This window comes from Mobula hypostoma, chromosome 11, assembly GCF_963921235.1.
Source record: "Mobula hypostoma chromosome 11, sMobHyp1.1, whole genome shotgun sequence".
Classification (NCBI taxonomy): Eukaryota; Metazoa; Chordata; class Chondrichthyes; order Myliobatiformes; family Myliobatidae; genus Mobula; species Mobula hypostoma.
The window spans coordinates 68,016,393-68,085,354 of NC_086107.1; the positions used below are offsets into that span (position 1 = coordinate 68,016,393).

General features: G+C 43.4%; 1 protein-coding gene across 1 annotated transcript; it reads right to left on the bottom strand.

Moving 5' to 3' along the window:
- Nucleotides 1–14,197: 14,197 nt before the first annotated feature.
- znf408 (zinc finger protein 408) lies at nucleotides 14,198–45,721 on the bottom strand. The gene is made up of 7 exons (XM_063063240.1): nucleotides 45,649–45,721; nucleotides 45,076–45,171; nucleotides 40,577–40,851; nucleotides 27,000–27,064; nucleotides 22,758–22,954; nucleotides 18,692–19,633; nucleotides 14,198–16,249 (listed from the first exon to the last, which is right to left on the bottom strand). The coding sequence occupies exons 1-7, from the start codon at nucleotides 45,698–45,700 to the stop codon at nucleotides 14,985–14,987; spliced, it is 2,892 nt and encodes a 963-aa protein (XP_062919310.1). The 5' UTR covers nucleotides 45,701–45,721; the 3' UTR covers nucleotides 14,198–14,984.
- Between the last annotated feature and the right edge of the window lie 23,241 nt (nucleotides 45,722–68,962).

Genomic DNA, 68,962 nt, shown 5'->3' on the forward strand with positions numbered 1-68,962 from the left:
TTCAATTCTAGCTTCTCCTTCTCAAACTGCAGGGTGAATTTCTATCACATTTTGATCACTGTCCCCAAAGGGTTCCTTTACCTTAAGTTCCCTAATTAAATCTGAGTCATTACATAACACCCAATCCAAAATTGCTGTTCCCCCAGTGGGATTAACCACAAGCTGCTCTAAAAAGCCAACTTGTAGGCATTCTACAACTTCCTCTCTTGGGATCTAATGCCAACCTGATATTCCCAATCTAACTACATTTTGAAATCCAATGACTATCGCAACATTGCCCTATTTACTTGCCATTTCTATTTCCCATTGTACTTTGTAGCTCACATCCTGGCTGCTGTTTGGAGGCCTGTATATAACTCCTATTTTTACCCTTGTAGTTTCTTAACTCTACCCAAGTTCTACATATTCCAATCCTATTTCACCTGTTTCTAAGGATTTGATTTCATTTTTTACCAACAGAGCCATTCCACCCCCTCTGCGTACTTGCCTATCCTTTGGATACAATAAGCTCCCAACTATGATCTTCTTTCAGCCATGACTTAGTGATGCCCACAACATCATATCTGCCAATCTCTAACTGCTCTGCACGATCATCTAACTTATTCGGTTTACTGCGTGCAATCAAACATAACTCCTTCAGTCCTGTATTCATCACAGTTTTTGATTTTGGCCCTGTTACACTTTAACTCGTCCCACTCACTGCAATGTTGCTCTATCGTCTGCATGTCCTTCCTCACAGTCTCACTACACACTTCACCTACTTGTAAACCAACTGCGGCAACCTCAGTCCTATTGCTCCTGTTCCCATGCCCTTGCCAAATTAGTTTAAACTCTCCCCAACAGCTCTATAAAACATGCCTGCAGGGATCCTGGTCCCCCTTGGATTCAAGTGTAATCCATCCTTTTTGTACAGGTCACACCTTCCCCAGAAGAGATCCCAATGATCCAGAAATCTGATACCCTGCCCCTGTACCGGTTCTTGAACCACATATCCATCTGGAAAATCATCCTATTCTTACCCTCAATGACACATAGCAGAGTCAGCAATCCATAGATTGCTGGATTCTGGAGGTCCAGCTTTCTACCTAACTCACTAAATTCTCTCTTCGGGACCTCCTCTCTTTTCCTACCTATGTCATTGGTAGCAATATATACCATGATCTCTGACTGTTGACCCTCCCCCTTTAAAATGCCGTGGACTTGATCTGAAATGTCCCTGACGCTGGCACCTGGAAGGCAACATGCTATCTGGGTGTCTCTTTCACATCCACAGTAACTGCTGTATGCTCCTCTAATGATCAAATCCCCTATCGCTACTGCACTCCTCTTCTTCCCCCTTCCCTTCTGACCCAGAGAGAGAGACTCAATGCCAGAGATCAGTTTGTTGCATCATCCCTCTGGTAGGTTGTTTCCCCCATTGGTATCCAGAGTGGTATGCCTATTACTGAAGGGAAAGTCCAGAGGGGTACTGCCTAATCCCTTTCCTTTTCCCCCTGCTAAAAGACACCCAGGTACCTGCCTCCTACAACTTGGGGATGGCTGCTTCTTTGTAGTTCCTATCTATCACTCCTTATATATGCATGCACCCTGAACATTGGAATAAATGGGTCCATTTCAGACTGGAGGGATGTGAATGTTGGAGTACACTAGGGAATGGCTCTTGGCCCTCAATTGTTTACTATTTATATTAACGACCTGGGGGAGGGAATAAAAATGTAACTTTCCAAGTTTATCAATGTTGCAAAAATAGTTAGAAGGATATATTGCAATGAGGATATGGTAACTCTAATGCAGAATATAGAATAGATAGACTGAGTAAAAACTAGCAAAAGGCATTTATGTGTGGGGTCATTTACTTTGCCAAGAGAAATCAAAAGGCAGATTATTATCTATGTGAAGAGAGACTGAAAGTGAGTTAAATATAGAGGGATCAGGGAGTTCAAGTGCACAATCACAATGAGTGCGTGTGTTTGGATAAGATCACTGGGGCTGAAATATGCCTTTGAGCAACTTTTTTTTTGTCTTAATGGCGGGTAAATCAGACAGCTTTCATAATATCAGCACTGGTGTTGTCCATGTTACCCAGGAAAGACCTCTCATTTTAGGTTCAAGAGGATATTTAGCTCATTATGTATACATCAAGCAATTAAAATGGCTATTCAGACTACATGCTGCTTTATGTATCCATAGGTTACATTGAGGTGGCACGGTAGCATAGTGCTTAGCACAACACTTTACAATACAGGTGACCCGGGATCAATTCCTGCTGCTGTCTGTAAGGAGTTTGTATGGTCTCCCTGTGACTGCTTGGGTTTCCTCCGGGTGCTCCAGTTTCCACCCACAGTCCAAAGATGTACCAGTTAGCAGGTTCATTGGTCATTGTGTGGTAAACCATATATATATATATGTTGTAACTGGGTTACCTGTCTGGACATGTCCCTCTGCTGACTGCTCCTGTGGCTCCTCCCACAGACCCCTGAATAAAGGTAATTGTGCCACTGCTCCTCCCTCAGTCCAGGGCAGATACTCAGCATGGACGTTGGACCATTTACTGCTAATAAAAGCCTTTCAGTATTTACTCTACTCCCGGTCTTTTGGAGTAATTGATAGTGCATCACATTGTAAATTATCCCATGCATAGGCTAGGATTGAGTTGGAGGATTGCTGGGCAGTGCGGTTTAAAAAGCCAAAAGGGCCTATTCTGCGCTGTATCTCAATAAATAAATAAATCAATTGGTTGGTGGTCAGCAATACATTCACCACCACTATTTCTTTAAGTTGAAAATCTTTTCTTACCAGTTTTTCTTTGAAGTTACTTTAAATTAATGACCACAAATAACATTTGATAAAGGTCCTTTTTACTCAATATATTTTCTTAACCACATTGACCAGTCCTACTGCCTTTGGACATTTATTGCTTAAATAAATCTCCTTCTTCCTCAAACTGTTCAGTACTTTATTATTCATTGTTTGTCATATTGCCTTGTTTTCCTGTTCATTCTCTTAGGCATATCTGAATTGAGTTTGCCACTTTTACAAAGATGTCACTAGCATCTTCCAGAAACTACTTTCCTCAATTAATTGAATTGTCATTTAGGATATTATATGCAAATTTAAATCATGGGCCCCACACTTGTGTTCAAATTATTAATGTAAACTACTGAAACAAACCTAAGCCATGTGCAAATCCACTGGATACGAATTCCACTCACTTGAAGTTGTGTTAACATTTTCCCTTTACTCTCACCAATGAATCCAGTCTGAAGTAGGCACATTCCCATTTGCTCAAGTAGTTTCATTGCGGATTCTGCAAATTGAGGCATTTTGTTGTGAATCTCAGGCAAATCTATTTTCTTTCAAAGCACAATCACTTCACCATAATCCCAAAATCCAAATCATGAAAGCAATTTAAATGTGATGGTAGATCTGTTGATACAAATCCAGAAGAATGCAGAAAGGCTTCAGGGGATTTCAGACAAATTAAATGGATGGTCCAGGGCACTGGTGATGTTACATAACTTGAGGATATTAGATAATGCAGAAATGTGGCGTGTTTTTAAACTGATAAACACAAGAGATTCTGCAGATGTTGGGAATCCAGAATATCACACACAAAATGCTGGCGGTCAGGCAGTAGCTAGGGAATGGAATAAAGAGTTGACATTTTGGGCTGAAACTTGATGAAGGATCTCAGCCCAACATCAACTCTTTATTTCCTGATTCAACATCTTTTAAAGTATTAATGGAAGCAGGAGCTATGGGGTTAATGCAGGAAAATGGCACCAGTGTAAAAGATCAGCTAGGATCTTAATTGAATGGAAAAGCAGGCATAAAGGACTGAACAGCTTCCTCCCACTCCTATCACATGCAATTAGAGTGTGCACTCTTATTACAGTACTCGTAAACTTTTTTTTGTCTTATTTGTAGACAATTAAACACACTAGCTGTGTTGATTTTTAATTTGGCAGTTCAATTCAAATCCAGATTCTGGCACTTAGCAGTTTTAAAACTAAAGTAAATTCTACTCATTTAAAGGCACTCACTTTACAGGCAGACTGTGTACTGAACAAAATGATGCTTTTGATGAAGATATAATTCTGACCTACACAGCACTGTGTTTAAATGAGTGGTCTTGAAAGGATTCAAAATGAAAAAAAAAACAAAGAATTCAATCACTAACAAGAGACAATCTGCAGATGCTGGAAGTTCAAGCAACAGGCACAAAATGCTGGCGGATTTCCGCAGACCAGGCGGCATCTATGGAAAAGAGTATAATCGACGTTTCAAGCCGAGACCTCTCATCAGGACTGGAGAAAAAAAGATGAGAAGTCAGAGTAAGAAGTTGGAGGAGGGGAGGAAGAAATAAAAGGCAATAGGTGAAACTGGGAAGGGGGAGGGGTGAAGTGAAGATTTGGGTAGTTGAATGGTGAAAGAGATACAGGACTGGAGAAGGAGGAATCCGATAGGAGACGACATAAGGCCGTGGAAGAAAGAAAAGGGGAGGAGCACCAGAAAGGGGTGATGGGCAGGTTGAGGAGATGAGCTGAGAGAGGGAAATAGGAATGAGGTATGGTGAAGGAGAGGGAGGGGGCTGTTACCAGAACTTCATGAAGTCAATGTTCATGTCATCAGGTTGGAGGCTACCCATATGGAATACAAGATGTTGCTCCTACAACCTGAGTGACCTCATGGCAACAATAGAGGAGGCCACGAACTGACATGTCAGAATGGGAATGGGAATGGGAAGTGGAATTAAAATGGGTGGCCACTGAGAGATCCCATCACCTCCTGCTGGTGTTCCTCACCCTTTTCTTTCTTCCATGGCCTTCTGTCCTCTCCTATCAGATTCCCCCTTCTCTAACCCTGCATCTCTCTTTCACCAATCAACTTTCCAATTCTTTACTCCCCCCCTCCCAGTTTCATCACCTTATGTTTCTTCCTCTCCTCCCCCCACCTTCTCACTCTGACTCCTCATCTTTTTTCCTCCAGTCCTGCCAAAGGGTCTGGGCATGACATGTCGACTGTACTCTTCTCCACAGATGCTGCCTGGTCTGCTGGGTCTCTCCAGCAGTATGCGGGTGTTGCCTAAATAATTCAAGCTGGAAAATTTACTGAACAAAGCAACTGTTCCAGTATGTAAATGCAGGCGATTGAAAGGGAAGGAATTTAACAGAGACTTCACACAATATTTAGTTCTAACAAAGTCTAGTTGTTTGCAAGACTGAGGTGGCAACTATTTATTTTAAAGAGATTGCCCTCCTATTTAAGCACAGACTTGCTTTTGTTTTCAGGATTTGCTTTGGGAGATAAGGCAACAGTTTATACAAGCTATAGTTGACTATAATTCAGTTTTAATAGACGTTGTGCTTTTGCAACCTGTTTGGGTAATGAGTTTCAGGCCCTTGCTACTTTTCAGATGAAAAGCCTTTTCTGTCTGATCCTTATCACATTAATTCTAATTCCTAACAATTTTCCATGAATTCCTAATACTTAAAAAAATGCAATTTCATGCCAGTCAGAGTTCAGATATTCTAGGCTACCCATCTGACCCTGTATGATGGGTGCAACATTAACAGTAGTCCCTTAAATTCACACCTGTCCCACTGTCAATTTACCTGCACCAAACCTCAGCTTCTTTGCTAGTTTCCACATATCCCTTAATTCCCCGATCTTTCAAATATTTACCTCCAGTGACTTTCAGAAATTTACCATTTAACTTCAGCAACGCTCCAGGGTAGAGAGTACCAGAGGAATGTTTCCCTCTGTGAGAAGGAATTCTAATGCATTCCACTTCTAAATGACCAGCCCCTTATCTTGTTTCCACTAGTGGGAGAGACTTTGATCTTTAACATCTACTCTGTCAGGCTCCCTTTCGATCTTATGTTTCAATAACATCACTCTTTTTTATTTGAAAGGTCCCATGAAAACCTAGCCAATCTTTTTATCTGTTCATGATAAGATAAACCTCTCATCCCTGGGAATAGCTGAATAAATTTCTTCTTGACTATCTCCAATGTGAGTATATCCTTTCTTTGAGAGGCTAAAACTTCCCACAGTTCTCTGTATGCAGCCTAACCAACATCCTGTACAATTACAATACTCATCTACATTCTAAGCTCCAGATCCCTAGTGATAAAAGCCAATGTGCCATTTGCCTTCCTAATTACTTGTATCTACATTCTAACCTTGAGTTTTGTGCACAAGCACACCTACAACCCCTTGTCTTCCAATCATTTGCAGTCTTGTTCCATTTAGATACTTACCTTTTGATTCCTGCTACCAAAGAACTACACCTCACACTTTCTTACAGCTAATTCCTCCTCATTATTCCCTTATTAATCTGACCCCATTATGCCGGATCAAATCTAAAATGGCCTGTCTCTCAATAGGATCTGCAACATATTACTCTATGAAACTCGATCCACTTTCAGTGGGTAAACAGTTAGGGAGCAGTGACCACAACTCCTTAACTTTCAGGATAGCTATAGATAAGAAGAGGTATGATTTTTGTGGGAGAGTTTTAAATTGGAGTAGGGCAAATTGCAGGGGCATTAGGCAGGAACAACAAGAATTGATTGAAAACACCTTTTTTCTGGCAGATCCACATTAGACATCTGGTGGTTGTTTAAAGATCAATTTCACAGAGTACAGGAAAGGTGTGTTCAGGTTAGAAGGAAGGACAGGGATGGAAAGGTAAGAGAATTTTGGATATCCAGAGGGGTGATGAATTTAGTCAAGAAGAAAAGGAAAAGTATGTAAAGTTTCAGTAGTTAGGATCAAAAGAAGCACATGAGGAGTATAAAGAAGCTAGAAAAGAACTAAAGAAGGGAATTAGGAAAGCCAGGAGGGGCCATGAAATGTCCTTGGCAAGTAGGATTAAGGTGAATCCCAAAGCATTCTATAGATATATCAACAGCAAGAAGATAAAGAGAGGGTGGGACCACTTAGGGTTTAAGGGGGGAACATTTGCTTGGATGCAGAGAACATGAGTGAGGTGCTTAATGTGTATTTTGCTTCAGTATTTACCTAGGAAAAGGATATGGCGGACTAGGAGATCAGTGCTAAGTGTATAGCGTTACACGTTTGGGCATTTAGAGGTCAAGGAGGAGGAAGTGTTGGGCCTCCGAATGAGTATTAAGGTGGGTAAGTCCCCAGGGCCTGATGGTGTTTACCCCAGGTTATTGAAGGAGGCAGGAGATGAGATTGCTGGGTCCATGACCGGTATGTTCGTGTCCCCTCCAGGCACAGGCAAGGTGCCAGAGGTCTAGCAAGTGGCTAATGTTGTATCTTCATTCAAGAAGAGATCGAGAGAAAATCCTGGGAACTATAGACCGGTGGGTTTCATGTCAGATGTAGGGAAATTGTTGGAGAAACTTTTAGGGTCACACCTGGCTACCAGGTGCGCGTGAGCGTGCCCAAGGGTCACCAGTTGCAAAAGAAAACAGATAGTAAACCACAACAGCACATTAATGTAAGGGGTTTTGTTTAGTGCCAGATGGAAAAAGTGCAAAAGCTGCCCAAAAGTTGTGAAGAAAAATATGTACAAGTAGACAAATTTAAAAACATGCATATACAAAAAATCACAAATATGCAGAGGCTTTCTCCATGACACACTTGTCTTTAACTTTTCAACTAAATCAACCACTATTCAGCAACCTTCAACTCCAACCTCCACACCTCCCCAGCAAAGCTAGACTGAGGGTTGAACGCTGCATCTATCTGGCCTAGAATGACCAGGAAATTCTTCTGTTGGTCCAGGGTGAGGGTGAGGGTGAGGGTGAGGGTGGGGGGGGTCACATGACCAAACCATAATAATTATTTCAGGTGCAGAATTGGAACATTTTAAATAGGGGTTCTAACATCCTACAGTTTTATTCCACAATAAATGCCTAGTTCAACACAGAGATCAGTGTCCACATGCTCAGATGAATATAAAGGAATAATCCTTCCCCCCACCCCACCAGTGGTGGTGTCTATATAGGGTGTAGTGTGCCTGCTCCCATTAACCCTGGCATTATTTTAGGATGCCCCAAACTGTCCCCCGAGTCTTTTTGGTCCGTCTGCTGTCTATAATCCGATGTAACAGTGTGAGTGAAAATAAATGAAATTGTTTGGAATGCCTGTGTCTAGAACCATTATTTTTGAGTTATAAACCAGTAGAGCACGTCACTGAAGGGATTGTTTTGATTAGGCAAGCTAGCAATTGTTTTTCTGTTGGGGTATGTAAATGGTGAACTCCCAAGAACTGCAGAACATAGAAAACCTACAGCACAATACAGGCCCTTCAGCCCACAAAGCTGTGCTGAACATGTCCCTACCTTAGAACTACCTAGGTTTTACCCATAGTCCTCTATTTTCCTAAGCTCCATGTAGCCATCCAGGAGTCTCTTAAAAGACCCTATCATTTCCCTCTCCACCACTGCTGCCGGCAGCCCATTCCAAACACTCACCACTCTCTGCGTAAAAAAACTTACCCCTGACATCTCCTCTGTACCTACTTCCAAGCACCTTAAAACTATGCCCTCTCATGCTAGCCAATTCAGCCCTGGGGAAAAGGCTCTGACTATCCACACGATCAATGTCTCTCATTATCTTGTACACCTCTATCAAGTCACCTCTCGTCCTCCATCGCTCCAGGGAGAAAAGGCCGAGTTCACTCAACCTATTCTCATAAGGCATGCTCCCCAATCCAGGCAACATCCTTATAAATCTCCTCTGCACCCTTTCTATGGTTTCCACATCTTTCCTATAGTAAGGTGACCAGAATTGAGCACCATGCTACAAGTGGGGTCTGACCAGGGTCCTATATAGCTGTAACATTACCTCTCAGCTCTTAAACTCAATCCCACAATTGATGAAGGCCAATGCACCATATGCCTTCTTAACCACAGAGTCAACCTGTGTAGCAGCTTTGAGTGTCCTATGGACTTGGACCCCAAGATCCCTCTGATCCTCCACACTGCCAAGAGTCTTACCATTAATACTATACTCTGCCATCATATTTGACCTACCAAAATGAACCACTTCACGCTTATCTGGGTTGAACTCCATCTGCCACTTCTCAGCCCAGTTTTGCATCCTATCAATGCCCCGTTGTAACCTCTGACAGCCCTCCACACTATCCACAACACACCCCACCTTTGTGTCATCAGCAAATTTACTAACCCAACCCTCCATTTCCTCATCCAGGTCATTTATAAAAGTCACAAAGAGTAGGGGTCCCAGAACAGATCCCTGAGGCACACCACTGGTCAACGGCCTCCATGCAGAATTTGACCCGTCTACAATCATTCTTTGCCTTCTGTGGGCAAGCCAGTTCTGGATCCACAAAGCAATGTCCCCTTGGATCCCATGCCTCCTTACTTTTTCAATAAGCCTTGCATGGGGTACCTTATCAAATGCTTTGCTAAAATCCATATACACTACATCTACGGCTCTACCTTCATCAATGTGCTTAGTCGCATTCTCAAAAAATTCAATCAGGCTCGTAAGGCACGACCTGACTTTGACAAAGCCATGCTGACTATTCCTAATCATATTTTGCCTCTCTAAATGTTCATAATTCCTACCTCTTGGGATCTTCTCCATAAACTTACCAAACACTGAAGTAAGACTCACTGGCCTATAATTTCCTGGGATATCGCTACTCCCTTTCTTGAATAAGGGAACAACATTTGCAACCCTCCAGTCCTCTGGAACCTCTCCCATCCTCATTGATGATGCAAAGATCATCGCCAGAGGCTCAGCAATCTCCTCCCTCACTTCCCAGAGTAGCCTGGGGTACATCCTGTCCAGTCCCGGTGACTTATCCAACTTGATGCTTTCCAAAAGTTCCAGCACATCCTCTTTCCTAATATCTACATTCTCAAGCTCTTCAGTCCACTGCAAGTCATCCCTATAATCACCAAGATCCTTTTCCCTAATGAATACTGAAGCAAAGTATTCATTAAGTACCTCCAGTTCCACACACACACTTTTTCATTGTCACACTTGATTGGTCCTATTCTGTCATGTCTTATCCTCTTTCTCTTCACATACTTGTAGAATGCCTTGGGGCTTTCCTTAATCCTGTCTGCCAAGGCCTTCTCATGGTCCCTTCTGGCTCTCCTAATTTCATTCTTAAACTCCTTCCTGCAAGCCTTATAATCTTCTAGATTCATATCATTATCTAGTTTTTTTTTAACCTTTCGTAAGCTCCTTTTTTCTTCTTGACTAGATTCACAACAGCCTTTGTGCACCATGGATCTTGTACCGTACCATCCTTTCCATATCTCATTGAAACGTACCTACTCAGAACCCCACGCAAATATCCCCTCATATGAACGAGAGGGCAAAATATCAAACATTGGGGAAACTGGACCAGGGACAGAACAAGGAATGTTATTTAAATGGTAAAAGATTGCAGCATGCTACTGTGCAGAGGGACTTGGGAGTTCTTATGCATGAGTCACAAAAGGTTGATTTGCAGTTGCAACAGGCGATCAAGGCAGCAAATGGAATGTTGGCATTCATTGCTAGAGGGATTGAATTTAAGACCAGGGTGGTTATGCTGCGACTGTACGGGGTACTGGTGAGGCTGCACCTGGAGTACTGCGTGCAGTTCTGATCTCCTTACTTAAGGAAGGATATACTAGCTTTGGAGGTGGTGTAGAGGAGGTTCACCAGGTTAATTTCAGAGATGAGGGGATTTGACTATGAGGAGAGTTTGAGTTACTTGGGACTGTACTCTTTGGAATTCAGAAGAATGAGAGATCTTATAGAAACATACAAAATCATGAAAGGGATCGATAAGATAAGGGCAGGGAAGTTGTTTCCACTGGTAGGTGAGACTAGAACTAGGGGACACAGCCTCACGATTTGGATGGAGATGAGGAGGAACTACAGAGTGGTGTATCTGTGGAATTCTCTGCCCAGTGAAGCAGTGAAGACTACCTCAGTAGATATACTTAAGATAAGGTTGGATAGATTTTTTTGCATAGTAGGGGAATTGAGGGTTATGGGGAAAAGGCAGGGAGGTGGAGATGAGTCCATGGCCAGATCAGCGATGATCTTAGTGAATGGCAGAGCAGGCTCGACAGGCCAGATGGCCAACTCCTACTCCTATTTCTTAAGTTCTTACGCGTGACTAACCGGGCAAAGGGGCAATGTTAACCGGAGAATTAGCATTGCCAACCTGTTCTGACACATCACCCCCCCCCCCCACCTCTTCTGGATTGCACAAGTTGGACACTCGGGAAAGATAGTCTGCCATGACGTTGTGCCAGGTACCATATCATGATGCATGCATGTTGGTCTTACATAGAGTGGATCCAGGTGAGTGCTTTGTGGTCAGTCTCCAGAAAAATTTCCTGCCTAGCAGGTAATACTGGAGGCTCTCCAAGGCCCATTTTATGGCAAGACCTTCCTTCTCTACAGCGGAATATTTTTATCTCCCATGATAGCAACTTCCAACTAAGACACATTACTGGCTGTTCTTCCTCTTTCCCCTGGGCCAGAACTACTCCAATCAGCACTGCTGAGGCATCGATTTGGATGGTGAATGGTTTGGTGAAGTCTGGGCTTTTGAGGACTGGCTGGAACAAAGCCTCAATCACATTCTTTGGTCCAGCAGACTGGATTCTTTGCAGACTTCAGCATCAGTTGTTAGAGGGACTGCCGATGTGGCAAACTGAGGGATAAAATGGTGATACCACCCAATTAACCCCTGGAAGGACTAGACCTGTTTCTTTGTACAGGGGCAGGGACCATTTCTGATGGCCTTGACCTTGTCGACCAATATCTGAACTAGTCCTCACCCTAGCCAGTAGCCCAGGTACTGTGCCTCAGTGTAGGCCCACTCACACTTCTGGATGTTCAGTGTCAAGCCAGCGGCTGCAATCTTCTTCAGGACATCCTCAAGATGCTCCAGGTGGTCCTCCCAGCTGGTGCTGAAGGTGACCACATCATCCAGGTAGGCCACACAATGCTTTTCACATCCTCTCGGCACATGGTCAATCAGCCGTTGGAAGATCACTGGGGCTCCATGCAGCCCGAACAGCAGGCCAAGGGAGTGCTGAATGTGGTGTATTCACAAGAGTCCTTTGCTAGCAGGATCTTGCAAAGGTCAAGAATGGTTATAAATGTGGCATGGCCCAACCTTTCCAGCAGCACACCAATCCAGAGCACGGGGTAGGCATCAAACTTGGAGGCGGTGTTGTTTTTCCAGAAGTCAATGCAAGCCCTCAGGGACTCCCAAGACTGCAGGTCTTCAGTCATCTCTCCCCCCGCTTCCTCCACCTTTGGGCCCTCTGTTTCCTTCCAGTCTCTCTGCAGGTTGACATATGTCTGAGAAGCCTTTCCTTTCCCCAGATGGAGCACTTCATAGGTGACTGGACCTTGCTTTCTCAGGACTTCAAAAGGCCCCTACCACTTGGCCAAGAGTTTGTTGGTGGAGGTGGAAAGTAGTTGAAGAACCTTCTGACCAAGGGTGAACTCACGATGCAATGCCTAACGGTCATATCGACTCTTCTGGTTCTACTGGACCCTCTCCAGACTGCAGAGCCTCCTCTCTGTAAGCCTCCAAGCCATTCCTCATTTGTAAGACAGTGCCTCATCTGCGCTGCCTTGGGGCTTGTCCTCCCATTGGTGGTGGATCAAATTGAGGGTCCCTGGACATCTCACCTATACAGGAGCTCAAATAGGGTGAAGTCAGTCGATGCCTGGGGAACCTTCTGATAATGCAAACAGGAGGAAAGGCAGCCAACTTATCCCAGTCTCTTCCTGGGTCAGACACAAACTTCCTCAGTGTGTTCTTGAGGCTTTGATTAAACTTTTCGTCAAGGCTGTGGTGCAAATACCAGAAATACCCCAGCTGATGATGTAATTGAGACATGCATGAGGTGAAATTGGTGCCCTGGTCGGTTAAAATTTCTTCAGGGAAACCCACACGGAAGAAGAGTTGTACTAGGGCAGCAAGGATTTGAGAGATGGTAATGGAACACACCTCAGGGAACCAGGCAACATAGTCACAAATGACCAAAATATAACAGAAATCAGAGTTGCTTTTCTCTAGAGAGCCGACAGTGTCCATAGCATTATGTTTAACTGGGGTGGTTATGATGGGCAAAAGCTGTAGCAGGGCTCTGTCAGTGTGTTGGATGTGTGGTGGGTCTTTTGGCACTCAGGGCAGGAAGAACAATAATGCTGGATGCTAACATACACAGCTAGCCAATAGAATCTGAGGCTTACTCTCAGTAGGTTTTCTGCTGATCCAAATGGCCAGCCCAGGGTATGGTTTGAGCAAGATGTAAAGTGAGGGGCCTGCCAATCAGTTGACAGGGTAACTGCCACATACATGATGATTTCTTTACAGCTAAAGGACCCCTCGTCATCCTCCCCCTTCACCCAAGACGGATCTGCTTGCTGTAGGGTAGTTATGTTTGTGGAGACCTGCCATTGATCTGTGGTGAGGTTTATGGTGTTAGATGGGTGGCCAGGTGTACCTAATGCTTTCTCCAGGCAGTGTTTCTGACATGATTTACCTGGCCTTTTCTTACCCCCTCAAATAGTCCATTAGCCGCTGTTGGTGGAGGCTTTGGTTTGGGACCCTGTCAACGCAGGGCAAGACAAGACTACAGTGGAGTCAACATTACCCAACAAATCTAGGCCAGCCCTATGAATCTCTACCAATTACCACATCTTTTAGCAAATCATCAACCACACCCACCGGCAGTAGGATACATTGTCCACCATCCCAAGAGTAACATCAGCAGTAGGATACCTTTTAATGTCCCCGTGTACACATTGATGGTGGTCTAGTGGTAAGGATTCGGTGCTTTCACTGTTGCAGCACGGGTTCAGTTCCCGGTCAGGGAACCATCTGTCATACTTGGCTATCAGGTGCGGGTTTTACTGCAACAAATTGATGCATCGCTAAGTAATGAGAAGCTCAGAATGTGATTCCAAGCCAGCTTTAAAGATAATCCTCAGGATGTGCAGCTGCCAAAAACTCTCCATTCTCGTTCCCTGACGTAATGTTGACTGGTTTGCTTGGGCTGCTGGATGTGGTCTCGTCCAACTGGTCTTGCATGTTCAGCCACTTCATATGGTACTTACACATTAACCAAATGAATGCAAACCTACAGCCACATATAGACTAAGCATTTGTGAGCCAGTTAAATTTTTACAAGAATTCAATTGAATTGTGATCATTTTTATTGATAGCAGTGTTTTCTTTTACTTCCAGGTTTGAAATGAATTCAGATTCTTAACCTGGCATCTGAACCCATGTTCTCCATGCTGTTAATCAAAACCTCTGGATTACCAACCCAGTGTCGGGAACTCATTAGCATTAATCTCCGGTTATCACTCAAACCCTAAGACATGTTTTGACATTATTTCAGCTGTTACTTTCAACAAATCTACATTATGGTTTTTTTTTTTGAGGATTGCATGAAATCAATATATTCCTTTCCATACCCCACCCCCCCAAGCAGAATGCCTTTTTGGTAATTGATTATCATTGATATTTTTAATTATTATTTTTAATAATTTTAATTTATCTTGCATGTTTAGACAGAGACACTACATGTCATAACCAGGAAATGTTAGCTTAGTGCATATTGCAACATTAACAAAAGTGACCAGAGGCAAGTGGTTCAACTGCTTTTTGTCCTTCAGCTGCAAAATTAATTAGTTTTGTATTGAAATCTTCGCGGCATTTGAGTTAGTCTGACAGCCATTGCTCACGCACTTCATCATCAAATAATTCTGGCACAGGATTATAAATAAATCCACTATAAAAACCTATAATGATTTACATAATGCACTTACAAAGAAACGTGTGGAGTTTGAGTGCAAGGATGCTGCCATAAGTCTTTTCAATCAACGGCAGTCAAATCACTTGTACTATAGAGCTTCATTTGTGTCAGGCACGATCTAAAATGTAACTGCTTCAGTTTCATGTACAAAGTTGAACATGTTAATAAAGACATTGTTAATGGAACTCAACTTCCAGTTGATATTTCTACTATCTCAGCTACAATATTAAACCCATTGTCCTCTTCAATAACAACAGCATTGTTGGCCAATTTCTCTTGCTCTATTGCAGCACAATTTCTGGAAGTGACTTCATCAGTGTAATCTTCTGAGTCTGCTATAATTATTTCTATGATATCTCCATTCGCACGTTGTTGACTTCCCGCCTGAGTGAATGCATCTTGCAAATTGTCTTTGACCACTTCTCCTGACTCCGGAGTTAAATTGTGCTCCACCTGCTGGAATGTAATACTCTGTTCACTTGCACTCTGGCCTTCAGTACCTGCCTTTACACTCTCCTCCTGTTCCTCATTTGGGATTTCTACCATTTCAATGGTGTGCACGTAAAGGTTGAAAACAACACTTTCATTTCTGAGAGGGCTGTTGCTCTCTTGACCAGCCGCCTTTAAACCCACTTTTCTAATTTGTTTTGATGTTTCTGCAGGAGGTTTACTTTCAGAACTTTCTTTCTCCAAAGAGGCGATGGCTTCAGCGACCTCCCCTACACTTCGTGCTTCACTTTTCTTGTGAGACAGCCTGTGCCTCTTTAAGCTCTGAGTCATTGTGTACCCTTTGCCACAGATGTCACATTTAAACGGCTTTTCAGTCAAGTGGATTCTCTGATGTCTCCGGAGCTTGGTTGCAAGGGTGTAAGCCTTACCACACTGATCGCATTTAAAGGGTCGTTCACCCGTATGCAGGCGCTCATGAGCCCTGAAGGTATGCGGGTCCCTCAACGTTTTGCCACATATCGTACAGAGGTAGACCTGCCCTGTGTGTGAAATGCGGTGCCTGCGTAGTTCAGGCAGCTGTGAGAAAAACTCACCACAGTCGTCACACTTGTATGGTTTCTCCCCAGTGTGGATGCGCTGATGTCCACGGAGGTTGCCAATCTGCCTGAAGGCTTTGCCGCAGTACGTGCAAGTAAATGGCTTTTCGCCCGTGTGCAGCCTCATGTGGTTCTTCAGTGAGCCGGGATTGGCCAGCTCTTTGTCGCACACACTACAGCGACATGCCCGTGGGTTGCCAATGTTCATGGCCTTCAGGCGATGCAGCTTCTTGTGAATCCGGAGTGATGGTGGCCTGGCGAATGCCTTTCCACACTCATTGCATACAAATGGACGTTCGCCTGAGTGAACCCGCTCATGCTCTCGAAGATCTCGTTTCAATGCATAGGCCTTATCGCATTGCTGACATTTGAATGGACGCTCTCCTCTATGCAGCATCTGATGGGCTATAGAAAATATATGGTTAGGAGACTATTTAAAACAATAACCAGTCTGCAAGTGAAAGATAGTAAATCTCTTAATTGAGAAAACAAATTGTTTCCTGCCCTTAATTTCCTACAAATTACTCGCTGCACTCCTATGGGACAACATCACATTGCTGCATGTGGTAAAATTGGTTTCCTGTATAGTTGCTGGCAGTTTAACTAAATCTGTCCATGCTTTCTCTGTTTGTCAGAACTGGCCAATTCTGCTACGTAGGTTATTCATCAGTGATGTTAACACAGTTTTTCCTCTTTCCACAACCATAGCCTGACTGCTTAGCATTTCCTAATGTCTTCATCCTGTATCTTTTACACTCCTCCTCATCCTTTCTGTAACATTACTTTCTCTTCCCAGACTCTTAAAAAAAATTACCTACAACTTGAATTGTTAACTCTGTTTCCCCTCTTACAGATGATGTATGATTGATCTCCTGTGTGGTTCCATCCTCTTATTTACTCAATGGCAACCTTACCCCGCCAAATTAGGGAGAAGTGCAGAACTCCAATAACAGAAGCAATAATTCCACAACTCAACAAGGCACTGATAGAAGGTTAAACAATATGGGAGTTAGATGTCAATCCACAGGGCTCCAATATTACCTTCTTTAGTGGTGGTTGATTCCAGAGTACACAGCAATGCTCTACCCACATCTGCATGTCCTGAAGCTCAGGACTGCCAACCAGTACCCATGTCAACTGGGCAAGTATTTTCATTACATATCAAGCAAATAGAAACACTTGTAAGTGTAGATACCCAAGATGTCTTTGAACTCTCATATGACCATTTTTCTGCAGAATCTGGTATTGTGTGGATTAAAGCAAGATTAGTAACTCTCTGATGCCTATGAGACAAAGTCTGAAGATGGCTGCTATACTCAAACTATAATGGACAACTTGGATATTAAATTCAGAGAAACTAATCAAAACTGTGCATGTCAATGTACTTGACATTAATCCATTGCCCAGATCTTAACTTACAATTTCACCTGATAGTGTCTTTGATATTTTTCAAATTCTATACAAAAACCAAAAGTAAGATCAATAGAAATCAGAGATGGAGCCTTTTTAAGAAGGGCAGCTAGTAACAGGGGATGGACCTCCCAAAATAGGAAAATTTTCGAGGATCAACCTCAGCCAGAGAAATTTGTGGAGAGTTGTGCTGATCTAACAAAGAGAGTACAAATTGGGAAGAGTTGATCATTCATCACAACAATAAACAAATCACTCAGCTAGGACATTTAGTTAAAAATAGTTTTAAATCACCACGTGAGGGATTAAAAAATCATTGACATTTTGAACTTAAAAAAAAATTCTGTATTATGGCTAACTCAGAAAGACATGGTTTGGGAAAGATATTCCCTATTGTTTGGGCGGGGGAGAAGAGAATGCCTCGTATTAATCTTTCCCACAAATAAAATACTTTGATTCCAAGGTGAAAGAAACATATTGTAAACTTCACTTCAACAATTTTTCTGACACATGGACTTCCTTGTGGTACCCGAGTTCTGAGCAATGGGCTCACACTAGTTAGTCCAACACCACTACCTTTCTGAATTTTTAAGGAAGTTGAAAGCACTATTCAATTAAAGATTTTGTTACACCTTTTGGGCAAGAAATATATAAATTATACAGATTATCTTTTGAACACTGGGTACTGTCAAACAGCTTTGATTACAAGTAAAAATGTAACTTGCTTCCTCCAAACTGCCATTGAGAGACAGGGATTGTATACGTTATATGAAAAAACAAACAACATGGTGACTATGAACTCGGGTCCAGCAGTGGCTATGGAACTGAATAAACAGTTGATGTTTTGGGCTGACTCTTGGAATTCTCAATAATCCTTTACTTCACTGACGTCATTAAGATATGTCATGAAATATCAACTCATTACTTGGTCTGGGATCTCACTGAATGCAAGTGGTCTGCTGCATTTCCATCTCACCATACTATCTACACTTTCACAGTTATGAATGGCTGCACGAAGCCCTGAAGTTGTGAAAGGGTACATGTAAATGCAGCATTGTATTTGCTGACACTCCATTACATACCTTCATTAGAAAGCCATTTCCAGATTTAAAGTGCCGATAAATAAGTATAACCGCTTTGTCCTCTTCCAGCAAATCCATCAAGATGCCAATGAAACATCGGTTAATTAGATAGGTCTATAAGCCATTCTATCAGTTGGCACAGGAAGCAATGGAAGCAAGGGAAAGGGGAACATTTTAAAAATAACTTTAGTCAGGATAATGATCTTTTAGAGAAATTTAGAAACGTCCTCGTTTTTCCTCCTCACACTGCTTTTAGTGTAAATAACAAAATAATTAAACACACAATATATGGACACATTCTCCAAACTCTAACTCTCTACTGATATGAAAGAGGCTAATTGTTTTTTCCATTTACCTTTAAAACTCTCCTCAGAGCTATAGCGCTTCCCACATTCATTGCACATGTACGGTTTGTACCCTGTGTGTGTGAAACGATGTTTCTTCAGGTGACATAACTGAATGAAACCTTTCCCACAGTCATCACACTGGTACCTCCTTTCACTGGGGTCAATCTGGGAACTGTTGCGCCGACAAAACTTCTTACTTCCCCCCGATTTGTTCGTAGGTGTGAGATTATCCTTTGCATGAACATGATCTCCATTTTCTACTGGAGGTTTTTGCCCATCCCCCTTCATATTACACAAGGGCAAATCTCCACCTGATTTTGCTTCCCCACAATTGTCAGTTGACTTGGTCTCTGTATTTTGTTCACAGCATTCATCTAGGCTGTCAATATTCCTCTTCTGATTGTGTCTCAACTTTGTTTTCCTCTTTTTCAGTATGTCCTCTTGTGTTACCTGCACTTTCAGTCTGTCTGAATCGAGTCCAGTGTGTATCATTCGAGCTCTTCGAACTGGAGGACTTCGAAGAGTCTTCTTGCATATTAATGATCGCAAAGTCCTCTCACCAAGTCCAAACTGATAATTTTTCTTCAGCCTTTTAGCCTTAATGTTACTGGCATCTTGTGCCTTTTTGTCAATCCCAGGATCAATCTGCTTCTTGTCATCCTGTTTGGAGGAACTAACTGGGAGCACTACCTCCTCAGTTAATCTTGATTTGAGCTTCTTCAAGGCAAACCGATTCACTTTCTTCTTTGACAGTTTGTTCTGAATTTCATGTTTGATTTGAAGCCGCTGCGACCTTTTAACAGGCTGATCTACTTTCACCACATCCTTACGCTCCATGTCCTTTACTGCTACAGTTAGCTTGGTGCACAGTTGCACAGACGGAGGTACCTCAGCTGACTTTTCAGCACCATCTGTCGATATTCTGTCCTCAAGCTCTTTATCCAATACATCTGTTAACGAGAGATCAGAGCTTTTGATATTAAAAACTTCATCAACTCTATACAATTATGGTGTTCACATAGATCATTTAAAATTTTGTGGTACAAAACAATCTATACAGCAACTAAGATAATACTCCAAGCTTAAAGGAGAACTAAAGAAATGTACCTTAGTAGAATTTAACTTATAGAGCAGGGATACACGATATAAAAGTGAGGAAAGAATGACACACACATCAGCTGCTTACTTTTAGCAACTGGGAATGTAGTGAGCGGCACAACAGCCCAGCTAATGGAGCAGCTGTCTCAGAGCTTAAGCTTGCATCATTCCACCCTGCAGTAGTGTCTGTGTGGAATTTGCATGTTTTCCCTTGTTGTTCAAAGTTTCCTCCAGATGCGGGATTCAATATTATTAGTGACCACTATAAATTTCCCCTAGTGTGTAGGTGAGTGGTAGAATCTGAGGGAAACTGATGGGGAATGGGGAGAATAAGATTTGTAAATGGGTTCTTGATGGCCAGACACATGCAGTTGAAGTTTCAGGCCAAGACCCTTCATCAGGTTGACTGTTTATCCCTCTCCAAAGATGCTGACTGACCTGGTGAGTTCCTCTGGCATTTTGTGTGTTGCTCTGCATTTCCAGCATTTGTGGCTGAAAGGCCTGTTTCTGCGCTCTCTCATTAACAAAAAACAACAAACCAGTTCACCTGTGATTATTTGAAATGGTGGTCTAAAAAGAGTATCAATATCCATAAACATAAACATCTGGTTCACCAGATTGATTCCTGGGATGGCAGGACTTTCATATGATGAAAGACTGGATGAACTGGGCTTGTACTCGTTGGAATTTAGAAGATTGAGGGGGGATCTGATTGAAACGTATAAAATCCTAAAGGGATTGGACAGGCTAGATGCAGGAAGATAGATCCCGATGTTGGGGAAGTCCAGAACGAGGGGTCACAGTTTGAGGATAAAGGGGAAGCCTTTTAGGACCGAGATTAAGAAAAACTTCTTCACACAGAGAGGGTGAATCTGTGGAATTCTCTGCCACAGGAAACAGTTGAGGCCAGTTCATTGGCTATATTTAAGAGGGAGTTAGATATGGCCCTTGTGGCTAAAGGGATCGGGGGTATGGAGGGAAGGCTGGTACAGGGTTCTGAGTGGATGATCAGCCATGATCATACTGAATGGCGGTGCAGGCTCGAAGGGCCAAATGGCCTACTCCTGCACCTATTTTCTATGTTTCTATGCAATCACTAGACAACCAGGTGAGCTGTTGGGGCACCTTTTGAGAGAAAGGTAGCGCAGTGTGAAGTGATGTGCTTTGGAAATTAAAGAACTCAGTGTATTAAAGAAGAAAGATGCATAGCAAGACAAATATTGCTCCTCCTCGTTTAACGAAGGACACTTTTTATGACCACATCTCTCGCAATAATTACTCTGTGCCGCATATTCTCAAGTTGATCTTTCCTTTTCTCCTCTGTCTCTTCCTCTCTCCCCTCCTTCTCTGCCTGTTTTTGTCATTCTGGAGACACGCAGACCTTTCATCTTTTGTCTCTTCATCTCTTCTACCAGTTGTTTTTTCCCCTCTGATCCTGGAGTCCTGCGGCCCTGGCCTGATCGGATTCTTGTTCTCTCCTCCGTCTGTGCCTATTGTTGTCATTTTGGAGACGTGCATGCCTGTCCTCCCCTGTCTCGTCTTCTCTCATCTTTTTGTCCTGACTCTTTCATCCTGGAGTCATGCGGCCCTGGCCTCATCTGATTGTTGTTCTCTCCCTCTCCTTGCCGCTTTCCAACGACGTTTGGCGTCATCTCTTGACCATAATGTCCCCCTTCTCTTTCCACGCGACATAATTAGGCTATCCATATATTTTTACCCTAATGCTTTATAGAAGATAGGAAGCAGTAACACCAAAGCCTCCAAGATGCTTTTGTTTCTTGATGATGTGGTTGGTGCTCTCCTAAATGGACGTGATAGCCCTGCCCCTTTGCTGTGGTTGGTGTGACTGCTGTGAGCATCTTGAGGGCTGCTGAGGCTGCCGTGCGCATGCGTTGGGCTGTGGCGTCGTGGTCTCCATGATGGCCAATCAGGTCTCGAGTGAAAAGCAGCCTGTTGATTTTTGGCAAATGAGCAATTTTATATGAATATATAACCCTGAACTTTGCCTGCATTCTGTAAGCTAGCGCATTTTAATTCGATTTAGGCAAAAAAAGTGCTGATGTAATGCACGGTTTGTGCTAACTGAAGGTCACAAACAGACAGTCAGAGAATGAGTGTTTTAGTAGTATAATAGATTGTAAAAATCACATATAGTTCACCAATGTCCCTCAGGGAAAGATATTGCTGTTCATATTCAGTCTGGCCTTGACGCAACACCAGATCCACTGGCATCATTTACTCTTAACAGCATCCTCAGTTCTGGAGAACTTGGGGATACACTTTAAATGCTGATGATGCCAGTGATGTCTGTATCCTGTGTAACACGCTGTAAGGTTTCAATGCTAATGTAATGGCCTCGCTGTAATGTTTTGCTGCTAATGTAATGGTTTCTCTGTAGCAGCAATGTTTGGGTTATGACTAGAGATAACGGGGCTTTGGAATGTGAGGGTTATCCAATGAGAGAAATGTTCTTTCTTGTGAGTCTGGAAGAGAGATTTTCGCGGTCTTTTGTCGGGAGAGAGGAAGAAGGAAGACGTGCATGGACAGAGCTGGTAGACTACCAGACAGAATGGACCGGAAGCGAGGGTCCGAGACACTCGGAGGAGGTCGCTGGTTGATGAATGGCCATATTTGAGAGCTCCAACGTGCACTTCTGACTTTTTCCCCTTAAAATGAGCCCTCCTTCTTTTTATTTTCTTTACTAACCCTATATTCAGATTAAGATTTATAAAGTTCCGTTATATAATTGCATATGGTGTACTGCCTGATATTTTGCGGTGCAGGTTTGTAACCGGGCAACACATCATGCAGCGTCCACACAAACGAGATTTCTCATTTTGGCGGGGGGCTAGAAGTTGTTTTTCCATAGATGAACACATGCTGGCCAAGCCTGAGGTTTACACCTACAAACAGATAAATAAAACAAATATCATGCTTTCTACATGAGGGTATGGAATATCCTAAAAGCACATTTACCTGTGCAAGTATTGACAACATCATTGTCCTTCTGTGTGTTACTTAGCCCCTGTGCTGATTGAACAAGATTCTCCTCAGGCCACAAGAGAAGCTCCTGGCCCAATTCAATATTTTTACAAACCCGGTAGTAAATCTTCCCATAAAACTGGAAAATGACTGCATTGCTCTCTTCTTTTGTTCTTGCCTTGTTTGCATATCTGTAAAAACAGCGGATTTTATTATCCATCTGTAATTGTGGCTGGACCTTTGCAACCATCATTTGTAACAACTTTCAATTTTGCAAATTCTAATCTTGTTTTATTTAACTGCTATGGTATTACATTGACTTAAAATTACTAGACTGCTCTCATCCACCTCCATTACAGTGCTACTGGAGCAGGCATTGAAGCATTTTCTCAGTTTTCTGATACTGTGGAGCAGTTGTGATTTGTGGGAGGAATAAAACGGGGAATTCTATGCCAAAATACCATAAACAAAATATATTTTTCTCAGAAACGTATTATGCATTTGTGTGAGATTCACTGATTGCAACAAATTTCAGTTGTCCAGTTTTTTGATTCCACCAATTAGATTATAGTCTATGATGATTCCCCAGTATCCTCCAAAACAGTTTATTCATTTTGATATTATTGTGAGATGACCCAAAAATAATCTTTAAAATAGACAATACGATGAAAGATTTGTATACAATGGATTTCGGTTAATCAGGACAGCCACTTATTTGGGACAATTCTTAAACAACAACAACAAAAAATATATCGAGAAAATAGCCAGGATTCCCTTACATTTATTTGGGATGCTACGCCACTTAATTGGGACAGGAGGCTATTGCTGTAGTTTCTAACTAGGGTTAGTCGGGTGCATGAGTGGCCGTTAGACGTAACACTGTGTGTAAAGCAAAGTTTTTTTAATAGCATCAATTGTGTCTGCTAGTGTTCAAAAAAGCAATGATTTTTGTCACTGATAGTTGGTGAGAAATAAGATGACAGACAATTCAGAATTGTTTTGCTCACTAGTTTCAAGCATTCAGGTTTGGAGATGCCAGAAACAGCTGGGAGTGAAAATGAAATGATTTCATACTTTGACAAGTTAGGAACTACGAAGGATTTGAAGGTAATGACAATTATCTTGAATGTTACATTAAAAATGAAGATTTGGAGGATGCATCATTGAAAGCATTGTATGAAGGCAGTCCATTAACTGCACTAGGTGTCAGCGCTGATTTTGTTCATTTACAGTCAATCGGAAGAAAAAGGCAGCATAAACTGGAAGAATTTCTCCATTGATAACTATTAGGAACTAATACAGTTTTATAGTACTATAGTGGTATAGGTGGTGTTCTAATTTGTTCTGTCATTTAATTTGCATATAATTTGTTACTCAGTTTGTCTTTTTAATACCTTTTTAACGATTTCCATGAAACTTTGGCTAATTGGGGCAGCCGCTTAATTGGGCCAAAATACTCCGGTCCTGATGTGTCCCAATTAAGACCACAAGATTTAGGAGCTGAATTACACCATATGGCCCATTTTGTCTGCTCCACCATTTCATCATGGCTGATCCAATTTTCCTCTCAGCTCCAATCTACTACTTTCTCCCATATCCCTTCATGCTCTGACCAATCAAGAGTTTATCAACCTCTGCCTTAAATATACATAAAGACTTGGCCTCCACAGCTTCTGTGGCAAAGAATTCTACAGATTCACCACCTCTGGCTGAAGAAATTCCTCATCTCCGTTCTAAAAGGACACCTCTCTATTCTGAGGCTGTGTCCTCTGGTCTTAGACTCTCCCACTATAAGAAACATCCTCTCCACATCCACTCTATCAGGCCCTTCACAATTTGATAGGTTTAAATGAGGTCACCCCTCATTCTTCTGAATTCTAGTGAATACAGGCCCAGAGCCATCAGACACTCTTCATATGACAAGCCTTTCAATCCTGGGATCATTTTCATGAACCTCCTTTGAACCCTCTTCGTTTCAGCACAGTCTTTTTAAGATAAGGGGCCCGAACCTGCTCACAATACTCCAAGTGCTTCATAAAGTTTCAACAATACATCCTTGCTTTTATATTCTAGTCCTCTTGAAATGAATGCTAACATTCCATTTGCCTTCCTCACCACAGACTTAACCTGCAACTTAACCCTTACAGAATCCTGCACAAGGACTCCCAAGTCCCTTTGACTCTGTTTTTTTGTATTTTCTCTCCATTTGTCTACCAAAGTGTAAGACCATACACTTCCTAACACTGTATTTCATTTCCCATTTCTTTGCCCATTCTCCTAATCTGTCAAATTCCTTCTTAGCCTCTCTACTTCCTCAAAACTACCTGCCCCTCCACCTATCTTCATATTGTTTACAAACTTTGCAACAAAGCCATCAATTCCATCATCAAAATCATTGACATACGACATATAAAAAAAAATGGTCCCAACAGAGACCCCTGTGGAACACCACTGGTCACTGGTTGCCAGCCAGGAAAGGCTCCCTTAATTCCCACTCTCTGCCTCCTGCCAGTCGGCCACTGCTTTATCCATATGAGAATCTTTCCTGTAATACCATAGGTTTGTAGCTTGTTAAGCAACCTCATGTGTGGCACTTATCAAAGGCCTTCGGAAAATCAAAGTACACAGCATCAACTGATTCTTCTTTGTCAATCTTGCTTGTTATTTCTTCAAGATTTTCCCTTGAGAAAGCCATGCTGACTACAGCCTATTTTATCACGTGCCTCCAAGTACCCTGAGACCTCATTCTTAATAATTGACTTCAACATCTTCCCATCCACAGAGGTCAGACTAACTGGCCTATAGTTTCCTTTCTTCTGCCTCTCTCCCTTCTTGAAGAGTGGAGTGACATTTGCAATTTTCTTGTCTTCTGGAACCATTCCAGAATCTACTGATTCTTGAAAGATCATTACTAATGTCTCCATGATCCATTTAGCCACCTCTTTCAGAACTCTGGGGTGTAGTTCATCTGGTCAAGGTGACTTAACTACCTTCAGATCTTATAGTTTCCCCAAGAAGCCTCTCTCTAGTTATGGTAACTTCACACACTTCATGCCCCTGACACCTGGAACTTCCACCATACTGCTAGTGTTTTCCACAGTGAAGACTGATGCAAAATACTTATTCAGTTCGTCTGCTATTTCCTTGTCCATTACTACCTCTCCAGCATAGTTTTCCAGCAGTCCGAAATCCACTCTCGTCTCAACAGGAATCTACTGTATTTACATTTTTGAGATCAAATCAGTACAGAATTCTGTATTTTAACATGTGGCAACGCCAAAGGCAAGGTGGAGACAGTTTGTTAAAAGACTGATCTAAAAGACTCATTTACATGCAATCTGCTGTGGCAATAATAAGCACAGATGCAGCAGGAATGAAAAGCCAATATGATCATTCCACGCATTCCCCCGAGCACTTTCATGATTTCCATTGCATGGATCTTTACCAAAATCAAGAATACTTGCATTGTTGATTTTGGTAAAGATCCATGCAATTGAGATCATAAAAGTGAAGAGAGAATACTTGCATTGTTACACGAATCAGCCCTTTCTAAGGTGTTGTGTGAAGGCAGTGAAACTATTTCAAGATAATAAGCAAACAGTCTTTGGTCACTGGAGCCAAACGTTGATAGAGAATTAATTACCAGTTGTAATGATTTCACACATTCAATTTCATTGCCATTAATAGACCCAAGTGAACAACTGGAAGGCAATGGCAGCTGAGACAAAATGAGATGCACTTCTGTAAGTGATTTGTCACTTTCAGCTTGATGAAGCAGTGTCAACTTGTTTCTGTGTTAACAAAAAGGAGCCAACTTAGAAACGAAAAATAGCTGAATAGATCCAATATGCAGCCCAAATAAATATAACCTGGCTTGGTATTATTTAATAATGACTTGTAGGCTATACAGTAACCAATGACTGATGTAATCATAGTGGCATGATCTCTTGGGATCGATAGATTTATTGATCCGCAGCCAGTGACTCCTGGCAGATAACTAGGTAGCGACTTGCTATGCTAGTATAAGTTTAGGTGGCAGGATAGAGGCTTTATTGAAAAATTCATGTATTGACTCTTATTGGAAAATTACATCATCTCTGTATTCCAGTCTTCCCAAAAACTAAAGGGAGTTGTGTGAGAACAAATTAGAATTTACAATAAATCAAAAGTGTAACAAACTCATGCTCTGGAAATGCTTGCTGATTGTTAACTACTTGTACATGAAAAGGACATTACCTCATCCAATTTGAGAGTGACTGGTTGACCTCAGTTTCTCCTGCTTTTTCACCACTGTCTCCAAGCTGTATTATCAAAGACAATAACAATAAGTCACAAGGGCCCAGAATAAAGATAGAAAAACAGCCAAATTCATAGAGCTGATTGTGTCAGTATTAGTCCATTGTCAGCAATTACCACCCACACTGTGGACCCTCATCACTAGTCAGGGACAGCCAACCAGAAGAGTCCCCGTTTATTCCCACTCTGTCTCCTGCTGGTCAGCCAATCTTCTATCCATGCTAGTATCTTTCTGGTAATACCCTGTGCTCTTGTACTGTTAAGCAGCCTCACGTGCAGCACCTTGCCAAAGACCTGCTAAAAAGCAATATCCACTGAATCTCCTTCATCTATCCTGCCTGTTATTTCCTCAAAGAATTCCAACAGATTTGTCAGGCAAGATTTCCACTTACGAAAACTTAGGCCTATTTTGCCATGTTGCTCCAAGTACCACAAAACGTCACCCTTAATAACAGACTCCAACTCCTCTCTATCTACTGAAGTCAGGGTAACGGTCTCATTTCTTTCTTCTGCCTTCCTCCCTTCTTAGAGTGGAGTGACATTTGCAATTCTACACACCTCCTGAACCATTCCAGAATCTAATGATTCTTGAAATATCATTACTCTTACCTCCACAAACACTTCAGCTACCTCTTACAGAACTCTGGGGTATAGTCCATCTGACCTAGGTGACTTATGTACCTTCAGACTTGTCAGCTTCCCAAGAAACTCATCATCATCATCATCATCATCAGGTGCCATGCCCAGTTTGAGCTTTGACTGCCATGGCCCACACACTCCTGTTTCGGGTCAAGTGGATCAATTCATTGGTATTCATTTCCAGTTCTCTGGCTGCTGTCTCCATCATCATTTGTCTTTGTCTTCCTCTTGCTTTCTTCTCTTCAATCTTTCCCATAATTACAGTGAATTCTAACTCCTCTTTCCTAATCACATGTCCAATGAAGTTACCTTTTCATGATCTCATACATGATTTCTCTTTTTGTGTTTGCTCTGTTCATGACATCCTCATTAGGTATTCGTTTTGGCCATGATATTCTTTGCATCCTCCTCAAAAATGTCCCAGCATTCTGAGTCATATAACATAACTGGATAAACTTAACATTTCAGTACTCTGAGGCAGGTTGTCATGCCTAGTTTAGTATTGGTCAGTATACTCTTCATTCTCGTAAAGGTGTTCTCACAGAGTTTGTTAAGTGTGTCCAGGACGGATTCCTGTCATAGTATTGTGACAGGCCGACTAGGGGGAATGCCATACTAGATCTAGTATTAGGTGACAAACCGGGTCAGTTCACAGATCTCTCAGTAGATGAGCATCTGGGGGACAGTGACCACCGCTCTCTGGCCTTTAGCATTATCATGGAAAAGGATAAAATCAGAGAGGACAGGAAAATTTTTAATTGGGGAAGGGCAAATTATGAGGCTACAAGGCTAGAACTTGCGGGTGTGAATTGGGATGATGTTTTTGCAGGGAAATGTACTATGGACATGTGGTCGATGTTTAGGGACCTCTTGCAAGATGTTAGGGATAAATTTGTCCCGGTGAGGAAGATAAAGAATGGTAGGGTGAAGGAACCCTGGGTGACAAGTGAGGTGGAAAATCTAGTCAGGTGGAAGAAAGCATCATACATGAGGATTAGGAAGCAAGGATCAGATGGGTCTATTGAGGAACATCGGGTAGCAAGAAAGGAGCTTAAGAAGGGGCTGAGGAGAGCAAGAAGGGGGCATGAGAAGGCCTTGGTGAGCAGGGTAAAGGAAAACCCCAAGGCATTCTTCAATTATGTGAAGAACAAAAGGATGACAGGAGTGAAGGTAGGATCCATTAGAGATAAAGGTGGGAAGATGTGGCTGGAGGCTGTGGAAGTGAGCGAGGTCCTCAATGAATACTTCTCTTCAGTATTCACTAATGAGAGGGAACTTGATGACGGTGAGGACAATATGAGTGAGGTTGATGTTCTGGAGAATGTTGATATTAAGGGAGAGGAGGTGTTGGAGTTGTTAAAATACATTAGGATGGATAAGTCCACGGGGCCTGATGGAATATTCCCCAAGTTGCTCCACGAGGCGAGGGAAGAGATTGCTGAGCCTCTGGCTAGGATCTTTATGTCCTCGCTGTCCATGGGAATAGTACCAGAAGATTGGAGGGAGGCGAATGTTGTTGCCTTGTTCAAAAAAGGTAGCAGGGATACTCCAGGTAATTATAGACCAGTTGAGCCTTACGTCTGTGGTGGATAAGCTGTTGGAAGAGATTCTTAGAGATAGGATCTATGGGCATTTAGAGAATCATGGTCTGATCAGGGACAGTCAGCATGGCTTTGTGAAGGGCAGATCGTATCTAACAAGCCTGATAAGAGTTCTTTGAGGAGGTGACCAGGCAATTAGATGAGGGTAGTGCAGTGGATGTAATCTACATGGACTTTAGTAAAGCATTTGACAAGGTTCCACACGGTAGGCTTATTCAGAAAGTCAGAAGGCATGGGATCCAGGGAAGTTTGGCCGGGTGGATTCAGAATTGACTTGCCTGCAGAAAGCAGAGGGTTGTGGTAGAGGGGGTACATTCGGATTGGAGGGTTGTGACTAGTGGTGTCCCACAAGGATCGGTTCTGGGACCTCTACTTTTCGTGATTTTTATCAACAACCTGGATGTAGGGGTAGAAGGGTGGGTTGGCAAGTTTGCAGACGACACAAAGGTTAGTGGTGTTGTGGATAGTGCAGAGGATTGTCAAAGATTGCAGAGAGACATTGATGGGATGCAGAAGTGGGTTGAGAAGTGGCAGATGGAGTTCAACCCGGAGAAGTATGAGGTGGTACACTTTGGAAGGACAAATTCCAAGGCAGAGTACAAATTAAATGGCAGGATACCTGGTAGTGTGGAGGAGCAGAGGGATCTGGGGGTACATGTCCACAGATCCCTGAAAGTTGCCTCACAGGTAGATAGGGTAGTTAAGAAAGCTTATGGGGTGTTAGCTTTCATAAGTCGAGGGATAGAGTTTAAGAGTCGCGAGGTAATGATGCAGCTCTATAAAACTCTGGTTAGGCCACACTTGGAGTACTGCGTCCAGTTCTGGTCACCTCACTATAGGAAGGATGTGGAAGCATTGGAAAGGGTACTGAGGAGATTTACCAGGAAGCTGCCTGGTTTGGAGAGTATGCATTATGATCAGAGATTAATGGAGCTAGGATTTTACTCTTTGGAGAGGAGGATGAGAGGAGACATGATAGAGGTATACAAGATATTAAGAGGAATAGATAGAGTGGACAGCCAGCGCCTCTTCCCCAGGGCACCACTGCTCAATACAAGAGGACATGGCTTTAAGGTAAGGGGCGGGAATTTCAGGGGGATATTAGAGGAAGGTTTTTACTCAGAGTCGTTAGTGCATGGAATGAACTGCTTGAGTCAGATACACTAGTGAAATTTAAGAGATTACGAGACAGGTATATGGAGGAATTTAAGGTGGGGGGGTATATGGGAGGTAGGGTTTAAGGGTCGGCACAACATTGTGGGCCAAAGGGCCTGTACTGTGCTGTACTATTCTATGTTCTCATATGTCTTTTGCCATCCCTATTCTTCTTTTGATGTCCATGTCACACCTGCCATCTGATGTCACCCAGCTTCCTAAGTAGCAAACGTTCTGTACTTGTTTTATGTCTTCCCCGTTTACTCTCAGCCTGCAGATAGGAGTCTCCTTCTTTTTGGATATCACCATACATTCTGTCTTTTTGCAGTTGATAGTGCAAAAATAGGTCTATCTTTCTTCAACAACTATATCAATTAAGTTTTGTAATTCTTCCTCCGTACTTGCAATTAACAGTGTCATCTGCATATCTGAAATTACTGATGTTTTCACCGCCAACTTTGATTCCCAAGATGTCCATTTCTTGTAATATTGTTTCACTGTACACTTTAAATAAATCAGGGGAGAAAACACACCCTTGTCTAACGCCTCTCTTGATTTTCGTAAACTGACTCACTTTTCCATCTATTCTTAAAGTGGCAGTTTGTTCCCAGCACAGATTTCTGATTAGGTGGAGGTCTTTCGAATCTAGATCCCAAGAAACTACTCCTTAGTAATAGCAAGGACACTCACTTTTGCCTCTTAACACTCTTACATTTCTGGTAATCTGCTAGTGTCTTCCAGTGAACACTGACACAAAATACTTATTAAGTTCATCTGCTATTTCTGTCTCCCATTACTACTTCTCCAGCATCACTTTCAAGCAGTTCGATATCCACTCACATCTCTCTTTGTATATCTGTAAAACCTTCTTGTATCCTCTTTTATATTATCTAGCTTTCCTTCATATTTTATCTTTTCTCTCTTTATAGCTTTTTTGTTGTCTTCTAGTTTTTAAAAGCTTTCCAAATCCTCTAATTGCCCACTAATTTTTGCTAAATGATATGCCTTATCTTTCGCTTTAATGCTGTCTTTGACTTCCCTTGCCAGCCATGGTTGGGTCATCCCTTTTAAAAAAAAAATAATCATCTTTAGGACCCATTTTTTCTGCACTTCCTGAATTGCTCCCAGAAGCTCCAGCCATTGCTGTTCTGCTGTCATCCCTGCTAATGTCCCCTTCCAATCAACTTTGGCCGGCCCCTCTTGCATGCCTCTGTAGTTCCCTTTACTCCACCATAATACTGACATATCTGATTTTAGCTTCTTCTCAAACTGCATGGTGAATTCTATATTATGATCACTGCCTCCTAAGGGTTGCTTTAGCTTAAGCTCACTAATCAAACTAAGTAACATCCAATTCAGAATTGCCATTCCCTTTGTAGGTTCACCCATAAGCTGCTCTAAAAACCTATTTTGTAGGCATTCTACAAATTCTCTCTTGGGATTCAGCACCAACCTTATTTTTCCAATCTACCTGCATATGAAATTCTCATGGCTGTCGCAACATTGCCCTTTTTGACATGCATTTTTTTAAATCTCTTGTTGTAATTCGCAGCACACATCCTGGCTACCGTTCAGAAGCCTGCACGTAACTCCCATCAGGGAGTTTTTACCCTTGCAATTTCTTAACTCTGCCCAAATTCTACATCTTCTGATCTTGTGTTACCTCTTTCTAAGGATCTGATTGATTGATTAAATAAATAAATAAATAAAGAAAGAAAGAAAGAACCAACAGAGTCACCTCACCCCCTCTGCCTACCTGCCTGTCTTTTCCATACAACATGTGTCTTTGGATGCACTTTCAATCATACCAACACGATTGTTTTCTTTGACCATTGTCCATTATCTGACAGATTACAGCTCGTACTACACCTGACGTTTGAAGCATCACAGAGAAACTTCAACAGTCTAAATGATAATGAACAAATAAATAAAGGCTCAGTTTGACTCTTCTTGTGCAATTCATATGTCATTTGTCACTTTTACCTAACTCCATGTTTCAACTTTCTTCAGTAACTGAATGATAGTAATGTTGTAAGGCATTACCACTTTCCACCTTTTCTACGGTGAAAATGGGGAGGGAATGAAACCTATAAACATTACAGCACTTGGTGTAATCCATTTGCCATGACTTTGAGGCCCAGATAAATTACTACTTTATGTACAAATGCATATTCATTCTTGTGAGCTTTGTATTTAAAGGCTTTCATTTTTTTTACTATCCAAAGATCATTTTGATTGCATAGACAATGACCTAAGATATGACTGTAATATCATTTCAATTATACTGAAAAGATAAAATATTAGCTTTATTGGTCACATGTATGATCTGGCACAATATTTTTTAAATACCTTCTGTACCTAATAAAGTAGCCACTGAGTGTATGCTCGTGGTCTTCTGCTGCTGTAGCCCATCCACTTAAAAGTTAGACGTTTTGGGTGTTCAGGGATTCTCTTCTGCACACCATTGTTAGAATGAGTGGTTATTTGTGTTACTGTCAGCTTGAACCATTCTGGCCATCCCCCTCTGACCTCTTTCATTAACAGGGTGCTTTCGCTCACAATTGCCACTCACCAGATCTTTTTTGTTTTTCACACCATTTTCTGTAAACTCTAGACTGTTTTGTGTGAAAATGCCAGGACATCAGCTGTTTCTGAGATATTCAACAGGTACATTTAATGTCAGAGAAATGTATACAATAAATATCCTGAAATTCTTTCTCTTCAAACATCCACGAAAACAGAGGAGTGCCCCAAACCACCCTATCTGGCATGAACCATCATTCCATGGACAAAGTCACTTGCATCACATTGCTTCCCCATTCTGATGATTGGTCTTGTGACAAAAGAACCAGTTATCGGAAGATTGATGCTGATAAGAGGACAATGGGGGAACATTCAAAATGCCAATAAGAGAGAGACGAGAGAGATTACCGAAAGGAGACACAGTTCCGAGTATTGTCAGAGACCGGTGGCTTTGAACCCTGAACTGTTTGACGTTTAATGGACAGGTGATACCCCAGCAGGGGGATAAAAAGGGACAGGTTTGCTAAGGCAAGAGACACACGACTCCACGAGGTAACGAGACCCTGGAAGCGTTGTGCCCCCACAAGTTGGTGGGAGTTCTGGAGGTCTGGTCGCGGGATCAGACATAGACGCACAGGGTAGAAAGGTACGAGTCGGCGGGAACCTGGTGTGTGTGTGTCCGCCCTTGCCTGGGTGCCGTGTTCACCGCAGAAGAAAGATCGTATCTGGAACGGAGGGGTCACAGTTGGTGACCTCAGAAGACATTACAAAGGGCTCGCCCGAAAGCTAACTGCGAGGAATATCGAAGATCTGTTTTGGAATCCGATTTGCATATTCATTTGTTCTCTCTCTCTCTCCCCAACAGCAGGACGGCGATTACTGCGAACTGAACTAAACTGAACTCTGTCACTTGTGACTGATCATTTTACCCCTAGACTGCGATAGAGCTTGATTGATCCTATTATCCTAGTTCTGTGTACATGTGTGTTTATTCATTGCTAACCTGTTGCATTTATATCCTTACTATTAGAGTACTGTGTTACTTATTTCTTTAATAAAACTTTCTTAGTTCCAGTAATCCAGACTCCAACTAAGTGGTCTATTTCTGCTGGTTTGGCAACCCAGTTACGGGGTACGTAACACAAGTGGGGTTCTCGTCCGCGATTTTGAATGCTAAATTTGGGACGGGGTAAAATTGATTGGGTTAAAATTCCCGAAAGAAAGAAAAGGCAAACAGCAGAAATGGAGATTGAGGGATTTCTAAAGGCGTCAACCTTGGAGGCATTAGAGGATGCCAGGAAAACAGAATTGGCAGCTGTGGCCAAACGGTTGAATCTTGTTAAGGGGAAGTCGGCAATGAGCAGAGAGGAGATACACAGAGCTATCGTAGAGCACTATGTATCTAAAGGTGTGTTTCCCCAAGGGGAGCTGGAGGTGATAGCTATTGGAAAACCTGGTGGAGACGCAGTACAGGTGCAGCTTGAAAAATTGAGACTCGAGCACAAGTTCCGGGTACGGCAGCTAGAACACAAAGAGAAACAGTTAGAACGACAACGAGAAGAGAGGCAGTTGGAGCGAGAAGAGAAACAGAGGGAAAAGGAACTCGAGCTGGAGAGGTTAAAGATAAGGGCAGAGCAGGGGCCCATGCCAAACCAAGGTGGAGGGTTCAGGGCGACCCAGGAGGTTAGGCTGGTTCCATTTGACGATACCGATGTGGATCGGTACTTTCTCCATTTCGAAAAAGTTGCTGCAAGTCAGGACAGGCCGAGGGATAAGTGGGCTGTTTTGCTTCAGAGTGTACTTAAAGGAAAAGCCCAACAAGCTTACTCGGCTTTGTCCGCAGAAGATGCCCAGAGGTATGAGGTGGTGAAAGAGGCCATCCTCAGGATTTACGTGTTGGACCCGGAGGCATACCAGCAGAGGTTCCGGAATGCGAGGAAGCAATGGGACCGCACGTATTTAGAGTTTGCCCGTGAGATGCAGACATATTGTGAGCGTTGGTGCACCTCGAAGGGGGTAAATGGGGATTATGACAGACTGCTACAGCTGATCCTGATTGAGCAGTTTAAAGGTTGTGTCCCTGATGGTATGAGACCCTACCTAGATGAGAAAGAGGCAGACACTTTAGCCGCAACTGCTAAGTTAGTGGATGAGTACGCGTTGACACATAAAACGAAGTTTGCCCCAAGTAAAGGCTACCAGAAGGGTAGTCGGGACGGCGGGGAGAGTCCGCCAGAAAAGTCAGGAAGTAAGCCGGGGACTAGTGAGAAGGATAAGGTAGACTGGGAGCAGTTTGGTAGGAAGTCTCCTGGGGTCGTCTGTTATAATTGTGGGAAAGTTGGACACTTTGCGTCCAGGTGCTTTGCCCCAAAGAGGGAGACGGGAAAAGGAAAGGCGGTGGTTCCGGCTGGCTGTATTGAGCTGGTAAGCAAACCGCTAGGAGAGGAGAGGGCTAACAAAGTTCAGGAAGGGCGCGAGAGGTTTATCTCGACCGGATTGGTGTCAGTGAAGGAGGGGTTAAACCCAGTTCCAGCACGGATCTGGAGAGACACGGGAACATGTCAGTTATTGATATTAAAGAGTGTGTTAGACTTTAGTTCAGAGACCGAGACTGGGAAAGTCGGGGTCATAAAAGGCATTGGGAAAGGGACTGAGGCAGTACCTTTGCTCCAGATACACCTAAAAAGCGACTTGGTCTCTGGACCGGTCACGATCGGGGTAAGGCCCGAACTACCGATGAAAGGCGTGGAAGTCTTACTCGGTAATGACCTCGCCGGCAGAAATGTGTTCTCAGCAGTAAAACTGACAGGCCAGCCTGCCAGCATTGAGGCCCCGCCCATGGACTCACAGGTTTATCTCGTTTACGCAGTGACTCGGCGAATGTCCAGGAAGGCTGCCGAAGTAAATTTAGCTGAGACATTTCTACCAGCCTTGTACCAGGGGGAGGTAGAAAGTGAAAAGAAGGAGCGTAGTGAAACAGGAGAAAGTGAAGGAGTTGAGGCTGATTTAGCATTAGCAAGGAGGGACTCTGTACAGACACAGGAGCGAGACGAGGAGCTGATGGTTTCGGCGGGGACAGCTCTTTCTGAAGCAGAATTAAAAAGGGAGCCAGTAGGCTATTGTGTGGAGGAGGGAGTGCTGAGGAAGAAAGGGAGACCAAGTACCGTGCCCGCAGATGAGGAATGGGGGATGGTGCCAAAAATTTATGGGGATGAGATTCTTAACCTGGCCCACAAGATACCCCTCGGTGGACATCTTGGGGGGAGGAAAACAGTCGGCGGAATCATGAAAGAGTTTTACTGGCTGCACAGGAGGAAGGATGTTATTGACGTGAGTTAACACAGTTAGAGGCTATTAACATGTTAAAAGCTCACCACAATCAGAAAACAGATCTAGCTGATGATATCATGAAAAGTAATGGGGCTAGGGTGCCACCTGATAAGGGGAAAATCCATTTTGAAAAGATAAGTGTGGTGCTGACCAGATGGGAGAACTCTATTGTGTTGACCGACTTTGCTGATGAGTTCTCTCCCTTAATCCCCGAACAAAGCAAACCGCTAAGAGAGCTAAATAAACGGCACGCCCACATAGGTCCAGAAGTCCCGAGGCGATGCAAAGAGCGGGGACATAGAGCTGTTGCCGCATCAAGTCAGCCTAGTGAGCAACACCCCTATAGAATGATTAATTCGGTGACAAATGGGCTAAAGAACACAGAAGTGTATATTGGCGATGTAGTGGTCTGGAATAACACGTGGGAAGAGCACATTACGGCGGTAGAGGAGCTGTTTAAATGCCTGTCTGAAGCCAGCCTGACAGTGAACCTCGCAAAAAGTGAATTCAGCTGCGCGAAGGTCACTTATATGGGATTTGTGGTAGGACAGGGGCAGCTGGCTCCGATGCAAGCTAAGGTACGGGCTATCTCTGAAGTCCCCACCCCAACAGACAAGAGAGCCCGGAGAAGGTTCTTGGAGATGGTGGGGTACTATTGGAAGTTTTGCAGAAAAAAAAAACAACTTTGCGGATAGTACCCACCCTCTTACTAAGCCCTTGCCAAAGAATGCTAAATTGGTATGGGACGACCCTTGTTATCTGTCCTGGGGCGAAAACCACTGAGAAGTTACACTGATCACAATTCATTAGTGTTTTCGGCCACTATGAAGTTTGCTAAATTGGAGCCTGGTTTTAGAGGATTATTAAAAATAACACATATAAAAGGAACAGAAAATGTGATTGCTGACTGTCTGTCAGGTGTTGACAACTTAAAAGTCTCTGTATTAGCCAAATAGCTGATAAACATGTGTATTTGTGTGTATCCGATAGTGTATTCATACCCCGGTAAAAATCCTTTGAAGGATAGGGGTGTGACAAAAGAACCAGTTATCAGAAGATTGATGCCGATAAGAGGACAATGGGGGAACATTCAAAATGCTAATAAGAGAGAGACAAGAGAGATTACCGAAAGGAGACACAGTTCCGAGTATTGTCAGAGATCGGTGGCTTTGAACCCTGAACTGTTTGAAGTTTGATGGACAGGCGATACCCCAGCAGGGGGATAAAAAGGGACAGGTTCGCTAAGGCAAGAGACACACGACTCCACGAGGTAACGAGACCCTGGAAGCGGTGTGCCCCCACAAGTTGGTGGGAGTTTTGGAGGTCTGGTCGCGGGACCAGACATAGACGCACAGGGTAGAAAGGTACGGGTCGGCGGGAACCTGGTGTTTGTGTCCACCTTTGCCTGGGTGCCGGGTTCACCGCAGAAGAACGATCTTATCTGGAACGGAGGGGTCACAGTCAGTGACCTCAGAAGACATTACAAAGGGCTCGCCCGAAAGCTAACTGCGAGGAATATTGAAGGTCTGTTTTGGAATCCGATTTGCATATTCATTCGTTCTCTCTCTCTCTCTCCCCAATGGCACGATGCGATTACTGCGAACTGAACTAAACTGAACTCTGTCACTTGTGACTGATCATTTTACCCCTAGACTGCGATAGAGCTTGATTGATCCTATTATCCTAGTTCCGTGTACATGTGTGTTTATTCATTGCTAACCTGTTGCATTTATATCCTTACTATTAGAGTACTGTGTTACTTATTTCTTTAATAAAACTTTCTTAGTTCCAGTAATCCAGACTCCAACTAAGTGGTCCATTTCTGCTGGTTTGGCAACCCAGTTACGGGGTACGTAACAGTCTGAACAAGTGAACCTCTTGACCATGTCTGCATGCTTTTCTGCAATAAGTTGCTGTCATATAATAAGCTGATTAGATATTTGCATTATTGAGTATGTGTACAACTATACATAACAAACTGTCATTTGAGGCTCCCATCAAGACAGACCAAAGAGGTGCAGGGGCAGCTCACGAGTGTCTCCATGCTTCTGGCACTAACATAGCATGCTCACAACTAACTAACCTAATCTGTAAGTCTTTGGAATTTGGGAGGAAACAAAAGCGCCTGGAAGAAATCCACATGGTCAAGGGGAGAACGTACAAATTGCTTACAGACAGCAGCAGGAATTGACCCCCATTTGCTAGCTAATAAGGCACACATAATTGTGGGCTTCATTAATAGAGACAGTCTATCAAAACAGGAAAACGCTGCCCATCTTTTATAAAGCACAGGTCTAGCCACAAATGGAGTATTATATTCAATTCTGGTCACTCACTATAGAAAGAATGTAGAGGCACTGAAGAGGGTCCAGGCAAGATTTACCAAAATAGTTCTGGGATGAAAGGCTACAGTGGGAAGTATGGAAGAGATTTCTTAGAATAGGGAAAGCTCGACGAGATCTGAAGGAAATACAAAAGGTCTGTGTAGCAGGTGGTGGAATGTTGGTACGCATCACGGATACAAGATAAAAGGAGATGAAAACTAAAAGTGTCGTAAATTTTTAAAAAAATTATGTGGTGTATGGTTGGACCATGAATTGCACTGCCTGGGCATAATATAGAGGCAAGTCCCAAAAAGGAATAGGTTAAGTTAACAGCAAAGGGAAATTTCTCAGGCTATGAAGAAAGGGTATAGAATTAGCGTGTTACTCTGGCAGACATGGATCAAATGCATGCCTCTGTGCTGGAATCAATGATTCAATTAGCAAAATAATGTACAGCTTCATTTTGTGCTGTTTATTTCCCACCATATTTGAGAATTTCTTGTTACATTATTTGGTCTAAAAACATTTCCAAGCATTCCCATAAAAACTGAAAGGCTTATGATCATAAATCCCAAAACTTCAACCCTTCCTCAGATGTTGCTACCACTAAAAATGTCACAATAAACACACAAAAGTTTCCCAGTTTAATGTCCGTTTAGTTTCCATTTCATTCAGCCAACTTCAATTACTTTTCTAGAATGACTCACGAGCTGCTCAAGCCACAGGGAGTTTTCTTACCCTGGTGCATTTACACCAGAAATGTCTCTGATGGCCGAACTGTGCTTGCCTGGCTCTTCACTGCAGAAGTTGTGCTAGACCCTGTCCAAAGTACTCATCCAGGAACCTCCCAGGCTGCAAAGGTTGACAGGCACTCACTCAAGTTTGGCTGTCAAAATGCTCACTAAGATCACCTGTGCCTAAAACTGTTCTTGTGATCCCCAGTGCCATTTCACAAGGGGTCTTGTGGGAGGCGTAGCTCATCTGGTTGCTTAAAGTCACTTTGTGATTGGTTAGTTTAGACACTGCAGCTACTTTTTCCATTAGTTAGCTGCCTGGAGTCCAGTTTCAAATATCCTGAGTCTATAGACAGCATGTGTGGGAGGTTCTTTTCCCTCTTCCTTTGTTTAAGCAGGTGGTGCATATAACCATTGGGAAGGTATGCTCCACACACGCTTTTAGCTAAGTATTCTTGTTGAATGCACCTCTGTTGAGTATTCAGCTTTGTAGTGTCTGTAACTTGGAGAATATGAACACTTGGTTGATTTTTTACTGTTTGTAAATAAATGATTAATATACCTAAGCACAGCCAATGTTTTCTGCCTCACTCGTCAGACCCGCGACCCTGATTCAACAAGGTCGGTCCATTCTTGACATTGTTATTGTCAATAGGTTAAGTAGGCACACTATTTCAAATTGAATGTAATATAAATAATATTGCAAATTATGTAGAACTGCAAGAATACATTCATCTTGTTTATCAGTTTCCTAACTGAACTAAATATCAGGCATAAAGGCCATGCATTAAAAGAACATATATTTGTTATACATGCCATGAGAATATCAAACTTGAGTCTGACAAAACAGAGAATTAGTTTTTTCCCCCAATTTGGATCAACTGTTTGTAAACTATAGAAAGCAATGAAATTTAACAAATTAAAGCTTACATATCAGATCACTTAATTACCAATACACATGGATAATATTGTCACCTATTTTCCACCAATAACTTGCACTCAACAGACATTAAAAATCACACACAAAATGCTGGAGACCCTTGGGTCTCGGTCCGAAACATCAGCTGTATTCTTTTCCATAAACGCTGCTCGGCCAGCTGAGTTCCTCCAGCATTTTGTGTGCGTTGCTTGAATTTCCAGCATCTGCAGATTTTCTCTTGTTAGGCATTAAACATCATCTATTATAAGAAATGTACTAATATACGCTGTACCTCCTTTGAAATTAAAGATGTTCTTCCAACCACATCGTAACATTCCAGTTTTCCTTCTAGAGGTCCAAAGAATATTCCTCTGGGAAGTGCCTTGGAAACACACCAAATGCCCAGCTGATTTTCCTGAGTCTGGGAAGGTCCTGCTGCCAAGCCAGCAGGAAGTGTGTAGAAGGCCCGGCAGGGTAATCCAAGCTCGACTGGCGTATCTCTTATAAAAGACGGTAAACCATGCACTGGGCAGCTGTTCTCAAAGAACTCTTGACAGTCCTCACAGACTGCAGGAAAAAAAAAACAATGAAGAGAGATTTGGCATTAGGCTTAAAACAATTAAAAAAACATATTAGAGTATAACTATTCCATCCAGGCAATACAAAATATAGCCGGATTTTGAGGAAATCCACACAATTATTTTCAATTGTGAAGGCAGTGCTTAAACCTGTCCACATACTCTTTCACTTGTACCATAACTGTTTTGGTTTTGTTTTGTGTTTTCACGTTGGTTACACTCTCCATTTCTATCAGCTTTATACTGACATCGACACCAACTGTTTCGCTGCTCCACATACAGATAATCATCCAAACAATTTAAAACATGTTTAAAATACAGGTGTTCCCCTGCTTTTCAAATGTTCGCTTTACGAAACCTCACTGTTAAGAAAGACCTACATTAGTACCCTGTTTTCGCTTTCAGAAGGTGTTTTCTCTGTTATGAAGAAAGGCAGCGCGCGATAAAAAATCAGCGCGCACCCCGAGCAGCCACTCTCCCCTGGATTCGGAACTGCATTCTTGCCGGCATTGTTTTAACACGTGCCTGTGAGCAGCCATTAGCAAGATGAGTTCTAAGGTGACGGAAAAGCCTGAAAGAGCTCGTAAGGGTGTTACACTTAGCGTAAAACTAGACATAATTAAGCCTTTCGATTGTGGTGAACGAAGGAAGGACAAAGTGAGTTTGGCTTGTGGAAGTTGACGAAGATGATGTTGAACAGATTTTGGCATCCCATGACCAAGATCTGATGGATAAAGAGCTGATGCAATTGGAAGAAAAAAGGATAACAATCGAAACCGAACGCAGTGGCGAAAGTGAAGCAACTGCCCGAGATTTTCGCTGCAATGATAAAGTACGACTTTAATTTTGAAAGGGTACATAGGTTTAGGGGATATTTACAGGGTGGTTTGAGTGTTTACAAAGAACTGTGTGATAGAAAAATGCGCGAGGCTCAGCAGTCAAGCAAGCCTTCCACATCAGCCACAGCAGACGACGAACCTCGACCTTCGACATCGAGGCGGGCAGTCATAGGAGAAGATGACCTGCCTGCCCTGATCGACAATGAGATGACACCCCCGTGTCCCACCACCCCAACTCCGGGCCCCAAACAGATACTGTACCGATTCACGGAGAATGCAGCAGTAGCCGGGAGGCACACAGCACATCTTTAAGAAAAAAGCCGAAATAAACATGCTAATTAATTAGGTGCTGCCCGGCACATAAATGTCGGCCCAGATCAATGCCGTCTGCGTCGCCTCTGATCTGCGCCGACATTTACCTGTCGGGCGGCACCTAATTAATTAGCACGTTTATTTCAGTTTTTTTCTTAAAGATGTGCTGTGTGCCTCCCGGCTACCGCTGCCTTCTTCGTGGCAATGTATCACTTGGCAGCCTGGAGGATGGGGCCACTGCACCACCCCAACCTGCGATGACTCAGTCTAACACATCATCAGTGTGCTCGGCCCTGTTTTCCCAATTCCGGTAAGTGATACTACACTGTACATACATTATTTCTACTTTATATAGGCTGTGTATTTTTACGTGTTATTTGGTAGATTTGGCAGCTTCATAGTCCAAAGGTTACTGGACAGTGCGTTTATGCAAACAGCGCTTGCGTGAGATTTTCGCTACCGAGATCCGTGCAGGCAATCGTTGTAGAGAAGTATTTCTACTTTATATAGGCTGTGTATTTATCATATCATTCCTGCTTTTACTATATGTTACTGTCATTTTAGGTTTTATGTGTTATTTGGCAGGTTATTTTTGGGTCTGCGAATGCTCACAAAATTTTCCCATATAAATAAATGGTAATTGCTTCTTTGCTTCATGACCTTCCGGCTTACGAACCGTTTCATAGGAATGCTCTACCTTTGGATGGCGGGGGAAACCTGTAATAAAACAAAGCTCTTTGCGAGAGTATTAGGAAATATTCATGTATTTTGAATGCTTTTTTCTACTGTATAATGAAGAAATGGTTTTTAAATTATTTCAAAATGTTAAAAGATACAAAACTTCACTCCCTTGGCTATTTCTACAACCTTAACATGCAATACTTTCATCAACTCTACTAGTAAATAAAGAAGGTCCTGCAGAAGGGTTTCTGCCCGAAACATCGACTGTACATTTTTCCATAGATGCTGCCAGGCCTGCTGAGTTCCTCCAGCATTTTGTGTGCATTTCTCGGATTTCCAGCACCTGCAAATTTTCTCGTTTGTAGTAAATAAAGGACTTGCATTGTGCGGCATCTTTCACCAATTCATTCTACAGTCAATAAAGAATTTCTAAATGATCGAAACCATTAAACTTAAGACTTCAATTATTTGGTTTTTCTTTCCGGTATAGTTCAGGTGGAAGCTTTCAACTTTTGGTTTGGCTAAAACACGTTATCTTCAGTTAGTTGGGCACCGTGGTAGTGTAGCGGTTAGCGCAATGCTATTACAGCTCAAGGAGTTCTGGAATTCAGAGTTCAATTCCAGTGCCATTCTGTAAGAAGTTTGTACATTTTCCTAGTGGAGTGTGTGGGTTTCCTTTGGGTGCTCCAGTTTCCTCCCACACTCCAAAGACGTACCCGGTAGGTAGGTTAATTGGTCATTGCGAATTGTCTCAACGTTAGGTTAGGGCCAATCAGGTTTGTCAGGTATTGCTTCAGCAGAGTGGCTCAAAGGGCCAGAAGGTCCGACTTGATGATATATTGCTAAATAAATACATAATTTTTAAAGAGCAAATGCATTAACTTTAGATTGCTATACAAAATTGTAACAACAGTAATAGTACCTATACATTTAAGGTTTCCTATTGCTGCCTGTGCCTTCACTATACTGGGTTTCCTCCAACCCAGGTAATCCCAGTGCTGTATTTTATTACAGTACTTACCTATAAACTAATGGAATTGCACAATACCAGTAGTGCAATCACTAGAGTTGATTATGATATTCTTCTAAGGGGGTTGTTGGTGGGATCCTCATATTATGGTGAAGTGTGGGCAAAAGTGGTACTGTAGTTCGTGCTTTGGTCTTTTGGTTGTTGGTTGCAAAATACATGCAGTTTAAAAGCTGCATTGTTACAGCAAAATGCATGGTTGACATTCTTTTCCAAAACCAAGTTTTAATCTACAAGAAAACATTTTTAGATTATGAAGACACGCAGTCCTCTTTTATTGTCATTTAGTAAAGCATGCATTAAGAAATGATACAATATTTCCTCCGGTATGATATCACAAACCACAGGACAGACCAAGACTGAAAAAACTAACAAAACCACATAATTATAACATAGAGTTACAACAGTGCAACAATACCATAACCCGATGAAGAACAGTCCATGGCACAATAAAAAGTTCAAAGTCTCCCAAATGTCCCACATCTCACGCAGACGGGAGAAGGTAGAAAACTCTCCCTGCCATGCCTGACCACAGTCTGACTCTGAGTCGTCCGAAAACTTCTAGCCTCCGATCAGCCCTCCGTCACCAAGTACCGAGCACCATCTCTATCCAAACGATTCGACCTCAATCTCGGTCGCCAACAGCAGGCAAAGCCGGGGATTTTGAGGCCTTCCCTCCGGAAGATTCTCGATCGTGCAGTAACAACAGCAGCGAACCTGTTTCAGGAATTTCTTTAGATGTTCCTATGTGCTTTCACGTCCGTCTCCATCAAATCAGAATTGTCCACGGCCCCTATTTAACGGATACGATATCATTTTCACCGGAGGGCTGCGCGCGCGCAGCACGCTGCTATCTCTCCTCCTGCCTTTAGACGTATGTTTTCAGGAATGCCTTACTGATTATTATCAGTTAATCCCTAAAATTTGGTGCAGTAAATGCAACAGTCATTCTATACTCATTAAAGTGCCTTGTATAGAAATATAAATACAACCTAATAACTCATTCAAGTCATTTTGATTAATATACAAATACTGAACAGAACACTGACTAGAACTACCCTGATCACCTTAAAAATACTGTGACCTTTTACACACCACAGAGGCCAATAGGGCCTCAGCTTGATGGATTGTTTGAAAGATACTACCTCTAACAATACCACATCCTCTGAGCTGATTTCAGCAGAAGCAATAGCAGCAATATCAGAATCAAGTTTAATATCACCAGCATATGTTGCGAAATTTGCAAGACAAATATCTGCTGAAGTCAACTCTCTCAGTAAAGTCTGGGTATTAGTGCTCACTTTAAAGTCGTCATTTTATTAAAAGATGAAATACAATCCAACAGCTTACTTACAAAGTTGCTGTCTGTCGTCTGGTGGAATAAAGCCCTCCTTGGTTGGCCGGAACCTCTCGCTTTCTTTATTTACCTGCGGCATTTTTTGAAACACGCCTACAAAAAGAAAAAAAGAATGCTTTGTTAATTGCAACAAGCAAAACAAACAAGGGCATTTTCTACCCTTACTTCTTCCATAATAAACCCTGATTAGGACTGGCAATAGCGGGACCCAATCTGGAAACTATGAAGGAATGATGGGAGGAAAGGCGGGAAATGGGAGAAGATGCAAGCCAGCAGAGTGAGCCGTATTAGTTAGTGTAGCAGCAGAAAGGAAGGCGGACACTTACACACGGAGGAGCTTTGAACTTTTGCCTGTGGGCAACGTTGGAGGACAGTCAGGCACTTTAACAGTGCAGCTGATCCTCCGACCGTGTCCCCATGAGCCGGTTGTTAGGCCGTCCAGTACGCCGCTGTGTGATCCCTGCGGTTGTCAGCAGGTCTTGGCCTGCCGGGCAGCTGCAGTTCCACTGGCCGAGCCGTCACAAGCGGCACCTGGTTCCTTTCGGCTTCTCCTCTCGTGTAGCCAATTACCTCTGTCACAGGGGGTCGGAACCCTTCTCCGGGCTGCGAGCACCAACAGCATCAGCCAAGCCAGCCACCAGCGGACTCCATTCCAGGGCGGACTAGATCCGAGCGCTCTCTGCTTCCCCACAGCAACACCAACCTCACCACAAACGTTCTCCTTCTACGGCTGTCACACTAGCCCAAGGACAGGTTCCATTTGGCAATTGTTAAGGAAGAGTTATTATATGCAGTGCAGCTTTGGGTGCCAGTGAAGATTAAGGATGATGGCATTGGTTTATAATTTAAACCAAAATAAATCACTGTAAAATCAATAATGTGGTTTATCACAGATACATAATTTAAAATATAACAATCATAATTCACTATTTACCTTATTTATAGAACTATAAGATTGTTACTTAACAGATTTAGTTCATTTGGTCACTCTCAGCATCTTGAACAGAAATCCTGTCAATCCCATTCTCTCACTCTTTCAGATGTTTCTCTCTGTATCTTGTTTTACAGCGGTTGGCATCCAGCTTAATGGTGCATTACTGCTTTCAAATGTTTCCCTACCTATTCCTTCATTTATCCCCCCCCCCCCCCCGCTCGCAGACCATCCCTTTTGATTGGTTGGTCCTCATCCAATTAGGTTTCTGTTCTCCCACCTTACAATCGAATTCCAAATCTTACTCACAGTGAAACCTTGGTCTTTGTTAAAATTCTTTTCCTCTAGTTTTATTTCAATTTGGATGAGGACTAACCAATTAGGAGGGCCGGCCTAAAGTGATATAAATACCACCGAGCTGGACATACCCAGGCATCATCCCTGATGAAAGTGGCAGAGTTTCGGTTATAATAGATACCTGTACCTGTATAATGGATAGCCTGAGAAGAGTTTATTCGTCACACACACCAGGAAAGCACTAGAACCTTTTTAAAACACAATAGCTTAAGAAAGTAAGAATTAAATTTTAAAATGAATTACGCATAAATAAACAAAGTGCATAAATTGTGTGTGTTCGTCCATCATCGACGTCGATGAGGACCTCGATACCATTATGATGGTGTCGAGACTAGCGTGTGATTTGGATTTAAGTGAGGGAGAGTTGTGCAGCGTCAGCCTCACTCTCTCTTCCCAATTCCCATCTGGATCCAGTGGCAAGACAGAATCGAAAGCGCATAAATTAAATATCGTAGGGTACAGTACAAATTAACTGGTGACACTTGAACGCGATGTGACAGGGAGTTCAGAAGCCTAATGGCCTGAGAGAAGGAGCCGTTTCCTATCCTGACCTTTCTTGCCTTTATGCATCAGAGTTTCCTACCTGATGGAAGAATGTCAAAGAGGCTGCTGGAAGAATGGGTGGGATCCTTGATATTTCTAAGGGCCTTGTGTATGCAGTGCTCCCGATAAATTTCCCCAATGGTTGGTAGGGAGACCACTATGATCCTGTCAGCTGTTCTCACAAACACAAAATAATCTGCAGATGCTGTTGTCAAAGGAACACTCACAATGTGCTGGAGGAACTCAGCAGGTCAGTCAGCATCAGTTGAAAAGATTAGTTGATGTTTCGGGCCGAAACCCTTTGTCAGGACTGAAGGAAGAACTTTGAGGAGGGTTTGAAGAAAGCTGGTAGTTGAAAAAAACAGTAATTTGAAAGACAAAGGGGTGGGGAACGGGAAGCAGGGAGGTGATTGGCAGGAGAACAATGCGCAGTAGTAGAAGGAGGCGGAACTATGAGGGAGGTGATGTGAAATAGGGATAGAGGAAGGGAGGGGGAGGGACTTACCGGAAGTTGGAGAATTCTATGTTCATACCAAGGGGCTGGAGACTACCTAGACGGTATATGAGGTGTTGCTCCTCCAACCTGAGTTTAGCCTCATCATGGCAGTAGAGGAGGCCATGTATGGACATATTTGAATGGGAATGGGAGGCAGAGTTGAAGTGGGTGGCTACCGGGAGATCCTGTCTGTTGTGGCGGACAGAGTGGAGGTGCTCGACGAAGCAGTCCCCCAATCTGCGTCGGGTTTCACCGATATAGAGGAGGCCGCACCGGGAGCACCGGATGCAATAGATGGCCCCAACAGACTCACAAGTGAAGTGTTGCCTCACCTGGAAGGGCCCTGAATGGTGGCAAGAGAGGAGGTGTAGGGACAGGTGTAGCACTTACACTTACAGGGATAAGTGCCGGGTGGGAAATCCGTGGGGATGGACGTGTGGATAAGTGAGTCGCGTAGGGATCGATCCCTGCGAAAAGCGGAGAGGGTTAGAGTGGGAAAGATGTGCTTAGTGGTGGGGTCCTGTTGAAGGTGGCGGAAGTTGCGGAGGATAATGTGCTGGATCCGGAGGCTGGTGGGGTGGTAGGTGAGGACAAGGGGAACTCTGTCCCTGTCGTGCTGATGGGAGGATGGGGTGAGGGCCAAAGTGCAGGAAATGGAGGAGAAGTGGGTGAGGGCATCATTGATGACGGCAGAAGGGAAATCATGATCCTTAAAGAAAAAGGAGATTTGAGATGACCTGGGACGGAAAGCCTCATCCTGGGAGCAGATCCTGTGGAGACGGAGGAACTGGGAATAGGGAATAGCATTTTTGCATGTGGCAGGGTGGGAAGAGGTATAGGTGAGGTAGTTATGAGAGTCAGTGGGCTTATAGAAGATGTCAGTGGACAATCTGTCTCCAGAGATGGAGACCGAGAGATCGAGAAAGGGGAGAGATGGATCAAGTGAATTTGAAGGCTGGGTTGAAGTTTGAAGTAAAGTCGATGAAATTGATGAGCTCAGCATGGGTGCAGGAAACAGCACCAATGTAGTCGTCAATGTAGCGAAGGAAAAGTTGGGGAGCAGTACCAATAAAGGTTTGGAGCATAGACTGTTCCACATAACCAACGAAGAGGCAGGCATAGCTGGGGCCCATGCGATTGCCCATAGCTACATCCTTGGTCTGAAGAAAGTGGGTAGAGCCAAAAGAGAAGTTATTATGTGTGAGTACCAGTTCCGCCAACCGGAGGAGGGTGGTGGTGATGGGGAACTGGTGAGGTCTATTGTCCAGAAAGTAGCGGAGGGCTTTGAGGCCTTCTTGATGGGGAATGGAAGTTAATAAGGATTGGACATCCATGGTGAAAATGAAGCGGTCGGGACTGGGGAACTGAAAGTCATGGAAGAGGTGGAGGGCATGGGATGTATCCCGGATGTAGGTGGGGAGGGACTGAACGATGGGTGACAAAATGGAGTCCAGGTAGGCAATTACAAGTTCGGTGGGGCAGGAGCTGGCAGAAACTATGGGTCTACCGGGACAGTCAGACTTGTGGGTCTTGGGGAGGAGGTAAAACCGAGCAGTGCGGGGTGTGGGAATTATGAGTTTTGTGGCTGAGGATGGAAGGTCTCCGGAGTTGATAAGGGTGGTGATGGTACGGGAGACAATGGTTTGATTTCCTTCTTCACCTTTCCTACCTATCCCCTCTCTGCTTCCCCTCCCACACCCCTTGATCTTACCCCTTACTGGTTTTTCACCTGGAACCTACCAACCTTCTCCTTCCCACCCTCCCCCCACCTTCTTTATAGGGCCCCTGCCCTGTCCCTCTTCAGTCCTGACGAAGGGTCTCGGCCCGAAACGTTGCCTGTTCGTTTCCACGGATGCTGCCCGAACTGTTGAGTTCCTCCAGCGTGTTGTGGGTGTTGCCTTGACCCAGCATCTGCAGAGAATTTTGTGTTTCCAATGAATTTACATTGCCTTTTCATGATCTCATACATTATTTCTCTTTTTGTGCTTACTCTGTTCATGACATCCTCGTTAGGTATTCGTTTCGTCCATGATATTCTTTGCATCCTCCTCAAAAACCACATCTCTGCTGCTTCAATTCATTTCCTCATGTTACTAGATATTGTCCAACATTCTGAGCCATATAACATAACTGGATTAACGTAACATTTCAGTACTCTGAGGCGGGGTGTCATGCCTAGTTTAGTGTTGGTCAGTATACTCTTCATTCTCGTAAAGGTGTCTTTTGCCATCCCTATTCTTCTTTTGATGTCCATGTCGCACCTGCCATCTGATTTCACCCAGCTTCCTAAGTAGCAAAAGTTCTGTACTTGTTTTATGTCTTCCCCATTTATTCTCAGCCTTCAGATAGGATTCTCCTTCTTTTTGGATATCACCATATATTCTGTCTTTTTGCAATTGATAGATAGACAAGGGTGTGTTTTCTCCCCTGATTTGTTCAATGTGTACAGTGAAACAATATTACAAAAAATAAGAGACATCTTGGGAACCAAAGTTGGCGGTGAAAACATCAATAATTTCAGATATGCAGATGACACTGTGTTAATTGCAAGTACGGAGGAAGAACTACAAAACTTAATTGATATAGTTGTTGAAGAAAATGCAAAAATGGGTCTATCTATCAATTGCAAAAAGACAGAATGTATGGTGATATCCAGTAGAACAAGGAATTCCATTATCAGCATTGGCTCAGAGTCATGGTCAAGGGAGAGTGAGTCCAAGGAGGAGGGGATGTTTTCTGTGTCCATAACAACCTGTATTTTCCTGCAGTCACATGCTTGATCATGATGAGGTAGATTGTGAAGTCATTATGATCCTGAACCTGACCACAAGAAACTGCCGGCTGAGGGCAGTACATCTGAGTGCTCAAGGAGAGGCTAGTCCTCTTGATACAGTAGGCTGCTTCCACGACATTTTCTTGCGATCACGAACGAAACGAATGGAATTCAGTGAACTATTCCGGCTGGTGGTCCTTGGCCTGTTGCTGGGCATTTCTGTCACCATCATCGGCTGGTGGGCCTACGAGAAGTTCATCAAGAAGCGCCCCCACACTGTGAAGGTCAAGCGCGTACTCGGCACAGCCCAGCCGGTAGATGGCAAAGTAAAGTCCAACGCTGAAGAACTGAAGCCAGGGGGCTTTGCTGCACAGTCTGGACCACCAGTCAACAGAATCACCACCGTGTATCTAGAGGTTAAAAGCCAGAATATGGAGGAGGCGAGTATAGAATCAGGGGATGGAGGAAACGAGCAGGGGATCTCGTCACAGGGACTGGCTGATCAAAGGCAAGGTCCTCAACTGGCTCCAGAAGATCGGAGGTTACGTCTTGTACAGGCTCTTAGGCAAACAGAGGCGACTGAACTGGAGCTAAGTCCAGTGGACGAGGGTAAGAGGGAGGAAAATGGATGCGAGGGCAAAGCAACTATCGGAGATCAGCAGAATGACAAAGAGCGGCTGTGGTGTGAGTGGGGTAACTTCACCAATGTGCAAGTGGGCAAGAGAAGGGTGCGGGAGAGCAGGCGAGTAAAATCTGTGGCCAAGAGAAAGAGATCCCTGGAGAAGTTGGCTAGAGATGGGAAGCGAGTGAGAAAGTGGCAGACAAAACTCCAAAGAGAACTGTCAATAGTAGGGGAGAGAAGTGAAAGGAAGCAACGCAGAGCCTGCAGAAGAATTCTCCAATTTAGGGAACCGGTGCCTGAAGATGGGTCAATGAAAGCAGGGAAATGGAAAGAGGAATCATTTGGTCCTGGAGGAAACACAGAAGGCTGGAATCCACGATCTTGCGAAGTCGATGAAGGTAAAAATAAATGTACAGTAACAATTGCTGTATTGTTTTTTTACATAAAGGGGGCTGTGTTCCAAAGACTTTGGGGCACTGGAATATCCAAGTTGTAGAAGGTTACTGATCAAATGCTGATTTCTGGGGCTAGTACAGATGACATCATTGAAATAATGGGTCGAAGGGCCTGTTTCTGTGCAGATCTCTCGATGACACGTCATGACCTCACAGATCCTTTATTTACCTGCAGTCTCCCACCCACATTAATGATCTCACTCCCCTTGCCACTGGTACGGCACAGTGGCAAGACACCATGGATTTCCCACAAGTTCAACTGAAAGCTTCCAGTCTCCCCGCTTCCTCATATCGATTGTGCAGAGGAGATTCACCAGGATGCTGCCTGGACTAGTTTAACCCATCCTCATGTAGTCTTATGAGGACAGGATTAGCACGCGAGGGCTTTTCTCTTTGGAGTGAAGGAGGGTGAGAGGGGACCTGAGAGAGGTGTACGAGGTCATAACAAACATAGATCGAGTGGACAGCCAGAGATATTTTCCCAGGGTGGGAATGGCAAATAGCAGGGAGTGTACACAGAGAGTGGTGTGTGTGTGGAACCACCCCAGGGGTGGTAGTAGAGGCAGATATATTAGGGATGTTTATTACAGAGCACATGAATGATAGAAAAAGGGAGTGCTCTATCTGGGGAAAGGGTTATGTTGATCTTAGAACAGGTTAAAAGTTTGACACAATACTCTGGTCTGAAGGGCCTGTAGTGTGCTCTGGTGTTCTATCCCACTCATTGCAATAGTTTCCCCTCTCCTACCCATTAACACCCTTCCTCTATCCTCCACTGATCTCCCCTACCTTCCTAACTCCTGACTACTTACCCCTGCCTCACCAGATCCTCACTCTCCACTTGTCTGTTCCATTACTCCATCCCTCCCTTCCACTTCCCCCTTCACTACCCACTCCTCCCACCCTCCACTTCCCTTCTGCCATCACTCCATCTGATGTGTCCTCTCTGTCTTCTTCCCAAGGCCTCATCACGGACGACGATATTGCAGCCATTCTCAAGGGTAGTCACATGCAGAAGATCAAATCCTGCTCATGGATGAAGTTGCGATTTTACAAACTGCAAGAAGACAGTTGTACGGTGTGGTACAGTTCCAAACAGATCCTGAAGTCAGCCAGGAGCCAAACGTGTGAGTGTTGACAAGTTTTGGAGGGATGGTGTGGCAGCAAACATATATTTTTTAAAGGTTTTTAAAAAATTGTCTTGGCCACCAACAAGTGCAGGGATTAGTCCTTGATTCCTGGTATGGCACCACGCTGAGGCCAGTAGAGTTACTGCTTCATTGCACCAGTGACCTGGATTCTGTCTTTTATTGATTCTGTTTTATTTGGAGATGGAGTGCAGACAGATTCTTCTGGCCCAATAGGCCCCACCACCCAGCGGCCCACCTGTTTAACGCCAGACAAATCACAGGACAATTCACCGGCCCTGCTGTGTTCCTCCAGCATTGTGTGTGTGTGTGTGTGTGTGTGTGTGTGTGTGTGTGAGTGAGATATGCAATATGCTCCTTCTAAACTCCTGTGTCTCTGCCTCCTGGTCCATTTCCATTTCTCTGTTTGTCCAGGTTTCCCATAAACATGACATGAGTCATATCCATCAAGCAGGAGCTACAGAAACCTGAAGCCCCACACCTCACAACCCTAATTTCTGCAGTTTAGCAACACAATGATGCCTTTGCACAGGAGATTCTGCAGATGGTAGAACAACACACACAAAATGCAGAATGAACTCAGCAGGGCAGGCAGCATCCATAACTGTTTATACATTCACACAGACACACACACAGACACACACACACACACACACACACACACACACACACACACACACACACACACACTGTCCTGTCCTCTTCACACGCCTTGCATGAACTGACAGGCAGATAAACTCCATCCCCAATTACTACACTGACAAAGGCGTTCCAAGTTGACTTTCTTTAATGTAGCAACTGGCGGTAGGGTAAAACTGACAGAAAGAAAAACATACAATCAAAAGTTGTCCAAATTCCCATTGTGGTTAAGTAAAAGGCAAGCATTAAGTATACCACAAATGATACAAAATAATGGAGGATGTTGGCCTCAAGTGTTGACTCTTTATTCCTGTCCATAGATGCTGCCTGACCTGCAGAGTTCCTCCAGCATTTTAGGGCACCACAATAGCAGAGTGGTTTGTGTGATGTTGCTGCTGCTCGGTCAGGGATGGGGGGCAGGGAGTGGGCAGGTAATAATTCAAAGTTCAATACCAGTGCCGTGTGTAAGGAGTTTGTAAAGTCTCCCTGTGACCATGTGGGTTTCCTTCTGCTGTTCAAAGAAGGCTGACTGGTCATTGTAAATTCTCCTGCGATTAGGCTGCTGTTAAATAGGTGGGGTGTTTGGTGATGTGGCTTTTTGGGGCTGAGGGCCAATCCCACAGTGTATCTCTAAATAGGTAAAGTGGGGTGAATAAATAACTTTGTGTGTGTGTTACTCTGAATTCCCAGCTTCTGCAGAATCTATTGTGCTTGTGAATCTGTGACTGAATTTCTTGTTCTGATCTCTGCTGCTGTTTTACTCTCTACCCCCACCTGACCCCTTGCAGTTTCGATCGACGACATCAAAGAGTTAAGACCAGGACAGCAGACGGAGGGAATGCAGCGGTACGCCATGGAAATACCCAGCGACCGCTGTTTCACAGTGGTATTTAAAGGCAAGAGGAAGAACTTGGACCTGGTGGCCTCCGACGCCAACGAGGCCTGGCATTGGATCCTGGGCCTCTCCAAATTACAGCAGAGAGGCTGTAGCAGTAACAAGAGAGAATGGCTGGTCCAATATCCATCTGGGAATCTGTCACGGCAGAGCGCCAGGGAGAGAGGGTGCCATTTCCCTCATGGTCTCCAACAGCAGCCCCCAAGTCCACCCCTATCCCATGCCAAAGGTCAAAGGCACCTCCCCGTGTTAGAACCTTTTGCTGCTTGTTTCCCCTATGTGACCTGCATTTCCCTCAGGCCCTCAGACTCCTTAGATTCCATTAGTTACTAATGTTTTCAGTATTAGTTTAATAGATAGTCAATCTTTAGGTTTCAACATGTTATAGGTATTATAGGCTAAACTTCATGTTACAGGTGTTTATGAAAAATAAAGTTACTTTAAAGCTCTGAATGAGATACTTTATTGATATAATATTCTTCCAATCAGCAACAAAAATACAATTATTATTTTGTTTTTACCACGAATGCTGATGGTGGATGAAACCCTGTTTGCATTTTAAATGAGTAATGAATCCTCTCTGTCGTCCTACCATCAAAGAAGGATGCTTCGTTACACAAGCCACGATATTTTCCAGTGGAATTTTTTTTTCAAAAATACTTTCACCTTTTGTATCTGTCTACAACTTTCAGGATAAAAGCATTTCCTCACTGGTGTAATCTCACGTGAAAAAGTATGAATATTGAATATACATGTAAAAATAAAATCAGCTTTTTTGGCAGGTTCTCAGGTAGTGTCACAGAGTTTGAGCAAAGTACAGCGCAGAAACAGGCCCTTCAGCCCATCAAGTCCATGCCAAACTATTTAAGCTCCCTTTTCCCATCGATCAGAGAAGATTCACGAGAATGATTCCAGGAATGAAAGGATTACCATTTGAGGAACGTCTGGCCGCTCTTGGGCTGTATTCCCCGGGGTTCAGGAGAATGATGGGGGGAATCTCACTGAAACATTCCAAATGTTAAAAGGCCTGAACAGACTAGATATGGCAAAGTTATTTCTCATGGTAGGAGAGTCCAGGAAAAGAGGGCACAACTTCAAGATTGAAGGAACAGAGATGTGGAGAAATCACATTAGTCAAAGGGTGGTATGTCTGTGGAATTTGTTGCCACGAGTGGCTGTGGAGGCCAAGTCATTGGATGCACTTAAGGCCTTTACTGAGGACAGAACGTTCTGCCTCAGAGAGGGGAAGGTCAGAGGGGATGGTGAAGACACGGCAAGGGTTGGGGCTGGGGTCAGAGGAGGGTAAAGATTGGGAGGTCTCAGGAGGGAGATTGGGGGTTGGGATGTTCAGGGAGAGCGGGGTTAGGGGAGGATGAGGGATCAGAGGAATGGAGGGGCGATGAGAGGTAGAGGAAAGGTTGGGAGTCGTGGGGAGACTAGAGGGTGGTGGAGGAATAAGATGAGCGGTAGGACCCACAGCAGTAAGAGCGGTCCTGGTCTGGAGAGGTTCAGGACACGGTCCGAGCTGGATCTGGTGCTGGGGCTGGCGGAGCCTGTGGCCTGTAGGGCGCCAGAACTGAGGTCCGAGTCGGAAGCGAGTGAGTCCGTGGCCTGCCAGGGGGCTGGTGCCCATGTCCAGGAGGCTGTGGTTCCAGCTGGGGTCAGAGTCAGAGGTGGATGGGTCTTCAGCCTGCCGAAGGCCTGAGAAGTCGAGGTCCAAGGGGTTTCGGTCCAGGCTGGAGCTGGTCGTCATTGTGGGCTCCAGGCAGGCGAGCTTGTGGTCCTTCTTGGACGCGAGGAAGGAAAAGAAACGACGGTTGGAGGTGTGAATCCGGCGGAGAATGAAGTGTAGGAGAGGTCCATAGCAGATGGTGAAGAGTGAGTCCCAGAGTGGTGGCAGAGAGAGGGACAGGGCCCGTAGGTATCTCTGCATGGCAGCGAGCGTGGTGCGGAGAATCTGGCGGGAGCAGCGGTCAATGAAACGGAGGTACCTGGGATCCTCGCTGGGTCCAAACTGGGAGGCTTGGAACCGGAGCTGGAATCCCTGCGGTAACAGATGGCGGCGGAGACACGTTCCCAGGAAGGAGACGTGGCTGTGGTAGCGGGTCTGAGTCAGTATGTGGTCGAAGAGTCGGAGAGAGGCAGAGATCACAGAGAGGGAGCAGTGCGAGAGGGTCTCACTGAACTCCCGTCGAATGGAAGATTTAAACTTCTTCAGGGTAGGCATACCTTGAAGAGACTTCGCAGTGGAGTAGCAAATCAGCACATTACAAACCACCCCACCAGCCTCCGGATCCAGCACATTATCCTCCGCAACTTCCGCCACCTTCAACAGGACCCCACCACTAAGCACATCTTTCCCTCTCCACCCCTCTCCACTTTCCGCAGGGAATGATCCCTACGCGACTCACTTATCCGCACGTCCATCCCCACGGATTTCCCACCCGGCACTTATCCCTGTAAGCGTAAGTGCTACACCTGTCCCTACACCTCCTCTCTTGCCACCATTCAGGGCCCCAAACAGTCCTTCCAGGTGAGGCAACACTTCACTTGCGAATCTGTTGGGGTCACCTATTGCATCCGGTGCTCCCAGTGTGGCCTCCTCTATATCGGTGAAACCCGACACAGATTGGGGGACCACTTCGTCGAGCACCTCCACTCCGTCTGCCACAACAGACAGGATCTCCCGGTAGCCACCCACTTCAACTCTGCTTCCCATTCCCATTCAGATATGTCCATATATGGTCTCCTCTACTGCCATGATGAGGCTAAGCTCAGGTTGGAGAAGCAACACCTCATATACCGTCTAGGTAGTCTCCAGCCCCTTGGTATGAACATAGAATTCTCCAACTTCCAGTAAGTCCCTCCCCCTCCCCCTCCCTTCCTCTATCCCTATTTCACATCACCTCCCTCATAGTTCCGCCTCCTTCTACCACTGCGCATTATTCTCCTGCCAATCACCTCCCTGCTTCCCCTCCCCCACCCCTTTGTCTTTCAAATTACTGTTTTTTTCAACTACCAGCTTTCTTCAAACCCTCCCCAAAGTTCTTCCTTCAGTCCTGACGAAGGGTTTCGGCCCGAAACGTCAACTAATCTTTTCAACTGATGCTGACTGACCTGCTGAGTTCCTCCAGCACATTGTGAGCTGTTCTCACAGTCCTTTGCAGAGACTTCTGATCCAATGCGCTATTGCTCTCATACCAGATGGAGATGCAACTTTCTAAATATAATGGGATAAAATGCATCTCTTGTGAATAGAAAGCTTTTTAGTTTACAATAAGTTGTATATTCAAACTTCTCCATATAAATAGTATCAACATTTCTATTTAGTGGGATTTTTAATGTAAATACAGTAAGGTAATCTCTCAATGAAGAATCCTTGGACAGATATTGTTCTAGTAATAATTTCCCCACTTCCCTTTCTGCATCCACCCCCTCCCACAACACAATCTATTCCCAGTCCACAGCTCCCCCTTCCGCCAAGCTTCTGTTATTGCCTTCTTCATGACAACCGTGTTGAAGTCGACAATAGACAGCAACTGCATGTCACGTTGGGAAGTACATATTTTGCAACATCAGCTTTTACTTGGCACAGTTCCACTTCTGACTTAGTTTTGCTGTGCACATACTCATGTGTTCAATAAATATTTTAAGGTATAAAACCATTTATTGACTCTAAAAACTTCATATGTGTAGCTTTAGTTCTGAATCATAAGTGCAATGCATTAGTACACCTGATTGCATTTGATAAATTAAACAACGTGGTTCCTCATCTGCCAAGAGCATGTGGTGAAAGTGTGCAATCTACGAAGCAGTGGTGTCACTCTCCATGAAATGTGGCTTTGACATTTGCTCCAGCAGACTGAATCATGCATGCACTGAACACACGAGATGAGATCCACACAATAGCAGGAAAATCACCCCCACCTGCGCTTTAAGAACATGACCTTTAAATATTTGTTCCTATTCATTGTGACAAAAAAATGAAAATGGCAGTTAGAAATCAGGAGGTGACTCTTGCTGAAGGCCAAAGGGAGGGTAGCCTTCTCATATATAAAATAAGAGAACTTTACTGAAGGTCTTGTTGAACCTTAAGGAAAAACAGGAGGTGGAAGAGAGATACAAAGGCAAATCACTTAAAGGGGATAAAACAAGGAAGGATAAGGAGCAGTGACATAAATTTGGAATATCATATTGCCTGTATCGGTAATGTGATCATAGAATTGCTGAATTGTTGTAAAAATACCAATATTGCAGAAGTTGGAAATATGCCCTGGTCTTTGAAATGTATTGCCATTCTTTTAGCTTCACTGGGTCTTAACTCAGAACTACTCAACATTATTATGGACTGCATAATACCAGAAGGACTGCAGTTCAAGAAAATGGGTCACTGCCCTCTTCACAACAGCAGTTAGACATCAACAATAAGTAGTGGGCATAGATAGGATAGACAGTGAGAAAATTTACCTAATAACATAAACATCTAAAACCAGAGGGCATAAGTTACAGAGTAGGAAAGTTGAAGGGGAATGGGAGATTTTTCTTTTACCCAGAAGTGATTGCAATCTAGCCTGAAAGGGTGGTGAAGAGTTAGCTAATTGACTGTTAATTCACTTTTTTTAAAGGTGTTCAACAGCACTATAATAAATGTTCTGATGAACTATGGAAGTTTAAAGGAAGCAATGGGAACTAGGTCATCGGTGAGTTAAAAGGGAGCAAGTTTAAAGTGTGAGAGTGTGTGTGTGTGAGAGAGAGAGAGAAAAAGAGAGGGGGAAGGAGAGAAAGAGGGGAAGGAAAGAGAGAAGGGGGAAGGAGAGAGAGAGAGAGAGAGGAGAGAGAGGGGGAAGGGGGGGAGAGAGAGAGAGAGAGAGAGAGAGAGAGAGAGGGGGGGGGGGAAAAGGGAAAAAAACCAGGACCTTGGAGAATTTCAAGGGAACTGGAAACTGAGGCCCCAGCGAGCTTGAAGGGTTTGCAGGAATCATTAACCACAGAGCCAGATGCCAAGCAGTCAGATAGCTGACTACATGCTCCCTGTATGTTATGAGCAAGAAGATAACATATGGAAGAGCAGAACCTATGGACTAAAAAGAATGTCAGTAAGGTCTATAATGATTATTTTGCAACTGTCTTCACAAAAGAATGATGGTAATGTAAAGGTGACTGAGTATGAAATGCTAAACACCTTAATATAGAAACAAAGTATTAAGGGATTTATCCTCTTTAAAAATGAATAAATCACAGGCCTGAGTAAAAAATATCCCAGACTATCAAAATACGCAAGAAAGGGAAGTGAGGAGGCTCTGACTACAATCCTCTCTGGTACTGGTGATGCCAGGGTCTCGTAGGATGGTCGATGTTGTACCCATTGTTTGACAGGGCAGTAAGGAGTAAACCAAGTAATTGGAGGCCAGTCAGTTTATTCAAAGGAACACTATTAAAGTTCAATTAGAAAGGTATAGTTTAATCAGAAGCACATAGTAAGGATTTCTCAAGGATCATGTCTAACTAATTTGATTGATTGAATTCTTTGAAGAGGCAACAAGAAGGGTTGATGAGATCAATGCATTTGTTGAGTTGATGACACCATGCGAGGAGACATCACCAGTGCGCTGTTGATTGTGATGTGTCCTCCAAATGCTTGGTCTTTGTATACTTTTCAATCAGCTGATTGGCTGTAAAGCGACTTGACCAACTTTCCCAAGTCTCTACCCATGAAGATCAAGAGGGGCACAAGTTCAACTGGATATCAGTGAAAGTCCCGGCGCAAGCAAACATGCAGCATGCAAGAGAATTGCTGGAAGCGTGGTTTTCCACAAACAATTCTGTAAACAGACACATAGACCTCGATTCTATTTATGAGCCGATGCAGGCAAAATTCCTGACCACAATGATCACAAGACAAGACAAAGGATCAGTGGTAGGCCATTCTGCCCATCGAGTCTGTTCCGCTACTCCACCATGAGCTATACTATTCTACCATCTAGTTCCAATTTCCGGCTTTTTCCCCATATCCCTCAATACCCTGACTAATTAGATACCTATCAATCTCCTCCTTGAACACTCTCAATGATCGGGCCTCCACAGCTGAATGTGGCAACGATTTCCATAGATCCACGATCCTCTGGCTAAAAAAATTTCTCCTCATCTCTGTTCTAAATGGGTACTCTCTAATTCTAAGACTGTGGCCTCTTGTCCTGGACTCACCCACCAAGGGAAACAGCCTTTCCACATCTACTCTGTCCAACCCCTTCAACATTCGAAATGTTTCTATGAGATCCCCTCTCATTCTTCTGTACTCTAATGAATACAGTCCAAGAGCCGACAAACACTCCTCATATGTTAGCCCCTGCATTCCAGGAATCATCCTTGTAAATCTTCTCTGAACTCTCTCCAACATCAGTACATCCCTTCAAAGATAGGGGACCCAAAACTGCACACAGTATTCCAAATGAGGTCTCACCAGTGCCCCATAGAGCCTCATCTCACCTCCTTACTCTTATACACTATTCCTCTTGAAATGAGTGCCAACATAGCATTTGCTTTCCTTACTGCCGATCCAACCTGGTGGTTAACCTTTAGTTAACCTGCACGAGGACCTCCAAATCCCTTTGCACTTCCGATTTTTGAATGATCGAAGTTCGCCACACAGCCAATCAGTGACGAGATTTCGTCCCCACGTCACAATTGAGTTTCCAAAATGATGTCCAATCTGCTGATTGAAAAGTATACAAAGACCAATCAACAGCGCAGACGATGTCTTCTCGCATGGTGATGAAACGTTTGCAAGTAAATTGCCAAGATTGGAGAACAGATCAACCCAACCAACAACCACCTGAACTACACACCTTCTGAATTATTTCCATGACCATATTTCCTTACAACTAGTAGGGAGCTATTTCAACCCATCAAATTTATGCAAACTCAGAATAATTCCATTCCACATAACTTTTTCTCCTGCTATTTATCCCCATCCCCCCCTTCCCATTTCCACCAACATCAATAGTTGGGGGGGGGGGGTGATGTACTGGAGAGGATGCAGCATGTTGACTGGGTTGGAATGAGGAGAGACTGGATAAAATGCATTTGTTTACCTAGGAGGCTAATGGAAGACCTGATGGAGGTATACACATGACAAGAGGCATAGGCAGTGTAGATAATGAGAAACTTATCCTCGTAGCAGAAGTGTCTAACACCAGGGGGCATGATGAAGCCCTGATGAAGGGTCTCGGCCGGAAATGTCAACTGTTCATTTCAGACCCTTCCTGACCTGCTCAGTACCTCCAGCATTTTGTGTGTGTTGCTCAAGATTTCTAGCATCTCCAGAATCCTTGTGTTGCCAGAGGGCATATGTTCACAGTAGGGAGTGAGAGGTTTAGAGAGGATTTGAGGAAGACTTTTTGTTCACCCAGAGGGGGGTTATAATCTGGAATGCACTGCCCGAGAGGGTGGTGGAGACAGCTACTCAAATTTAAGAAACATCCAGACAAGCACTTGACAAGCAAAGGATAATGGTTGATGAATTATTTTGTCTCAATATTTATTATCATTTATTTATCAGTTTTATTATTAATTACTTTGTTATTTGCACAGTTGATCTTCTTTTGCACATTGGTTGTTTGTCGGAGATTGTGTGTAGTTTTTCATTGATTCCATATTTCTTTGGTCTGTTGTGAATGCCTGCAAGAAAATGAATGGTGTATACCTACTTTGATAATAAATTCATTTTAAACTTTGAACAAAGGGTGTTACTGATGGAGTTCCATGCAGATCAACATTTGGTCCTTGATTTTAGTAATATATGTAAATAACTTCAACCTGAATGTACTAAAACTGGCCATGAGATTGTCAGTGAGGAGATGATTGCGCTGCTGCATTTCTTCTTCATGAATGAGTGAAAATGCAAGTGAGTGTCACATATTTGTATGATGTGCAGGTTGTAGAGGTGACAATGTGCATGTTCTGAGGCATGTGTGCATTGTAAAGCACGTGCATGTAGATGAGGAGAGGTGATTGACAGACAATGTTGTTAGATTGAGTAAAGGAGGTGTGATGGCTATGTCCAGGTGTGATTGCAGTGGTAAAGAGCTCTATGAAACAGTGATCACTTTCCATATCATGATAGTGGTTTCTTTAGGGATGCAGAGCTGACTAAATTCAGCAGCCCTTGCAGTGTACCAGCATAGCCCTCAGTTCACTGAGTTTGAAGTCCAAGGTCTCAAACTCAGCACCAACCTCTTGGTTTATCCTCTTGTATGTTTCAAAGAGATGGACAACACATGGCAAGCATCTCAAAGCATTGAAGAAGGACTACTAATGCTTACCCCACAAAATCCATCAAGTCCATTGGCAGGGCAGATAGACCAACATTAATGTTTTTTCTCTCTCCCCCAGATTCATTCCTGGCATCAAGGCTTTGATTATACTCAACCAGCTCTGATGGGTGGGCCAAGATCATCTGCAATTCCTACACCAGAATCCAGCTCTCTTCTCCAAATTCTGTCACAGCAAGAAATTTTCAGAAAACCCTTTGAGTATGTTCTCAAAGACACGTTGGAAAATCATAATACCCTCACAAACTTGTGAATATATCTGGCCTGCAACCAGAACATAGAGAAGTTTCATCTGGAAAAGCTCTGAACAGCATAAACTTCAATGCTGTGAGCACCAGGAAACCAAACACAATTAGCAGGAGAGCATAACTTGGCATACAACATACACACCCGTTCCACCTGTGATAGATCCTGCGGATGTTGCATGCGCCTCTTTACTCATCTCAGAACCAACAAAACTGTAGTGGAAGCACATCAGCAACTCCAAGGCATCGCCAAAGGAGAACGCATTGTCATAACAAGCTTTACAGAAAAAAATTAGATACTGTGCCAAGTAGCATTGGTTTCTCATGCATCGATATTCCAATGCATTTAATTCCACCCCACTGAATTTTTAGGTCATGGGCATTAATATCTCCCTTTTCTACAAATAAAAAATTGGTAACTGTTACTCTTAATTAATAACAAAGCTAATTTGACAAATAAAATATATATAATTAAAGCACCTGACTTATACGAAAGTATGAACATATAAAGTTCATAGAATTCATTGAAATGTACAGCACAGAAACAAGCCCTCTGGGTCCACCTGATTTACTCTGACTATGACTATGATAATCCCATGTGCCAGCATTTGACCTGAAGTCTTCCTTGCCTTTCCTCTCCAAGAACCCTTCCGAATGCCTTTTAAACATTGTAAGAGTATTTGCCTTCATCTCTGGCAGCTTTTTCAATATTCATCACGCTCCATGTTTAAAACTTACTTCTCAGGTCTCTTTTAAACTTCACCTCTCATGCCTTAAGTCTATGCCTACTAGTTCTAGACCCCACTGCCCCAAGAAAAAGATTCCGACCATTTATCCAGAGCAACACACACAAAATGCTGGAGGAATTCAGCAGGCCAGGCAGCATCTAAAGAAAAGAATAAACAGTCGACGTTTCAGGCTGAGACCCTTCATCAGGACTGGAAAGGAAGAGAAGTATGGGTGCAGTAAGTAGGAAGCACAAGGATAACTTCACTTGGCTGCTATTATTCATTTGTGTTAGCAGCTGAAATTTGTCACATTTTTGTGCTTTGGAAGACATGAGTGGGTTTTCACAAGACCAGGTTTTCATAGTACTTCATTGACAGTAGCTGTGCTATTTAAATAGAAACTCAGCCACTTTTTTCTCAGACTTGGGAGATTTTCTGTGGACATAGACAGCACTATATGGGGGCATAATCATTTCTCCAGCTTCCTGTGTGGAAGTGAAGCCTTCCTAAATTAGTGGCAACAATGAAATGAGGTCTCTTGAGAATGTTTATCCTTTAACAATCTGTGCCATTAACCATCAGGCAGGCAGCCAGCCAGATTCTTAGGTGATAGGGACTATCTCTTCCGTTTTTTCAGCTCATTATTCTTGACCAAATCTCAGCTACTATACCTGAGTACTGGTATAATGATAGTTAGAGACACACCAGGTTCCTTAAGGTGGAGATCCACAGTTTGCGTCATCTTTGGAGCACCCTGCAGTTTTCTCAGAGAGTTAGGTGTTTTGTCATCAGGAATAAAATTCTGCCTGAACCCTTCCAACAGGAGAAGAACAAGGAAGATCAGAGAGCATAGTTGGTAGTTGAGGAATATATAACAATGAAAGTTTCTGGGTGTATTGATGGGGCATGCAAGATTATCTGGAGACTGCTTTTAACATCCCACTCCAGTAGCCTTGCAGTTGAAAGACAATAATGGGGTCAATGATAGGTCTTCTCACGACCTGCTTCAATTTCAGTAGCTCTAGCACCATATCAAGGGAACATTGTGTAACTCAGACTCATCTTGTTATCACAAGAGCTCAGCCAAGGTTGTGTTCCAAAGCCACAATCTCCACAGTAGAAGCTGAGGCTAGCTAACCATTATAATCATACATGATCTAGTGAAAGGCTAATCATTCCTCAGGTGACTACTAAATGATGAAGTTGTTGGTTTTGGGACACATGCAGATGCCTTTTAAAAGGATCCATGGTTGGAGCAAACATACTGAGAGAGATGAAAACTTCTCTAGCTTGAAAATAAGTTGCTACATTAAGCAGCCAAACATGTCATTGGGTCTGATTTAATGTAAATCTAATAAAAGACTCCAAGCTTCTGGCTGAAAGATACCATTGATGGGTAATTGAAACTTTACCAGGATTGTTAAGATATCAGAGTGATTATTAAAACCAGAACATCTACTGTCTACACATTTGGGCCTGTCAGTGCAAATGTTGGAAAAAAGAATGTCAGTAATTTCTTCAACTCAATTCAGACACACTCAGCAGCTGCTCGGCTATGTGATACTACCTGGCACTTTATAGTAGTTTGATAGCAAGGACTGAAGAGTTCCCTTCAGAATAACTCGCAGAGTTTTAGAGAATATTGTACTCCTAACTTCCCAATAAGCTTACGGTCAATTGAGTGCTCTAAACAATCTTCTGCTCTTCTGTGCAGAGAAATGAACTCGTGGATGTTGCAAAGCAAGGATTTCTTTGAAGATCTGTTTAGTATACTTTTATAGTGAGGACATACAGTATAATATACAGTGGGGAGGCATGGTAGCATAGTGTTAATGCAATGTGACCCGGGTTCGAAGAGTTTGTACGTTCTCCCCGTGACCATATGGGTTTCCTCCGAGTGCTCCGGTTTCCTCCCGCAGTCCAAAGACATACTGGTTGGTAGGTTAATAGATTACTATAAATTGTCCTGTGATTAGGCTAGGGTTAAATTGGGGGATTGCTGGGCGGTGTGACTCGAAGGGCCTATTTTGCATTGTATATCAATAAATATAAATAAATAAATAATATGTGATGATAGTACAAAGGGTAGTAATTATCAAGAAGCCTACACATTCTATGGAAGCAAATTACCTCCCATTTTTGATAAATGCTAGAATGATTCCTTGCAATCCAAGAAAAGCATTGGGAGCTATGTCCCTTCAGGCAAAATGATAGCACCTTCATTTCTCAAAGACTGAAATGATGAATCCAGAGCAGTATGTTATCTGTAGTGCCCTGCTGGCAAACAATTGGCTAAAGTAAGACAAGTTACAAGGCTTTTGAAGACAAAGCACCCGGAATGTAAAGATGTCTCTTAATTATATTTTAATAAAAGATGCAAAACTTTGGACATGTTACAAAAAAGACTTTAGTGTATGGACGCTATCCAGGAGCAATGCGCTGTCTGCCTCTTATCTCATTGCACAGCACATTGCAAAGTGTAAAAATAATCACTTTCTTCTGACAGAAGAGATCATTTTACTTTTTGCTGTTGATATATGCATTATATTATCAAGAAATTCAGCAACAAAACAAATTAAGAATAATTCCTCTCTTTGCTAATATATGATGAAGCATATGCAATATCTCTGAAAAAAAAACAAACTACAAAAATCCAATCATCTTTCAGTAGAAGACTTATACTTAGATAAATGTAAAAAATGAATAAAACTGCACCGGCTACTGGTTTTCAATAACCATAATGCTTTCAGTGTGGATTTCCATACTTCTACTATCCCTGTTTGTGGAACTGGATCAGTGGGATTAAACTGGTTGACGATATGACTGATGGAACTGTGTTAATTATGAAGGAATATTTGTGTCAATGAAGAGGGGCCATAATTTAAATATCAATTGCAGTACACTGTGTCCCTAGACGATGGGACAGAAAGGGCAGGTGTCACATCTCTTCCAGTTCTGTGGGAAATTGTTATGGATGGGAAGTAGTAGGTGGGAGGGAAGAATGGATCAGGAAATTGCAAAATGAGTAATCCTTTTGAAATACTAAAAGGATATGGGAGTGGAATTTGTACCTGGTGGTGGGACCTTGTTGGAGCTGGCAGAAATTATGATGGATGGTCCCTTGAATGCAGGAGCTTGTGGGTTAAGGATCAGGGGAATTCTGTCCAGATTGGGATGGGGCGAGGGCAGAGGTGCAGGAAGTAAAGAAATGTTACAGTACTCTGTACACTCTGGTAGAGGGGAAGGCACAGTTCAGGAAGAAAGACGAGGTTTTGAAGCAGCAGTGTGAAATGTCTCATCAGTGGAGTAAACGAGATGGAGATGGAGGAAAAAGGAGAATGGAATGAAGTCTTTACAGGAGGGAGGATAAAAAGCATATACGGTCAAGAGTCAAAAGTTACCATCTATTTGATTGTGGTTTACAATTGGTGATCCATGGACCTTCAGGTATTTGTGTAAGGGCACACAAGCTGCCCTTGAGAACAAAGGACTGTTTGTTTTAAGATCTGTGAATCAAGATAAATTTCTTGCTTGAACAATAAAGGTAGATCTTGCCACATGGACAAACAAGAGAGACAATATCTGAGCAACACACATCAAAGTTGCTGGTGAACGCAGCAGGCCAGGCAGCATCTCTAGGAGGAGGTACAGTCGACGTTTCAGGCCGAGACCCTTCGTCAGGACTAACTGAAGGAAGAGCTAGTAAGAGATTTGAAAGTGGGAGGGGGAGGGGGAGATCCAAAATGATAGGAGAAGACAGGAGCGGGAGGGATGGAGCCAAGAGCTGGACAGGTGATTGGCAAAAGGGATATGAGAGGATCATGGGACAGGAGGCCCAGGGAGAAGGAAAAGGGGGAGGGGGGGAAAACCCAGAGGATGGGCAAGGGGTATAGTCAGAGGGACAGAGGGAGAAAAAGGAGAGAGAGAGAAAGAATGTGTGTATATACATAAATAACGGTTGGGTTACGAGGGGGAGGTGGGGCATTAGTGGAAGTTAGAGAAGTCAATGTTCATGCCATCAGGTTGGAGGCTACCCAGATGGAATATAAGGTGTTGTTCCTCCAACCTGAGTGTGGCTTCATCTTTACAGTAGAGGAGGCCGTGGATAGACATATCAGAATGGGAATGGGATGTGGAATTAAAATGTGTGGGCTCTGTCCGCTTTCTCTGGCGGACAGAGCGTAGGTGTTCAGCAAAGCGATCTCCCAATCTGCGTCGGGTCTCGCCAATATATAGGAGGCCACATCGGGAGCACCAGACGCAGTATATTACCCCAGCTGACTCACAGGTGAAGTGTCGCCTCACCTGGAAGGACTGTCTGGGGCCCTGAAAGGTGGTAAGGGAGGAAGTGTAAGGGCACGTGTAGCACTTGTTCCGCTTACAAGGATAAGTGCCAGGAGGGAGATCAGTGGGGAGGGATGGGGGGGACGAATGGACAAGGGAGACGTGTAGGGAGTGATCCCTGCAGAAAGCAGAGAGCGTGGAGGGAAAGATGTGCTTAGTGGTGGGATCCCATTGGAGGTGGCGGAAGTTGCGGAGAATAATATGTTGGACCCGGAGGCTGGTGGGGTGGTAGGTGAGGACCAGGGGAACCCTATTCCTAGTGGGGTGGTGGGAGGATGGAGTGAGAGCAGAAATGCGTGAAATGGGGGAGATGCGTTTAACAGCAGAATTGATGGTGGAGGAAGGGAAGCCCCTTTCTTTAAAAAAGGAGAACATCTCCCTCTCTGAGAGCTGAATGTGCTCTGCTCATTCTTATTGCTTCAGGTTATGTTTTTAATGCAATCTGTACAGCTAGTTGAGAAAATACACTTACTGGCATAATTGGAAATATTGACATTTTTTGAATTCACAGAAGGGCATTGTGTAATGACATATAATGGGACACAGAGGATGCACAAATGTCCCCATGGTCAAATTGGTGCATTGAAGCAGTGTTTGGAGCACAGTATTTATAAGTCAATGAAATGCCATGTCCACTTTCCCATTGCATCATATTTGCTACTGTAGTAACCGATGTTATAAGAGGGAGGGATGTTCCCTTCCCTAAGAGGGCTCATGCTCCTTCAGCTGTGCGCAGCCATCTTTGTTTTTCTCCTTCTGACTCCACCCACCGATTGTCGTGCTTGAACTACAGTGAGAAAAAAAATTATGTCAAGCACGAGCAGGTTGGATTTAAATTTACTTTCACTGCATTTACATTGTAGCTACAACTGTACATTCTGTAATGTTTCATTTTCTTTTTACTATCTCAACGTAGTTTTGTATGGCAAAGATCTGACTGAATGGTACACAAACAAAACTTCACACTGTATCTCAGTACATGTGACAATAATAAACCAATACCAATAGAAATAATTGGTAACAGGGCATCCAAGGTAGCAGAGCATTCAGCATTGCCAAGGACCCACCCATCTGTCCCACAATCCTTTAGCCCTCCTACGCCAGGCAGAACGTACCACAGTATAAGAAGAAGGACTATTAGGCTGGATAACAGCTTCTCCCAGGCTGTGAGACTCCTGAATACCCTCCTACCACCTAGTACACATTATTTATGAGAGTGCCAGTGGATTATACTGTTTTGCACCCTGGTCCCAGAGGAACATTGTTTCGTTTAGCTGTATTCATGTGTACAGTTGAACGACAATAAATTTGAGCATGAACTTGAAGAGGCAGTGAAGACTGACACTGAATTACATTTTCGACTCTGATTCTATACAAC

Bases quoted from the DNA above. Each gene is read 5' to 3' on its own strand.
- znf408 (XM_063063240.1), bottom strand. From the start codon at position 45,700: ATGCTGTTGGTGCTCGCAGCCCGGAGAAGGGTTCCGACCCCCTGTGAC. The intron at 45,172-45,648 runs GTAATTGGCTAC...TTCTTTTTGTAG, and splicing joins TCCGACCCCCTGTGACAGAG to GCGTGTTTCAAAAAATGCCG. The intron at 22,955-26,999 runs GTAATGTCCTTT...CTGTTTTTACAG, and splicing joins TCACTCTCAAATTGGATGAG to ATATGCAAACAAGGCAAGAA.